General features: G+C 44.4%; 2 protein-coding genes across 6 annotated transcripts in view; both read left to right on the forward strand.

Annotated features, from left to right (window-relative positions):
* Positions 1-2,069: 2,069 nt before the first annotated feature.
* MTMR8 (myotubularin related protein 8) lies at positions 2,070-54,968 on the forward strand. 4 transcript variants are annotated; one of them, XM_081963862.1, is made up of 14 exons: positions 2,070-2,308; positions 9,642-9,764; positions 22,931-23,093; positions 28,690-28,847; positions 29,292-29,420; positions 35,298-35,432; positions 36,127-36,259; positions 37,019-37,128; positions 38,609-38,734; positions 41,346-41,395; positions 46,512-46,712; positions 48,509-48,637; positions 50,321-50,447; positions 51,348-54,968. In XM_081963862.1, exons 1-14 carry the CDS (start codon positions 2,258-2,260, stop codon positions 51,645-51,647), a joined length of 1,935 nt encoding a protein of 644 aa, XP_081819988.1. In that variant the 5' UTR covers positions 2,070-2,257; the 3' UTR covers positions 51,648-54,968. The 4 variants fall into 4 exon arrangements, with proteins under 4 accessions (XP_081819988.1, XP_081819987.1, XP_081819989.1 ...); XM_081963861.1 differs by lacking the exon at positions 2,070-2,308 and adding an exon at positions 3,261-3,412; XM_081963864.1 differs by lacking the exon at positions 2,070-2,308 and adding an exon at positions 7,328-7,454.
* Positions 54,969-66,991: 12,023 nt separating this feature from the next.
* Positions 66,992-71,691, forward strand: part of ASB12 (ankyrin repeat and SOCS box containing 12) — an 11,585-nt gene continuing 6,885 nt past the window's right edge. The window contains exons 1-2 of one of the 2 annotated variants that reach the window (XM_081964399.1): positions 66,992-67,183; positions 68,651-68,707. The gene's annotated coding sequence lies outside the window, so the exon portion shown is untranslated. The remainder of the gene's footprint in view (positions 67,184-68,650; positions 68,708-71,691) is intronic. The other variant, XM_081964398.1, reaches the window with a different exon arrangement.

The raw sequence follows: 71,691 nt of genomic DNA on the forward strand, positions 1-71,691 counted from the left end.
CCGTCGCATAGAGATGGTGATAGAGAAGGGCATATCCTGCTGGTCTCAGGGACATCACAAAGTCCTTGATTGATCGAGGAGAAGCTCTTTTTTCTGGCCACAGAGAAGCAGCCATTGAAGCTGCTGAAGTTGGGACAGCTCCAGAACGGAAGGAAAGTGGGAGATAAAGTGTGTCGAATTGGTGAGATAAATTTTATTATCAGAGAAGAGAACACCCCAAAAGATTAAAAGTAAAAGTAAAATTGAGGACAGAAGAGAGTAAATGGTGAGATTAAGCCTGAATCAAACTTAATGTGTTATCTTTCTTTAATTTTTTTTAGCGATGGAATTTTTACAAATGCCTCTTACTTTTTAAATTGGAGTGTTTTTTTTCTTTCTTCTTCTATTTTTCCTTTTTTTCATACTTATGGATTAAAAATATCTTTCTTTTCTTTTTTCTATGCTCGAATGGATTGTTTCTTTTTAATAACTTTTTTTAAAAGTTTGGAATATAAAGAGGAGTAAAAGCAGAGGAAAAAGAAGTAACACTGCCACTTAGAGGCTGGAGGCTTGGAAACATTGTTTTTCCTATTTTCTCTTTGAACATTTGAGTTATATCTCAAGGCTTCTGAGTTTGTCTATTGAAAGTGATAGTGAGAAGAATACAGAGTGTTTATACAGGTGCTCTTCTGGAGTACTATCAGTAGCAGGACCAGAGTGAAGAGAAAGCCTTGATTTGAAAAATTATAGTGAACTTGTTTGAAATTTAACAAAAAAGCCTTGGATGTTATAGTGGCAGTGTTTACAATTTGGAAAAATGGTGCATCATGAAAAAGAAAAGGAACTGACATTGCAAATGATAATGTTAGAAATTCAGAGCATTGAAAAGAAAATGGAGAATATAGAACAAAGAGCAGAAAAAATAGAGGGAAGAATTGAGAATACCTACCAAACAATGATGAAATTTGAAAAAGAAAATTGTTGATATTGATAGTAAACTGAGCGTGGTTGGAAATGACAGGAGTGGAATATGGAAAGAGGAGATTGATGGACTGGAACTCTATCTCAGACCTCAAAACATAGAAGAAAAGGGAGAAAATCTGGCAAAAGTAATGATACAATTTTTGGCAGAAGCATTGGTGATAACCAAAGGCAAGCTGATGGAAGGAACAGATGGAGGGTTTCGAGTCTTTACAAGATATGCTATCAACAACAAGTTGCCAAGAGAAGTCCATATAAGATTTACTAAGAAAGCAATTAAAACACAAATACTACAAATGGCAAGAGATAGGAGATTGAACAATTACTGGAAGGATACAGGTTGATGTAATGAAATGTCACAATAAAAATTAAGTTAAATTTAGTTAAATTTAGAGTATTATGTATAAAATAAAGTAATAATAGTTATAGTCAAATAAATGATTAACAATGATAATAATGCATATATAAACACTAGATTGATAATATGAAATTTTATACTAATTGTGAGGACTATGGAGAGGATGCTTAAAAGCTTTGGTATTAAAGATAAACAATTTTATATAGAATATAATATAAAGTTGTAATATTATTGGATGATTTCAGGATGATGTAATGAAATGCCCTAATATAAATTTATTTTAAATTTAGAATATTTTACATAAAAAAGATGTAGTAATAGTTATAGTCAAATGAATGTTTAATAATCATAATAATTGTATACATATATATTAGATTGATGATATGAGATTTTACGTAAATTGTAAGTGAAGACTTATGAAGAAGCACAAAGCTTTGTAACCAATTGACATACTGTGGGTAACTGGAGGATGGTTGTTATGCTTTGTGTGTGTTTATGTTTGTTTTATGTTTGTTTAAAAATAAAAACTTTAAATTGGTAGGACAAGCTACTGTGTATAATGAGGGAGCAAACCCCACTTCCTTTAGCACTGATGATGTTACTTAGTTGGATAATGGAACGTCTGCAAGCAGCAAGCAACGTCAGAGAGCACCAAGAACCCCATCGTTCAACCTTGAGCTACATATGTTTTCTTGTTTTGAGAATAAATGACCAATTATCAAACACCCATTCAACTCTAATAGCCAGCAAATCCAACAAAGTTGTTTGCCCAGAATTCACAGGTTGCATCCCTCATCTTTACTGGAAGCAAACTGAATACTGGAGGATTTCTGGAACTTTTATTCCTAGTTTCTGTGGAAAATATCAACTTTCAAAAAGAAATGACATTTGTTCGAGTGTTTAGTCCTTAGTTGCTTCAGCTTTCAGGCTGAGCAAGCCATGCTTTCGTTAGACGAGAAAACCCAAGATGCCTGCAGTTCAAGTAGCAAAGTAAGAAGCGAAACGTATCCCCCCAATATTCTACTTTTTATTTTTAGTTTGCCTCCATTTGCAAAACATTGAGTCAAAACGTGGATTGCTTGCTTGCCGATGGCTCAGTTTTATTCAACATGTCATGGTTAAAAGAATAATAACATTGCAGTGGAACCTAACCGTTTTTGGTTTTGTGCCTCTAAATCATGGATCATTTTGTTGCACATTTCAGATCTGGGTGGTCCTTTGCACAAAGGAGGCAAGGATTGGGAAGGATCTTAGACCAGTGTTTCTCAACCTTAGTCACTTTAAGCTGGGTGTTTGAATTACAATATATTTTTTGAATTGTAATCTGTCCAGTCATTGACTGAGATTGAATAAATAAACTAATAAACACAGCATGGATGAGTTGTTATAGTTTTTGATAATGGTTTGAATCTGGAGAAAGCCCTATATTTGCCTACTAAATGAAAAATAAAGGAATTAAGTGTCTCACAACTGACTGACCTGCCCTCTGAAATTCCATGCATTCAGCAGGTCTGTTTAAAGACCCGTTTCCCACACACTGCTAGCTATGGTTGGTTAGCAATTTATATTAGTTAAATAAGCCATGTTTTACATGGTTTATTTAAACCATCCTTGGCTGGCTAATGCAACCTGAAGTTCATGGTTTGTGTAATGGCTTGCAATGAATTGTGGCTTAGCCTGTACTAAGGCTAGTGGTTGTGCTTGGAAAGGAGTTGGACTGGGACCAGCAAGATCCAAACGCAGGCCTACTTCGCAGGGATGTTCCTGTTAGGGGAGAAACAGCCAGGAGACAGCAGGGCTCTGTATCTCCTGCAGTAAAAGCAGGATGAGTCTCAGCCTAGAAGTGTCCCCTCCCGCCCAGCCCAATGCATTTCCACAGCGGATTATGGAAGGGGTGCAGTTCTGGGGTCCCTCCGATAGGAGGCGGTCAAGAACTCCCAAGTGCCGGCCGGTGCCAGCGCTCCGCCAGGGAAGCTGCCCTCACGCAAGATGGCGGACCAAGCGCCTCCTCCGCGACATCTCGCGAGCCTTCGCGGGATCTGGACGTGGAAGAGGCCGGCGGCTTCGGCGATGGAGTATATCACGACGCCCAAGGTGAGGTGGGAGGGGGAGGGGGACATTTCCCCCCCGCGCTCCCCCGACCTGTGGAGGGGTCTCTAGGCATGTGCAGAGCGCCTGCCCGCTCTCCCGAGCCCTCCACGGGGTTCGGCGTCCCCGTGGGCTGCGTTCCCACGTGCCCCGCGGGGCTGGGTTAGTCCGAGGGAGAGACGGGAAACGAGCCCGACCGGCTGGGCGAGGGGTCAGCCCCCTGGGGAGCCTGAGGGGGTTTCCCACGTGGGGCTGGCAGACGATAGCTGATTTCCTGATACTCTGAGCTCGTGTAACGCGCCAAGGAAGGAGCGCCCAGGGTTGTGGGAATGCAACGGCGGGAGCTGTTGCCGACTGGCTCACTTATTAGATCAGTTTATAGAGCTGCCCCTTTTTGCAGTGCTGAATGAAATATGTTTATATTTATACAGTTATACATTTATAAAACATTTCAATGTGTATGAGATATAGGTAAAGGTTCCCCTTGCACGTATGTGCTAGTCGTTCCCGACTCTAGGGGGCGGTGCTCATCTCCGTTTCAAAGCCCAAGAGCCAGCGCTGTCCGAAGACGTCTCCGGGACCACGTGGCCGGAATGGCTAAAAGTCCAAGCTGTTCCCTTCCCACCAAAGGTGGTCCCTGTTTTTCTACTTGCATTTTTACGTGCTTTCGAACTGCTAGGTTGGCAGAAGCCGGGACAAGTCACGGGAGCTCACTCCGTTACACGGCGCTAGGGATTCAAACTGCCGACCGTTCTGATCGATAAGCTCAGCGTCTTAGCCCCTCTATTTCACTAAATGAAATATAATGCTGTATATATTAATAGAAAAGGATAAAAAATAGAATAACAATTATAATAAGGTGTTTTGTAATTTTATTTTTATTCAAGCCAACCAAAGTAAAAACAATGGCCGTCTTGTAAGAGTGGACTGGCATATGAGCCCCCATCCCCGGACACCGAGTTGGAGAAGGGCTCCGTTAATGTCGCTGTTTTCAGGGCTGGTTGCTTCCAAGCTGGTGGGGAAAGGAAGTGGGTCCCTTCCCTTTGAGGACCGGCCAGTCTGCCCTGGCCCTGATTTTTAGCCTTTGTTCTCACAACCCCCTGAAACACACACTCCTCTCAATGGGTTTGTAGACCTGGGCGCTCTGGTTTAATAGAAGAAATTGGTTCTTCTAATTGGCAGTGAGTGTGTGGTGTTAAAAGAACCATCCAAAGTAGACAGGGACCTGGATGTTGGACACTGGGAAAAAGGGAACATTTCACATTGCAGGATCAAGGGCCCTCGGAACATGTGTAGAGTACATTTTATTTGGCTATATCTGGCTTTACTGCTGAAAAGAGGTGCCAAGGCAAACACCAGCATGGCTTCTCCCCAATTCTGATTCCATTCCTTTTCTTCCAAAGTTTCAATTTGTCTCCCGTTTGCACTTAGAAATACTTAATTTCTTAGTTGTAGCTTTGGCTTTATCTCCCGGTAACATTTTTGCATCTACCATTCTTCTTATTACTTTAATTTACAATCTTTCTGTTTTACCTTTACTCTATTTTATGCTGAATTATATGTTCTGATCTGCAGTTAAACAGTCATCTTATAGGTGGTCCTTGACTTACAGCCATTCGTTTAGCAATTGTTCAAAGTTACAATGGCACTGAAAAAATTAATTTACAACCAGTCCTTACACTTACAATGGTCACAGCATCTTCATGGTCATGGGATTAAAATTCGGGTACTAGGCAACCGGCATGTATTTATGGTGGTTGCAGTACCCCAGGATCAATAGAAGAAGCTTAATTTGCTTAACAATTTGATTCACAGTTGTTTTGTTTAACAACTGCAGTGATTTGGTTAACAACTGTACTGCTGAAACTACAACTACTGAAATACTATAGAGCAGTGATGGCGAACCTTTTTTGGCTCACGTGCCATAAGAGGGGGGAGCGCAGGGGGTTATGCATGGGTGTGCCGCATCCTTAATGCAATGTGCGACACACCCACCGCGCATGTGGGCATGACAGGAGGGCCTCCCTGTTTTTTGCATGCTTTTTTTGCCCTCCCCAAGCTCCAGAGGCTTTATAGGAACCTGAGCGGGGCAAAAGCAGCCTCCCCCCACCCCCGAGGCTTCAGGAGCTTCCCTAAAGCCTACGGAGCACAAAAAAACGGCCCTATGGGCAAACCGGAAGTTCAGAAACAGACTCCCGGTTTACTCATATGCCCCCTTTTAGTCCTCCAGAGCCTTCAGGGACGCTCAGGAGGCTTCCCTCAAGACTCCAGAGGACTAAAAACAGCCCTACGAGCAAACTGGGAGTGACTTCCGGTTTGTCTGTTGGGTCATTTTTCGTCCTCTGGAGCCTTCAGGGAAGCCTCCGGAAGGCCCCTGAAGGCTCCCAAGGGCTTAATCCAGCCCTACAAGCAAACCGGAAGTCCGTTCCCAAAGTTTTGGTTTGCCCATAGTGCCTTTTTTTTGTGCTCCGGAGGCTTCAGGGAAGCTCCTGAAGCCTCCGGAGGGCCTTCAGTGGTGGTGGGGGAGTCTGTTTTCGCCCTCCAAGGCTCCTATAAAGCCTCTGGAGCCTGGGGAGGGTGCAAAATGGCTTTTAAAAAGGCTGAATATTAGAGTATAGAGGTATAGAGTCTCCTGCTTGAGCAGGGGGTTGGATTAGAAGACCAAACAAGTCCCTTCCAACTCTGTTACTATAATTTACTTAATAACTTCAATAATTCTTTTAACAACTGTGGGGGGAAAAGGTTGTAAAATTGGGCATGATTTGATTGACAACTGTCTTGCTGATCAGTGGAAATTCTGATTGTAAGTTGAGTCCATTTACTACAGTTCATTGAGTGACTGTTCAAAGTTACAACAGCACTGAAAAGTGACTTATGACCATTTTTCACACTTATGACTATTATAGCATTCCCAAAGTCATGTGATTTACATTTGAATTCTTGGCAGCTGACTCACATTTCTCCTGGGGTCATGTGATCCTCTTTTGTGACCTTCTGATAATCAAAGTCAATGGGGAAACCAGATTCATTTAACAACCACGTTACCAATATAAGAACTGCAGTGATTCACTTAACAAATGTGGTGAGAAAGGTTGCAAAACTCACTTGACAGATTTCTCATTTAACATAAATTTGGGTCTCAAATGTGGTCGTAAGGTGAGGACTACCTGTACTTGTTCCCATTTCCACCAGCCTTTTGCTCTGTTCTAGCAAGGTGGAGCCTTTGTATCTACAGGGTAGGATTTTCAATTCAAAGAGCGGGCAAATGAATGTGCAGGATCCTTAGAGGGCTTTAGCAGCACATGTAGAGGACATCATTTTGTGCCTAATTATAACCAAGGTATTAAAATTCCTTTGCAAACCTCTCTGCTGGCCTGCTCTATTTGTCTCTCTGTTTTATTCTCTGAAAAGAAGATTATTTTTACCCATCCAGATTATTGCCTTGAGCAGCTGGCCAAATCAGTTGCCCAGAGAGTGTTTCTAGCAATAGAATTTTTCCCATTAAATGTGCTGCTGGGAAGCTGGATAACTCCTAGAAAAGTCTCTGATGAAGTTTCTAAAGTGCCTGGAAGGCTAGCAAAGATCATTGGTTTATTTTATGAGGCTGTAACCTTGTTTTCAGAGGTGTTTGGAAGCAGCAGGCCCTCCAGAGCATGTACATTTGCACTTCCTACCTATTTTAGATGCAGCTCATAATGAGAGGATTGCTTTCAAAATAGGTCCAGTGGCACTTCTCAGCTTGGGTGACTTAGATTCTTCAGGTGCGCTGGAAGTTTATGGTTCAAGAAAACCATAAAATATAGAAATACAAAGAAAAATGAAAACGAGGAAGGAAAAGCAAAAGGAGAGAACTAATTAAGGTGAGAAGCAACCTACAATTAAGAAGAAGTTTCCTAACAGTCAGAACAATTAACCAGTGGAACATCTTGCCTCCAGAAGCTGTGGGTGCTCCATCACTGGAGGTTGAAGAAGAGATTAGACAACCATTTGTCCTGAAGGGTAGAGGGTTTCCTGCTGGAGCAGGGGGCTGGACTAGAAAACCTCCAAGGTCCTTTTCAACTCTGTCATTCTGCATAGGGGAAAGGGAAAAAGCAGTGACTTTAATTTCTTTTGGCTCAGTAGAATAAGGTAATAACATACAACCTCAACGTTTTATTTTTACATGATAATATTTTTACATGAAAATACTTTTTATTTTCACATAAAAATATATATTTTATAACAACAAACCTATCTAATCAGCAAAACCCAGAATCAAAGAATCATTTTTTCCACCTCAAGTGCAAAATCCTAAATCAATTTCCAAATAGAAACAAAATTAATTGTATTCTTTTCTTTAACCAAAGCAGTCAATTTAGCCATCTCTGTTAATGCCATATTTTTGGAGCCATTTGTCCATTGTGGGAATCAAAGTAATCCTTCCTGCATTGAAAGCTTACCCACCCCGGATCCATTTCCTTCCGTTATTGCTCCCTCCCATTACCCTAGATTGAGAAAATGGAAAGAACCCAGTACTTCTAAACCTATCCGATCTTTTTCCTTTTGGTGAAAATGAACTTCCAGGGAAGTGAGTAATTTATTTCCCTTTTAGTAAGAACAGTGTCTGGAAATGTAGAGTCTGCCTTCGTGGTGCCTCTTGTTATTCAGAGATAAATCTTGTGACACTCCTGAAAAATGCCAGATGGGGGAAATAGGGCAGGATGGGAAGATGGCTTAATAGTGAGCTGGAATGCAGACACGTGCATATTTCAAAAATAGAGCCAAAATATCTGTGTTAGGAGTTTGGTTGAACAGCTGCCCTCTGTCTCTTGGCTAGTGCCTAGGTCTTTTTTCCCTTGCACCAAGAAAAGCTACAGGACAGTTCTTGCAAGCAAGATCCTGACACAGCTTGAGGGTTAGTTTTTAGCAATCCTGGCTAGTGGGAGATGCAAAGATTGCAGAAAGGGCTCCTGGTCTCCAATCCGTAGGAGCTGCTGTGATGTTGCATTGTAGTCAGACTGGGTTCATTATTCATTACTCTACATAAGAGCAAAAGGTTTTGGATTGGTGGGGGTTAAAAATGTGAGTGGCGGTTTAAATGCCATTTTCTTAGGAGAGCTGGCTCTGATGAAGGGGAACAGCCCAGTGCTGTAGTTTGGCCAGATTACTTCTTAAAAGAGGCAAAAAAGTTGAAAGTTTTTGCACTTATGCTGAAGCTTTAATAGTATTTGGTGACACTGGGAGTAATTGGAAGAAGGATCTTGCCTAAAATAAAATGAAATGTCAGAACAGGAATGATTGACTGGATTATGATTGTCTGGATTAGACTCCAAAGCTAATCAAGTCCACAATTTATACCCATATTTGAGCCAGGAATTACGGTAGTATCATTGCGGTTGATGATGAGACCCAACTTTACAATACTTTTTGTGGTGGTCATTAAAGGAACACTGTAGTTATTAAGTGAATTCATTATAACCATTATAACCAACTACAACTCCCAAACCCTCTTGTCCTGGGTGGCTAAGAGTTTTGTTTTATTACGCTCTGGAGAACTTCAGTTTCCTCATAACTAATTTGCTGGTTTCTCAAGCACCATCGGCAAAAGTCAGGTACTCCAAAGTGGATTATGAAGATGAGCACTGTGAATGAAGGAGACAGGATACCTTTGATTGTGTGCTTAGGTGCATACTGTTGCCTCATAAGTACTCGTTCTGGATTTTATTCCTCCAGCTTTTCTGATTGAATTTAGTTTAATTGAGGCAAAATGAGGAGCCTTATAACTATTTTTCCCTTGACGGAAAGTCATTATTCTTGCAAACCCCACGGTCTTTTTGACCCCTGATTTTCATCCATACAAGCAGAACTCCTTGTTCTCAAGTTGAATAGCTGAACCTTATGCCAGAAAGTTGTAATGGGGTACATGATGTCTAATTCATGATCATAAAAGGTTCCTTTCTTATTCACCTAGAAGTGATTTTTCTTTCTAATGGACAACCCAATGTGCAAAGATTACAATTTTGACATAATTGGCTTCCTATTGCATCACGATGAGGCTCTGGGCTAATTAGAAGGATACCTTTTCTCACCTGTTCAGTAATTACTCACTTCCTTGCTGGTATAAAGGTGGAGAGCTTTGAGTGGTGCAAATGCTTTCCTTGCACAGTGACTGATCTGGTGCACTCTGCCTCTTTTAGACATGTTCTAATTAGTTTCTTCCTTTCTGGTTTCTTTTTTTTTCCTCTCTGCCCTACAGGTAGAAAATGTCAAGCTGCTAGATCGTTATACCAACAAGAAAGCAGCAAATGGGACACTGTATTTGACAGCTACTCATCTGATCTATGTAGACACCTCAACTGACATCCGAAAAGAGACATGGGTAAGGTTGGAATAGGGCCATTTTCCAGATCCCTCAGAACCAAAAGTTCTTGTCTCCTGAATGCTAAGCTTGTTTCCACTTTTCTAGTACAGGTAGTCCTCGACTTATAGCTGGCCCCTTAGCAACATTTAAGTTGCTAAGTTACAAGAGGCCCTCCCGAAAAGGAGGAGTACAGGTAGTCCTCTACTTACAACAGTTCATTTAGTGGCTGTTCAAAGCTACAACGGCACTGAAAAAGTGACTTATGACCGTTTTTAATACTTACGACCCAGTGGTGGGTTTCTGCCGGTTTGCACCAGATCGGGCGAACCAGATGGTCAACGGACCCGGAAGTAAGTTCCTGCCCCGCCCCTGTCGCTCGCTCGCTTGCCCCCGCCTGTCCAGAAGCCGCTCCATTGCTCTCTCCCCTGGCCCGTCTGCACTATCCTAGCCCCGCCCACCGCTCACTGCTTGGCTACCTCACCAATCGCCCCGCCCACCTCTAAGAACCCTATCTAAACCCACTTACCTTTTTTTCCTGTTTGGCGCTCTATTGCTGCCTGCTGACTCCAAGGAGGTAAGTAAGCTGCAACTAAGCAGGGGGCAGGGGGTGGGGCTGCCGTGGCAGTGCACTATAAGTGAGTCTGGTGACCTTTTGCAGACTTGCAAGGATCCCGGGCTCGCTTATAGCGCAGGGGGGGGCGGCGGGAGCTTACGCGTCACGGCCGGCCCAAGTTCGGGGACCTTGCAAGGCCTTGCCGTTTTTTGCATCGGGGCGTGCTGCAAGAGAGAGGGAGTAAAGACCTTTTCCGGATTGTTGGTGCGGACCCGTGCTCACTAAAGCAAGTCCGGGGAAGTCCTTTGCGCCAGCTGGAAAAGGTCTTCACTTCCCCCCTCTTGCAGCATGCCCCGATGTAAAAAATGGCGAGCTCGGCGCACTTGGGGCTGCTGCTGCGATGTCCAGGGAGGCTAAACCAAGCCGCGCGCCTCTCCCAGCCACTTTCGCGGCTTCACGGAGTAAGCTGCATCTAAGCGTGGGGCGGGGGGGGGCTGCTGTGGCCCTGCACTATAAGCGAATCCGGTGACCTTTTGCGGCCTTGCAAGGATCCCGAGCTCGCTTATAGCATAGGGCCACAGGGCTGTCAGAAAGCGCGGGAGTGGGGACGGCGGAGGGAGCTTACGCGGCGCGGCCAGCCCAAGTTCGGAGACCTTGCAAGGCCTTGGTGTTTTTTGCATTGGGACGTGCTGCAAGGGAGAGGGAGTAAAGACCTTTTCCGGATTGTTGATGGTGGAGGTGCGGGCCCGTGCTTACTTAAGCAAGTCCGGGGAAGTCCTTTGCACCAGCTGGAAAAGGTCTTCACTCCCCACCCCCCTTGCAGCATGCCCCGATGCAAAAAATGGCGAGATTGGCGCACTTGGGGCTGCTGCTGCGATGTCCAGGGAGGCTAAACCAAGCCCCGCGCCTCTCCCAGCCAATTCGCGGCTTCCCGGAACGCCAAGAACCTTCGCGCTCTTCTCCGCGCTCTCCTCGGCTCCTCGCGACGGCAATAGACGTCCAGAAGCGGCGGGGACCGGAAACCCTAGCCCCAAAAGCCGATTCTGGACATCTATTGCAGTCGTGAGGAGCCGAGGAGAGCGCGGATAAGAGCGCGAAGGTTAGGGTTACTGGGCAACGTGTGTGTGTGTGAGGCTGGAGTTACGCCCTCCCCCGCACCCTCCCTCCCGGGGGTCGAAATGCCTCAAAGGGACAGGCAGGCTGCCACAGCTCCACTGAGAAGACATTTCTGAGAAGAAAAATTTCTCCGGTCGGGCTGCACCGGAGCTGGTGGAGCGCCGGCAACAGCCTGCCTGTCCCTTTCAGGAACTCTACTGAAAAGACATTTCTGAGAAGAGACACTTCTCCGGTCGGGCTGCGGCCGTGTGATTGGAGCAATCACGTGGTTCACCTCACTGACTGTCTCCCTGGCGATGGGCCAGCGATTGCCGGTGTTCCACCAGGTCGGGCGCGACCAGAGAAGTTTCTCTTCTCAGAAATGTCTTCTCAGTAGAGTTCCTGAAAGGGACAGGCAGGCTGTTGCCGGCGCTCCACCAGCTCCGGTGCAGCCCAACCGGAGAAGTTTTTCTTCTCAGAAATGTCTTCTCAGTGAAGCTGTGGCAGCCTGCTTGTCCCTTTGAGGCGCTTCGACCCGCGGGGGGGGGGTGTAACTCCAGCCTCACACACACACACACACACAAATTGCCCAGTAACCCTAACCTAGGTAACATCATCAGTGCTAGAAGGGGGGTGGGGGGGGAGAGGAGAAAGGACAAAAAGGAGAAAGAGAGGGAAAAAGAGGAGGTGGGGGATAGTGAGATCCTTGCTGCTTTCTGAGCTTGGTGGTTTTCTTACAGACATTTCATTACCAAACTAGGTAACATCAGTGCTAGAAAGAGTGGGATATATCGAGAGGAGGAAGAGCGGGGGGAGGAGGGGGACGACAGCGGGGTCCTTGGTGTTCCCTGAGCTTGGTGGTTTTCTTGCAGACATTTCATGACCCAGCTAAGTATATCACACCAATGACAATAAAACATCTGTAAGCAAGCCATCAAGACCACAGGGCATTTATTTCTTCATTTATTAAATTTATATGCCTCCTGCCTCGTAGTCATCACGATCTCCTCATTAGGACCTTCCACAATGACCTGCCTTAGAATTACATCTCCACAATCTCAAATTTTATTTATTGTGTATAGAATATTTTTAATGGTTCTATTTTAATTTATTATGTATAGAATATTTTTAATGGTTTTATTTTAATTTATTATGTGTAGAATATCTTTTAAAAAAATATTTTAGGGAATTTTTATTTATTTATTGTTTATAGAATGTTTATTACAAGAAATGTTATTCCTTTTTGCAAATGTTTTATTTGTGATGCAATATGTTGCTTTTAAGTGTACAGGTTGGTGTATGGTATGTGTCTCAAAGTGGCTGCTTTTCTATGGGCAGGCCAGGTTGGTGCAAGGCAGCTTTGCCAGATTTTGTGTGTTTCTGTGTGATACCTGGTTGTTTAGGTAATTGTGAGGTGGTTGCTGGTTCTGTGAGCTTCCTGGCACTGTCCTTTATAATTTCCCACAATGCCTTGATGGTTTTTATTCCTGTGGCTTTGTCTTTCCTGTTCTTAGAGTTAGGGAAAAAAACTGGTTTCATCTGCAGTCTTTTGGGGGGAAATTGTTTTTTTTTGTTTTTGGTGTTTTCCTGGCACTGTCATAGTTTGTGTGTGTGGGTATGTAATGTCCCGCAGTTATCTACACATTAATAATGATCAAGTACTAATAATATTTCCTTATACATTTTAGTGACCTTTCCTTTCATAATTGGTGTTTTCTTTCATACTTTTAGATTTCTAATTGCTGTTTCTGTTAGTTAGCAATTGATAAAACAAATCCCACGTGAAAAAATATTCGAAGCCGCCTTGATTTTAATTGTCAATTTATTCATTCCGGCACTTTACTTTATTTAGATTTACTTTATTTAGATTTATAAACCGCTCCCTCTCCCCGAAGGGACTCGGGGCGGTGTACAGTCAGAGTTAAAACACCATATACATACATATACATAGAGGAGGCGATATACAAACTGTACTGTAATGATAAAATTAGAAACAACATTAAAATCTACCCCAAAATCTACCCCAAAATTAAAATAACTGCCAGGAGGATTAAAGAATAGGACTATAAATGGGCCAGGCCAGCTAATTGGAACAGGTGGGTCTTGAGTTTCTTGCGGCATACAATATGTATTGTATTCCCTTTGAAATACAAGTAGTAAGTAGTAGCCACTTATCTTCTGTAAGTAGCTCTTTTATTGTTTTGTGTACTTTATTTTAATCTTATTTAAGTAGTAAGTGCACAAAATAATAAATTTCCTTTTTTATATCTTCTTTTTTATTTATTATTCATGCTTCTAGACCGCCCCCTCTCCCAAAAAGGGACTCGGGGCGGTGTACAGTCCATGCCAAATATATCAAAATACAATAAAATTGAATATGTACAGTTGGAATGGAGGAGGTTAAAAATGGAATTAAAAGAACTGTACAAAGCAATATATATAAATATAGGATTTTGAACCCCTAAAACACACACAATAAGTTAAAAACAATACCCCTAAAATAACCAGTTAATACATTTGCCAGGAGGGACAGTTGTAATTATGCCAGGCCTGCTAATCGGAACAGGTGAGTCTTCAATTTTTGCCGGAAGGAGCGGAGGTCAGTAGTGGTTCTAATGTCGGGGGGGAGGCCATTCCAGAGGGTTGGGCCCATCACAGAGAAGGCCCTACTCCTTGGTGTCGCCCGTTGGCATTGCCTAGTGGACGGCACCAGGAGAAGTCCCTCTCTGTGTGAGCGAATTGGCCGCAGGGATGTATGTGGGAGGATGCGATCCCGCAAGTAACTAGGTCCCGTGCCATGGAGCGCTTTAAAGATGGTAATCAGCACCTTGAAACGCACCCGAAAAACCACAGGCAGCCAGTGCAGCTCGCGCAGGAGAGGTGTTACGTGGGAGTACCTCGTACTCCCCATCACAGCCCGCGCGGCTGCGTTCTGAACTAACTGCAGTCTCCGGGCGCGTCCCAAGGGCAGCCCCATGTAGAGAGCGTTGCAGTAATCCAGGCGGGACGTCACCAACGCATGAGTGACCGTGCGTAGGGCATCCCGGTCCAGTAGGGGGCGCAATTGGCGCACCAGGCAAACCTGGTGGAACGCCCCCCTTGCCACGGCTGCCACATGGTCATCCATTGACAGCCGGGCATCAAGGAGGACGCCCAAATTGCGCGCCCGTTCCACAGGGGGCAATTGTTCGCCCCCTATGGCCAGCGATGGAATCAGCTGGCTGAACCGAGGTGCCGGTAGCCACAGCCACTCAGTCTTGGAGGGGTTGAGTTTAAGTCTGTTGTCCCCCATCCAGACCCCGACGGCTTCCAAACACCGGGACATCACTTCGACAGCCTCGTTGGGGTGGTTTGGGGTTGAAATATACAGCTGGGTATCATCAGCGTAGAAGTGACACTCAACCCCAAAACCACGGATGATCTCACCCAGCGGCTTCACATATGTGTTGAACAGGAGAGGCGAGAGGACCGACCCCTGTGGCACTCCACAAGTGAGTGGCCTCGGGGTCGACCTCTGTCCCCCTGTCAACACACATTGCTTCCGGTCGGAGAGGTAGGAGCCGAACCACCGCAGAACGTGTTTTTTTGTAGATCATCCATTGGGGCAAAGAATTCAGTGACATTGTCTTGGTCACTCCCACCAGTGACATTGTCTTGGTCACTCCCACCCGGTCACATGACCGGAAAGCCATTCCTACCTGGTCACATGGCTGGCAAGCCACTCCCACTCAGTCACATGGCTGGCAAGCCACTCCCACTCGGTCACATGGCTGGCAAGTCACTCCCACCCGGTCACATGGCCGGCAAGCCACTCCCATAAAGCAGGCCACACCCACAGAGTAGGTTCCAAACTTTTTTGAAACCCACCACTGTTACGACCACTGCAGCATCCCCATGGTCACATGATCAAAATTCAGATTCTTGGCAACTGGTTCATATTTATGACGGTTGCAGCGTCCCAGGGTCACGTGATCAGCTTTTGTGACCTTCTGACAAGCAAAATCAATGGGGAAGCCAGATTCCCTTAACAACCATGTTACAAACTTAAAGAAATAGAATGATTCACTTAACAACTGTGGCAAAAAAAGTCATAAAATAGAGCAAACCCATTTAAATGATTCACTTAGCAACATAAATTTTGGGCTTAATTGTGATCGTAACTTTTGTACTTATGTCTCAATTCTAAAATTCTGACAGCTGTCCCCCCACCTGGCCCACATTTATGGTTGGGATCGTGGGATCATGATTTACAATGTTTTTGCTGAAAACTGATGTTTACTTCCGGTTTTTGCAAAAATACCCCATAGCAAACAATATGTTAGGGTTCTAAATACCATGCAGAAATAAATCATTGTCCAAGGCAAAACATCCTTAATGGTGCAATTTATTCCACAGGCATGTTAGTACAGCTATGGAAATTTCAACTCTGGAAGTACATTCTCTAAGTTCAACCAGTTGAAAGTTCATGATCTCTCCCCACACCCACAAATCCATCACATGTTCCAATCATCATCTTCCACGCTGGCATGTACACCCATCTTCTTCCGGCCAGGTGTCGATGTGCGGAGACAAAAGATGACCTTGGCTTCTACAAAAGAATGTCAACAATCCATTCTACAATCCTACTCCTTTCTATTCCCCCCTCCCAACTACTACACTAATGAAACAGCATAGAAAATTATAAGAAAGTGTGGCAGGCCAAAGATCCTAAAAAGAATATAATTACAGGCCTGACAGGCGGCCTCTCCTCAAAAGAAAAACGTTTCCTGCAAAGAGAATAACATAAAAGTTAACATAACAAAATTAACCACCTCTTCTCCACCCAGGGGAACCCCTTGACTTCTCAGGAAACTTCCCATTGAATTGCTTTACTAACTTCTCCACTTTCAGGTTCCCACTGTTTACCCAATTAACTTCAGACCAAGGGTAACCCTTCCAATGCACTAAGTACTGTAAGCAACCCCTATTCAGCCTGAAATCTACACTTTTTTCCACCTCAGATTGTGTTTCCCCTTCCATCACTAAAGGAGGAGATTGAGCTTGGGTGGATGCTCTTCTGTTAGACCCAATTACTGGTTTCAACAAACTACAATGAAATTCTGGGTCAATTTCCCCTAGACTTCTGGGTAGACTGAGTTGAACTGTAACTGAGTTAACTATCTTCACTATTGGGAATGGACCTAGAAATTTTGGACCCAATTCCTTGCTAAGCATTTCTAATCTTATGTATTTGGTAGATACAAAAACATTGTCCCCCACACGGTAGGGGTTTATGAGTGAGCGACGTTGATCATCTTGCTTCTGGTAGGCTTCTGCTGCAACTGCTAGAGCCTTCTTTGTATTCTCCCATCCTTTCTTTAGCATGTCCATCCATTCACTCAAAGACATGAAAGAAGGAGGTTCTCTAGGCAACTCAGGCATGGCAACAACTCCCATGCCACTGGTAATCTGGAAACCCGCTAATCCTCTGCTGCTGTGGACCGCATCATTGTACGCCACTTCGGCGAAGGGTAGCAAGTCCGACCAGTTGTCTCGCTGATAGTCCACAAAACACCGGATGTATCGTTCCACCACCGCATTGGCTCCCTCTGCTGTGCCGTTCATGCTGGAATGAACCTCTGAGCTCAGTTCTTGTGTGGACCCAATAGATCTCAGGACCTCTCTCCAGAACTTGGCAGTGAACTGGACTCCGCGGTCTGAAATGATCCTCTTGGGTACTCCATGCAGGCGATAAATGTGTTTCACAAACATTTTCGCTAATTCGTTTGCGGATGGCAATCCTGAGCAAGCAATGAAGTGTGCCTGCTTAGAAAACAAATCAATAACAGTCCAAATTACTTTATGCCCACTGCTGTCTGGGAGTTCCATGATGTAGTCCATTGCGACCTCTTCCCATTGCCGTTTCGGGCTCTCTGCTGCAGGTGCTGTAGGTTCTGGGCTCTTGGATCCATTCAACCACGGCTGGCCTTGTTCCTCCTCCGAGGCCTCCCCCTTGGTAGGACTCTTCGTCACCTGAAGTTGAGGGTCCTCTTCCAGAGGTCGGTTGGCCATTTCCCCCTCCGAGGCCTCCCCCTTAGTTGGACTCTTTGTCACCTTAAGTTGGGGGTTCTCTTCCAGAGGTTGGTTGGGCATTTCCCCCTCCGAGGCCTCCCCCTTAGTTGGACTCTTTGTCACCTTCAGTTGGGGATCCTCCTCCGGAGATTGTTTGCCCTTTTCCTCTTCCAAGGCCTCCCTCTTGGTAGGACACTTCGTCACTTTAAGTTGGGGATCCTCTTCCAGAGGTTGTTGGCCCAGATGACTTTTCTGTGCAGGCATCTGGGGCCCTCTCTTAACCACCGTGGCAATTGGTACACACGTTTGTTCTTCGGCAATTCCCTCCTCCGAGGCCTCCCCCTTGGTAGGACTCTTCGCCACCTGAAGTTGGGGATCCTCTTCCAGAGGTCGTTTAGGCTTTTCCCCCTCCGAGGCCTCCCCCTTAGTTGGACTCTTTGTCACCTTAAGTTGGGGATCCTCCTCCGGAGATTGTCTGCCCTTTTCCTCTTCCGAGGCCTCCCCCTTGGTAGGACACTTCCTCACCTTAAGTTGGGGATCCTCTTCCAGAGGTTGTTGGCCCAGATGACTCTTCTGTGGTGGCATCTGGGACCCTCTCTTTACCGCCGTGGTGGTTGGTGCGCACGTTTGTGGCATTGGGGCTGGAGCCAAACACTCTGACGCTCTGTGGCCAAGTTGACAACAATGGTGGCATTTAATTGGCCCCCACGAGGAATGGAACCTAGTTACATCTCTAAACTTAGGAACCGTTTCATCACACTGCCTTGCTCTCCAACTTGCAGCTGCCCCCTTGGTAAACCCTTCTTCCATGGTGGAGATTGCTTCTCTGTAGGAAGGTGGAGTAAGAACCTTTTGGGGCATTGCAGATGCACCTTGTCCCGCTTCCCATCTTGCAGGCCTGGCTTTGGTAATCCCTTCTTCCATGTTGGTGATTGCTACTCTGTAGGAAGGTGGGGTAAGAACCACTTGGGGCCTTACAGGCGCACAATTTCCCGCCATCCATCCCGCAGGCCTCCCTTTGATAATACCTTCTTCCATGGAGATTTCTTCTCTGTAGGAAGGTCTGGTAAGAACCTTTTGGGGCCTTGCAGGGGAGACTGGAACCGGTGGGGAGGTCAATCCCTCGGTTGGCCACTGCCCAGCTTTCTGCCATGGTGCCATCTGCTGTGGGAGGGCAGGTGCCCACTGGCATCCCTCCCATCCATGACCTGGGGTTAAGACCCATCCCGGGGTTGCCTGCTTCACAGGTTGCAGCTCAACCAATGATGGCTGGCTAGGGGGTTTTACGTGCCAAGGACCCTCCTGCTGGCTTGGAGGAGTTATGGGCCAAGTAGGTGCCCTTTGCTGGCTTGGATGAGTTATGGGCCAAGTAGGTGCCCTCTGCTGGCTTGGAGCATTTCCCCATGCTGATGGCAAAGGAGTTTGTAAGTAGCATCTTTTCCATCCAAGTCCTGGGAGGAAAGCCCAATTTACTGCCCAATTTGCTTCATTTACTGGTTGCAGCCCCATTTGTGGTGGCTTGCAAGTGACAGATGCTGGAAAAATTCCTTCTTCCTGCCTCCTTTGAAATTCCCATTTTGAAAGGGAATCTCTCTCCCATCTAGTTGCAGGGTGATATGCCATTTCATTTATTGCCGTCTGGAAGGAGCCCAAACCTCCGTTCTAAGGGTGTTTTTTTTTTTCCAATCTTGCTTCTAAGCTGGGGGGGAAGGAGGGGGAGCATGCACTCACAATTTTGCTGAAGAAGTCCGTCTGAGATTTCCTTCGTCTTGTCGCGTCTCCTCCTGCATTCCTCCAGATGCAATTAAACTGGAAACAGCATTCCATTGCCTTTGAAGTTCCGTACTCCTCTTCTTATCACCAAAAGCTTCTCATTAATTCTTCGCTGATATTTACGCTGTCCCGGTCAGCATTGGGGATGCCGAGACCCCATCACCAGATCTTCCATCACCAGCCCTTCCCCCTTGATAGGGGGAGGGAGCTAGTGAAATATTTTTAAAGTAGAGAGTTGAAATAATGTTAGGGTTCTAAATACCATGCAGAAATAAATCATTGTCCAAGGCAAAACATCCTTAATGGTGCAATTTATTCCACAGGCATGTTAGTACAGCTATGGAAATTTCAACTCTGGAAGTACATTCTCTAAGTTCAACCAGTTGAAAGTTCATGATCTCTCCCCACACCCACAAATCCATCACATGTTCCAATCATCATCTTCCACGCTGGCATGTACACCCATCTTCTTCCGGCCAGGTGTCGATGTGCGGAGACAAAAGATGACCTTGGCTTCTACAAAAGAATGTCAACAATCCATTCTACAATCCTACTCCTTTCTATTCCCCCCTCCCAACTACTACACTAATGAAACAGCATAGAAAATTATAAGAAAGTGTGGCAGGCCAAAGATCCTAAAAAGAATATAATTACAGGCCTGACACAATGGGTTCCCTTTGCAATCATGGTGTTTGCTATACAGCTGTGATACTCGCTTAGTAACCACTGCCAAAAAGGTTGTAAAATCAGGTCTGGTTATGTGATGACCAGCTTTATGATTGCCACAACATACGGCCATAATTGGGCACATTTTGTTACATTCGTAGGTCAAGAACTATGAGTAATGGGCTTAATCTAAGCAAACTGGTTATCTCTAACTGGCTGTTTTGTATATGCTGAAGATTGCAAATCCCAGCATTAACCAGGTTAAAGGTTTGGCCTGTGGCTCTTAAGCAACATTTGAACATGGGATCCTTGATGGATCAGACTAACCAAGTTAGTCAACAGACCATTAGCACCCGAAATCTATACCGTGTTTCCCCGAAAATAAGACAGGGAGTTATTTTCTTTTGACCCCCAAAATAAGCGCTTGGCCTTATTTTCGGGGAGGTCTTATTATTTTTGAGGTGCGGGAGGCGGTGAGCGTGGTCACCTCATGGCTGCTGCTGTGTTGCAATATTTTCAGGGGCGGGCTTATTTTCAGGGAAACAGGGTAGCTTACTTTTCAGCACATTGGGAATATATATTAAATATATAAAATATTTCTTTTTATCTAATGGTTGTCTTAGTGGCAGCTCTTCGTCCTGCTCCTGGAGGTCAGTCCTACAGCTTTATACTGTTGGTTTGAGCTCTGAGCTGGACTATTTGGTTGCAAACATTTCATCCCCATTTGAGGAGACATCTTCAGTGTGCTTTGGATTGTGCTTGTCTGGGGGAGCATTGGCCTTTAAATACCTTCTCTGCAGACAAAGGTCTCCCAGGGATGAGGGGCGTTGAGTGTTGGGTGGCTGAAGTTAGTTGAAATGTCTTTGAATATTAATAGATCGGCTTGGTAGTTATGTTGTTGGCTGGATCTCTAGAATGTGTTAAATTTTTCAGCTTTCAATTTCCAAACATTACGGGTGCTCAAAAGTTGTAACATGCCTTAGGGATTGTAAATATATTTTGGTTACTTTAATATAATTTAGATGTGCTTGGTAAGTAACAACATAAATATCACAACTTTTTAACATTTTGTTTGCTTCATACTTAGCCACAAGCAGACCAATTCCAACCACCCTTGAATTCTGTTGCCCCGGAACTAATTCCAAGCAGGTGCTGATCATTCCTTGAGAGTATTGCTGTACAGAGGCATGAGTAGCAATAAATCAGTTTAATTGGACCTTCACAGGTGGACCTGACCTTCCTCCCCTGATCACGAGAGGGCAAAGAGAGCCCTGGCTCTCTTTTGTGTGTAGTGCACATGGGGAAAAAAAACACAGCCAGATGGAGCTTTGATTGTCACCCTGAGAGTCACCATCTTGCCTTTTGTGATCATAGTTTGCAAGCTCTCCTGTTCCTATCAGTTAACTGAGATCAGAGCCTAAAGGTTGATTAATGAATTTAATGCACTGCCAAAGTAGCCTTGACAAGCTGGCCTAAAGTTGGATAATAATAATAAATATTTATTTCTTAGCCCTCTCCCGAAGGACTCGGGGCGGCGTACAATAAAACATAGGAAATAAATATATAAACAAACATACATATAACAAAAACGTATACCAAGACATATACATATACAAGGAGGAGGTGAGCTGATGAATAAAAAACAATTAAAAACACAATGTTTAAAAACCCCTAAATAATTTAATACAATTAAAATCCCCAAATAAAAAAAAACCCGTCAGGAGCGATATAGTTGGATCAAAGTTGAGCCAGGCCAGCTACTTGAAATAGGTGGGTCTTTAGCTTTACACGAAAGGAGCGGAGGTCAGAGGTATTCCTAATATCCGGGGGGAGGTCATTCCACAGGGCTGGGCCCACCACAGAGAAGGCTCTACTCCTAGGCGCCGCCCCCCGGCACTGCCTGGTGGACGGCACCTGGAGGAGACCCTCTCTGTGCGAGCGGATTGGTCGCAGGGATGTATGGGGCAGAATACGATCCCGCAAGTAACTAGGTCCTGAGCCATGGAGCGCTTTGAAGATCGTTATCAAAACCTTGAAACGCACCCGATAGACCACAGGAAGCCAGTGCAGCTCGCGCAGCTCACGCAGGAACGGTGTCACATAGGCACTGAGATCATTGTTCAGTCTTCATTTCCATCCCTGCATGAACCCTGCTGTGCTGAGGTCATTTAATGAAAAGGAAAATATAAAAGCAGCCAAAACAAGGTCTCCTCCACATCACCTGAACAGTATCTGAACCTTTCTCTTAACTCGGCTGGCCGCAGGTTTCTCCGTTCTTAGCCTCTTACCTCCCAGAAAATCATCTTCTCTAAAATGCCCACAAGGGTAAAGCATGCATGAGCCTCATTCAGCACATTGATTGCGTCCCTCTTTTAAAAACGGAGCCATTTTAACATACAGTGCAGAGTCTGTGGGAAACGGCAACTTTGGCAGGGAGAAGTCACCTAGGAGAAGTCCAATTGGCAGCTACTTTCACGCCCACTTGCCATTCTCCATCAGATTCATCGTTTCAGAGTCTCAAAATACAAGCTAGTGCTGCCTCTTCAATGTTCAGTCCCTGCAAGCCATTTTTTTCACAGATGGATATGGGTACAGGTACTCCTCAACTCACAACCATTCTTTTAGTGACTATTCAAAGTTACGATGGCACTGAAAGAAAAGACTTATGAACGTTTTCCCACAGTTATGACCGTTGCAGCATCCCCATGGACACGTGATCAAAATTCAGATACTTGGCTCATATTTTTGATGGTTGGAGTGTTCCGTTTTGCAGCCTGAGAAGCAAAGGCGATGGGGGAGACAGATTCATTGAACAAACCTGTTATTATCCTAACAACTGCAGTGGTTGCCACTTAACTGTGGTAAACAAGGTTGTAAAAGGGGACAAAATTCACAGAATGCCCGCCTTGCATAGCAACAGAAATTTTGGGCTCAATTGTGATCATAAGTTGAGGACCACCTGTATTGATTTTTGATATTTTAGCGACAGGAAGGTTCGTAGTTGACCCACACACAGGTATTACCATTGTTCACTTTTCTTCCTCAGGTCCTCCACCACCACATCGCTACCGTGGAGAAGCTACCACTGAATGCGTCTGGCTGCCAGCTGCAAATTCGTTGCAAGAATTTCCGCGTAGCTTGCTTTCTGATGGTGCAAGAACGAGATTGCCACGAAGTCTATACCTCTTTGCTGAAGCTCTCACAACCAGGTGCGTGTAGTACAACACTGTTTGCTTCCCGTCCCAGGGCTGCTGGGGATAGCAGCCTGTTCTCCCTGACTTTTAAGTGCCTCTTTCCCTGGGAAGGAGAGCTTTTTCCAGGCCCTGCTGAAAGAGGAGTAGCTCAGTTGCTTTGGGGTTTTGTCCCAAAGATGTTAGCAGGATTCAAGCATTCTTTGTGTCGGATGCTGGAACACTGAAGCGCTAGGGACTAGGCACATAATAATAATAATAATAATAAATTTGAATTTATTAGCCGCTCCCTTTCCAGGCAGGACTCGGGGCGGCGTACACTAGGACATATAAAACATAACACGTGTGTACAAACACATAAACATACATATATACAAAGACATACATGCACGGAGGAGGTAATAGATTACAACATTTAGACAATTAAAACCATTAACATACCCCAATAATAAAAAACCCAATATACAATAAAAATTTAAAATTTAAAAAAGACAGTCAGGAGGAATATGAAAAATTACGGTTGAGCCAGGCCAGATAATTGGAAGAGGTGGGTCTTCAACTGTACACGGAAGGAGCGGAGATCGGAAATAATCCTGATGTCACGGGGGAGGTCATTCCACAGGGCTGGGCCCATCACAGAGAAGGCTCTGCTCCTGGGTGTCGCCCCCCGACACTGTTTGGCGGACGGCACCCGGAGAAGTCCCTCTCTGTGTGAGCGAATTGGTCGTAGGGATGTGTGGGGCAGGATGCGATCCTGCATGTAACTAGGTCCTGTGCCATGAAGCGCTTTAAAGATCATAATCAAAACCTTGAAACGCACTCGGTAGACCACAGGAAGCCAGTGCAGCTCGCGCAGGAGAGGTGTTACAGGGGAGTATCTAGTCCTCCCCATAATCACCCGCGCGGCCGCGTTCTGGACCAACTGTAGTCTCCGAGTGCATCTCAAGGGAAGCCCCATGTAGAGAGCATTGCAGTAGTCCAGGCGAGACGTCACTAGCGCATGGGTGACTGTGCGTAGGGCATCCCGGTCCAATAAGGGGCGCAATTGGCGCATCAGGCGGACCTGATGGAACGCCCCCCTTGCCACGGCTGTTACATGGTCATCCATGGACAGCCGGGCATCTAGGAGGACGCCCAAATTGCGCACCTGTTCCATGGGGGCTAGTTGCACGCCCCCAATGGCCAGAGATGGAAGCACCTGGTTGAACCGGGGGGCCGGAAGCCACAGCCACTCCGTCTTGGAAGGGTTGAGTTTTAGTCGGTTGCCATCCATCCAGACCCGTACGGCCTCCAAACACCGGGACATCATTTCGACGGCCTCATTGGGGTGGTTCGGGGTGGAAATGTATAGCTGAGTATCATCAGCATACAGATGATATCCCACCCCAAAACCACGGATGATCTCGCCCAGCGGTTTCATGTATGTGTTGAACAGGAGAGGCGAGAGCACCGATCCCTGTGGCACTCCACATGTGAGTGACCTCCGGGTCGAACTCTGCTCCCCTGCCAACACACGTTGCGTCTGGTCAGAGAGGTAGGAGCCAAACCACCGTAAGACGGTGCCCCTGACTCCCAGCCCCTCTAGCCGGTGCAACAAGATACCATGGTCGATGGTATCGAACGCCGCCGAGAGATCTAATAGGACCAGGATAGAGGAACAACCCCTATCTCTGGCCCTCCAGAGATCATCAACCAATGCGACCAAGGCCGTCTCCGTGCTGTGCCCGGGTTGGAAGCCGGACTGGCGCGGGTCTAGATAATCATTTTCCTCCAGGTGACGTGGGAACTGCTGTACCACCACACTCTCTACAACCTTCGCTAAAAAAGGAAGGTTGGAGACAGGACGATAATTGACTAGGTCCGTTGGGTCCAGGGAAGGCTTCTTGAGCAGGGGCCTCACCACCGCCTCTTTCAAGGCGGCCGGTAGAGACCCCTCACCCAACGAGGCGTTCACTAGGCCCAGGAGCCAGTCGCGCGTAACCTCCCAGGATGCCAGTACAAGCCAGGAGGGACACGGGTCCAATAAACATGTGGTGGGTCGCAGACGTCCACGCAACCTGTCCAAATCCTCGATGGCAACCGAGTCAAACTCCTCCCAAAGCGGTCCCTCAAGACTCGCCACGGGCGTCTCTACTGGACCACTGAAAGGGGCCCATCCCATCCGGATTTGAGCGACTTTGTCCTGTAGATATTTCCCAAACTCCTCTGCTCTGCCCTGTAAAGGGGCTTCCCGCGGTCTCTCAAACAAGAGGGAGCGAGTCACCCGAAACAGGGCGGCAGGGCGGTTATCTGCGGACGCAATAAGAGCGGCACAATGTTGACGTTTGGCCGCTCTTAATGCCACAAGGTACGTCCTCAAATAGGCTCGTGCCTGTGCTCGGTCAAATTCGGAACGGGAGGATCTCCAACGACTCTCTAGGCGTCTCTTGTGGCGTTTCATCACCCTTAGCTCCTCAGTAAACCAAGGGGCCAGGGTGGTTCGTCGCCGCAGGAGAGGCCGCAAAGGCGCCACCCGGTCTAGGGCCCCGGTAGTCGCACTATTCCATGCGTCAACCAGGTCCTCTACTCGGGGGCGGGTCAGATCCACAGGAGGTGGCCCAAGCTCCGTCTGGAACCTATCTGGTTCCATCAGGCGCTTGGGGCGGAACCATCTAATGCCTTCCGGTTCCGCCTCCTCGCGGTGGGGGGTAGCACCAGGGAAGTCAAGCCGGAGAAGTGAGTGATCCGACCATGACAGGGGAATAATGGCTAGATCCCCTATTCCCAGATCACTCGTCCACTGGCCAGAGACAAAGACAAGGTCCAGCGTGTGGCCTCCCTCGTGAGTAGGGCCCTGAATTAACTGGGTCAGGTCCATGGCTGTCATGGAAGCCATGAACTCCCGAACCCCCTCAGACGCTTCTCCCATCGACGGCAGATTAAAATCCCCCATCACTAACAGTTTGGGGGTCTCAACCGCCACCGATGAGATCAGCTCGAGGAGTTCAGGCAGGGCCGCTGACGTATAGCGAGGAGCCAGGTATACTATCAGCAGGCCCAACTGCCTCCCTGGGCCCCATCTCACGACAAGGGACTCACACCCGGATGTCTGTGGCACAGTGAACTCTCTCGGCTCTAAGTCTTCCCGGATAATCACTGCTACCCCACCGCCCCTTCCCTGGGCCCGAGGCTGGTGAAATGCTCGATAACCTGGCGGGCACATTTCCACGAGGGGTAAACCACCCTCGTGGCCCAACCAGGTCTCGGTTATTCCTGCGAGGTCCGGCTCCCCCTCCAAAATTAGATCGTGGATGAGGGGGGCCTTATTGAGTACGTGGAAGAGAAAAAGGCCTCTTCTATTAATATTTTATTTTATTATTAAATGTTATGGTTAAGGTGCTGACCTAGAAACCAGGAGACTATGAGTTCTAGTCCCACCTTAGGCATGAAACCTGGCTGGGTGATTTGGGCCAATCACCAAGAGATTGTGAGTTCTAGTCCCCTCTTAGGCACGAAAGCGGGTTTGGTGATTTTTGGACCAATCACCAGGACGAGTTCGAGTCCCGCCATAGATAGGAAAGCCAGCTGGGTGACCTTGGACCAGTCACTCTGTCTCTCAGCCCCACCCATCTCATAGGGTGGTTGTTGTGGGGAAAACAAGCGGAGGAAAGACTATTAGATGTGTTTGCTGCCGTGAATTAATTATAAAGTAATAAAGATGAGATAAAAATATAATAAATAAATATCACGATGTGAAGCTGTGCAGGAAGTCTTCAATAAGATGCTACTTCTCTGTGCCAGGGATAAAAGATTGGCATTGGGCATCGGTAGAGAGTTTATACTCTGCAAAGTGAGCCAAGTTATTTCACCTTCAATGGCTGTTCCATGGGTTGGATTTTAATGCTGTCATAATCTTTTCCATGAATAACAGTCCAGTCACTGTTGGGTTTAAGCTGCCCATTAGGTTTTAAATCAAGTCTTAGAGTTGCTCAGAGTTGCTCTTCCTTCTATGCCCTGAGAACCATCTCTGCCCATCCTTGGAGGTTCCCCTATAGCAGAGGTGTCAAACTCATGTCGACATGGTGTATGTAACGGGACTTTTTTCCCCTTCACTAAACCAGACGTGGGTGTGGCCAGTGCGTAATGCATCCGGCCCCGTGGACCAGGAGTTTGACAGCTCTGCTATATTGTATTTTAAATCCTTGAAAACTGCATTTCCAAAACTCTTTACGCTGCTCAATAAGAGAAAAAGGAAGCCTCTTGATTCAAAAAAGAAAACCAATAAATCATGCTCTTGATAATGCTCTTCATTTTGTGTCACTGTCCCCTGTGATTAAAAATGTTTCCTGTGGTCCTGAGCTACCAAAAGCTGCCCCTCTATACCTCATGCATGCTATTTGGGGAGAAGAAATTACAAACTTCTTGCCTGTTTCAGCAAAGTATAATCTTTTCTTTTGTCTAGCTTGCCTTCCCTCGGTGCTCTTCTGATTCAGCTTCTCCAAAAAAAAACTCCACTGTATATTTCGTCAGCCAAACACCTAATCCCACATTATTTGCTAGCACTTGATTGACAGTTGAGGATTACCTGCTGGGTACATGGTCTCCTTCATCCACTTCTTTCTCCCTTAAGAACTTGCTGCTGGGAGAATTGGCAAGGATGAATGATTGATTACAGTTTTCAGAAGGGACCAAAGAACTCACCCATCAGAATCCCAAACCCATCATAATGTTTTGTTGCAATCCCAGAAGCTATAAAGCCTTGTGTGCTTCCCATGTCTTGTTCAGTTTTCCAGTCTATCAACCCCAAAAGTTCTTTTTTTAAGTATCTGTTCAGAAAGGATTGAAGGAGTGTCTCAAAGTCCAATCTAATTGCAATGTAGGTTGTATTAACAGAGGGAGAGAATGAAGATCTGCATCCAGTCTTGGTCACCACGTTATAGAAAAAATCTAGAGACTCTGGAAAGAGTGCAGAAAAGAGCAACAAAGATGATTAGGGGCTGGAGGTTAAATCTAATGAAAAACAGTTGCAGGAATTGGATGTGTTTAGTCTAGTGAAATGAAGGACTGATGTGACAGGATTGCAGTTGAAGAGCTGCCATAAAGAAAAGGGGGTCAACCAATTTTCCAAAGCACCAGGAGGCAAGATAAGAAACTAATCAACGAGAGAAGCAACCTAGAAGTAAGGAGAAATTAGAACGGCTTGCCTTCAGAAGTTCTGGGTGCTCCACCATTGGAAGATTTTAAGAAGAGACTGGACAACCACTTGTCTGGAATGGGCAGGGGTTGGACTAGAAGACCTTCAAGGTCCCTTCCATCTCTGTTATTCTGTTAGTGGTAAGCAGCACTATCTTCAAATAACTAAGCATACTGGTAGATATTTTTATTGGAAAAAAACTAAGAACAAAATGGCTGTTCATAGTCATATTTGCATTAGCTGAAAGGATTCTAGGGGCTTAGTAACTTCTAGGTTTATTTTTAAATCTGCAGGAAATGTAAAATGCAAATCCAATGAAGTGGAATAGAAATTAAAATAACTTATTTGTAATATCATTGTATGCAGGGGCAATTGTTAAGATTTGGTCTCAAGTGCCCAAATGGTTGATTTTTGCCTTTGAAAATTGCTTTTGCACTTTAGTGAAACCTGAAGAACTTTATGCCTTCTCTTACAACCCCAAAACGCCCGAAGGCAACCGAGAAACAGGCTGGAAGTTAATAGACGTTAAAGCAGATTACCTGCGGATGGGCATTGACAACAGCTCTTGGGAAATTAGCAATGTCAACAAGGATTACGAGGTGAGCTTGCATCTGCTTTGGGTTTGCTATCTAGGCCAGGAGATTCTACAGGTAGTCCTTGACTTAAGGACCACAGTTGAGAACTTCTGTTGCTAAGAGATGCGGTCATTAAGTGAACCACACCCAAGTTTTCAATTTTTTAAAAGTGAATTGTGCCATCATTAAATGTCCATCTGCCTTTCCCCCTTGACTTTTTTTGTCAGAAGCCCACTGGGATGCTTCAACCGTTCCAGTTGCCAAGCACACAAATTGCCATCACAGGACTGTGGGGTCCCCACGATGGCTGTAAGTGCAATGGTATTGAGACACTTTTTCAACACCTTTGTAACTCTGAATGCTTGCCAAACAAATGGTCATAAGTCAAGGACTACCTATAATGCACCTCTGCTAAAACTGTGAATCTGTAAGACCATCAGTAAATAACCACCTGTTTCTTCATCCTAGGTTTGCAGCACCTATTCTTGGGAACTAGTCCTGCCTAAAGTGGCTACTAAAACAATGATCTTGGGAAGTGCGAAGTTTCGAAGCCGAGGCCGGATACCTGTGCTTTCCTACTTCTACAGAGAGAATAACGTTAGTCGTGCTGTGTTTTGTTTTCTGTGGGTTTGCTCATTTCCCCCCAGCTTACAACCAGTGAAAGTCACATTGTTTAACAGGACAGGACAAGATAATTTTTATTGTCACTTTTGCTGTGAACACACCGGCACACATTAAAAATGAAATTTTGAGGCCTGCTCTCAAAAGTATACATACACACACACACACACACACACACACACATTACACCCATACAGATACAGTACATTGCACATACATATACAAATGCTGTATACACACACACACACACACACACACACATATACATATTAATCACAGACCATTTAGAATACACAGCAGAAAAAAAAGGCTTGGGAGTTAACAAGGTTGATACTGTATGGTATTAATGTATTGCAGAATCTAGTTGTTCTGCTTCCAATTCCAGGTCCTGGATAGAAGGAAGTCAACTTCCAATGATCTTTTCTGCTGTCCTCACCACTCTGCACAGCCTTCCTGTCCCAAACAGTAATATCTCCAAACCACACAGCAACACAATACCAGAGCATGCTTTCAATTGTCCCTCTATAGAAAGTGGTACCTTTCGAAAACGGTACTAAAAGTTCATCTTTCCCCCCTCACCTTTATAGTCTTAGAAACTAGGAAGGGTCCCTTCTGAATCATTTATCATGCCCACAATCCTTCTGCGAGCCAAGCTGCCATTTATGTGACTGTTGCCTAGTCTGCAGCTCTTCTTCCTGTCTCACAGGACCGTTCTGACAGGACATTAAGGGGTAGAGAGAATCATGGCTTTGAACAGTCTCCTAGACAGAAATGATCTGGGTTGGTGGTGAGTTGGAGCTTATATCAGACGGACCGCTTTTACACAGTTCTTGCTACCTGGAATGTCTTCTCTTTGTAGGGGAAGGGTTGTATTTTTATAATATAATTTAAATATATAACTTTAAATGATAACATTTTGCAATATTTGAGGGATTTTTCCCCAGACATGACTATACTGAAGTTTTGTGGGTGGTTGTTGTACCTAATGGTTGCATACTACCCATTTTTGCAATTTTGTGGAGACTGAAAATAAAACTTTAAAAAAGTCTTAAAGAGGAAACTGATATTAAAATTAGGAAGGAAGGTTGGAAATGAAATAAACGGAAGTGGTACAATAGCTGTTATGCAATGATAACAGATGAATCGAATTGAAATGAAAATCACAGGAAAGTGACTGCAAAATTATTACTTGTCGTATCTAATAGGACTCTGCCCTGCATTGCTATGGCTTTGAGTTAGAAGAGATGCTTGAAATGTCCAGGAGTTTAAATGCAGCGTCTATGACTCAAATCCAGTTTCTTGTAGTGGTAAAAGCATTGGGCTAGAAACGGGAGGCCGTGACTTTTAGTCCTGCCTTAGGCACAAAGCCATTTTCTGTGGCCACGTTAGCTTTTTGTCAGCTCGCAATGGCTGTCTTCCCTGCTGTTTAGTCTGGAGACCACTGTTGTTGTTTTAGGGGATTTGCGGCTTCCCTTTCCACGTCCGCTTGCGCCTTCTCTCTTTGTCGGTTATGGTCCTCAGGACCCCCCACCCACCCCCAAGGATTTCTTCGGACATCCAGAGAACACATTGTGCCGCTGGCCACACCACCTTCTGTAGACTGCAGGGGACTATTTCGTGCAATTGCAGGAGTCAGAAACTGATTCAAACACACACACCACACACAGGGCGGGGTGGGTGGGGGTTTCATTGAAGCTGCTGTATCACTTTCTCCATTATAAAAGCAGTTGCACAAGGTAAAACAGACATGTTCCAAAGTGTCAGCTTCTATCTCGCATGCTTGCTATCAGCTGCCATAGTAACGGGGAGGGTGGGGGCTCATGGTATTTGGGAGAGGAAACGTGCTGGTAGTGATATCTCGAAGTAGGGAGTTTTGTTCTCACCATCTTCTGCGCATGCCGATGTCTCGCCTTTGGGTTTGGTCAAGGCTAACTGTCTCTGCATACCAACTGAATGAGGCCATCTGAAGATGCGGCCCACATGACACCCTTGGGGGTTGGAAATTGGACATTGGGTCGGGGTAACTAGGGGGAGGGATTTGTGTAAAGGTTTGATACGTACAAGTTCGCGCTTTTTTCCTTCAGATCTTGCTTCACTTTCACTTTTCCGTGTCCATAAAACTACCCATTTTCTAATTAAATGGAGTTGGGGGTTTTCTTTCTTGGATACTGAATGAGGCAAGCCTGACACTAATTGCCTTTTCTGAATAAAACGTGAACCATTGCAGATCTTGGATTCAAGGCACCTGCTTGTTTTAAAAACACCATCAGCACTTGGAAAATACCATGTTAGGCTGGGTATCTTTTAATGTACGCAAGTGTTTGGAATCCAGCTAAGTTCAATGTTCTTTTTCTTGGGGGGGGGGGAGGAATCCCAATAGCTTTATTGAAACAAAGTGCAGTGAAGTTTACTTCAACGGTTGTAAGCAAGCAGAAAGTTTAAAAACCACCCCTGAGACGCAGGACCAGGTCTCCTGGACTCCTGGATGTTGTAGTTGGAGAGAGTGCAGCCACCTTCCAGCTGTTTGCCAGCAAAGATCAGCCTTTGCTGGTCGGGAGGAATGCCTTCCTTGTTCAATGTTCTTTATGGCCACTGGATTTTGGAGAGGCCAGTTGATTGCTAAAATTTCTGCTGACTGCAGCAACTCCCTTCATTGGATCTTAGGGGAATATATGCCATCAAGTTTAATTTTGTGAAGTTCTAGATGGCAACTTTCCATTTAGAACAGGCTAAAAGGCGTCTTGTGCTTTTTCAATCCTCAAAATGAGTTACGCAGGGCAGCCTTCAACTAATTACATCTCATCTCTGCTAATCTGTTTTTTGAACCAGAGGGAAATAGCTTGGAGCAGATAATTTCTTTTATTACTTGGCTGACTGAGGGACTGATTCTTAGTGTGGAATGAACTGCTGAGTTGCCAGCTTCATTGTTCCTATAGTGCTCTCACCTCAAGGCTGGGAAAAATTACTTTGCAATGGATTGAAATTTCCCTTTAGTATTGTTTGATTCACTTGCATTCCTTTCTCAGCACTTTCCCCATATCGATGGCAAATAAATAGAAGGTGATGAAGGAGCAAAAGAAAGAGAACACAAAATGATCACGTCTTCTTGGAAAAGACTTATGATCACAGTTGGGACAAGAATTTCCATTACTAAGCAAGGCTGTTCTTTACCCAATTTTACAATTTTTTTTGCCATGGTTAAGAGAATCACACCATCCTGGAGGAGGAGCCAACGTCACGACGATACGGATGTGCGGTCTCGATGCTCTGAGACTGCAGCTGATACTTTTGCCGCTGGGTGGTCCAATCGGACCTAAACCATCCCGCAGAGATGGTGAACAGGAAGAATATATCTTGCTGATCTCAGGGACATCGAAAAGTCCCTGATCGATGCAAGAGAGGTTCTTCAAGCCGGCGACAAAAAATCCAGCCAAGGCAGATGAAGTCGGGGTGGCTCCAAAACGGAAGGATATGGAAAGAGAAAGTGTTTCAAGCGGGTGAGGAATTTTTACCGTTTTAAAAGAGACTGCCTATAAAAAACCTAAAAGTAATTTAAATTGGAGAACAGAAGAAATAAGCGGCGGAATTAAGTTTGGAATGGTTTTGGACAGTGGGTTGTCTTACTTTTTAAATGCTATGTTCATGGATGGAATTTATGCAAGCCTTTTAAAACGAATGGATTGTTTTCTTCTTCTATTTCTTTTTTTTTATTATTCTTTGTAACTAAGGACTACGATTTTCCTCTTTCATTACTGTGACTGTTTTTCTAACTCATTCAAGAATCAGACCTTTTTTTTAACTTGAAATACAAAAAAGATACAAAAAGAAACAAAGACAATTGTAACAATAACACTGCTACTTAGACGCTGGAGGTTTGTGTATTGGAAACAAAACACTTTTACTTTTCTTACTAATTATCCTGGCTTGGCACTCCAAGGTCTTACTGCTTGTTTATAGAGAGTGATAAGAAGAAAAGCATACAGATATCCCTTTGAAGTATATCTTCAACCAGAGAAAAGTGAAAGTAAAACTTTATTGTGAATCTATGCTTAATCTTGTAAAAACCTTTCAAGCTAGAGCAGCAGTGTTTGTTAGCTGGAGATAATGGCACAATTTCAACAGCAGAAAGAAACTTTAAGTCTGCAAAAGATATTCTTAGAAATTCAGAAATTATCAAACACATTTGAGAGGACAGAGAAGAAGTTGGAAGACTTAGAGCATCTAACAGTAAAATATGATGAAGAAGTTGGAGATGTTTATCAAGTGGAAAAAGTGGAGGTTGCAATCCTAAAAACCAAAGAGGAAAATGACCATAAAGAAATTAAATTTGCTGATATTTATGGTGATTGGTTTGTTTCTGGAAATGGAAAGAGTGGAATACTGAAAGAGGAATTATATGGAGGGGAACTCTACCCAGATGGCAAGACACAGAAGAAGAAAAAACAAAAGAATTTATGGATTTAAAGAGAGAAATTTTATTAGCGACATCATTGATAACTACTGACTACTGACAATCAAAGATAAGCTGATTAAGGAAGCAGAAGAAGGGCATCGAAATTACATGAGAGATTTTATAAGCAAGGAGTTGCTAAGAGGAGTCCATACAAATTTGATTAAGGAGATGATTAGAGGACTGACACCACAAATGGCAGAAGACATGAGACTGTTTTGCTACTGGAAAGATACAGGTTGATAGATGGAAGTGTATAATTTAAAACTAGTTAAACTTAGTGAAATTCAGTGACAATAGATATAGTTAAATAAATAATTGATAATGATAATAATGTATACAATGTGTAGTGTTATGATAAGTAATAATTGGACATGAATATTGAATGATACCCATGAAAGGAAGATTAGAAATCCTTTTTGATTATATATAAAGGTTAATTAAAAAGAATTAAGTTAGATTCAGTTAAGTCTTGATTATTAGGGGGGGAAATTTTATGATGCAGGGTATAGTTAAATAAAGGAGGGATAATGATAACATATGTATGTATGTATGTATGTATGTATGTATGTATGTGTACAACATAAGGATACTGGATGTAAATTGTAAACAGTGATTCGGAAAGGAGGATTAGAAAATTTTGTTACTAAATATTATGGATGTTTAGCTAGAATAGGACATAAAGATTGAGTGTTATTGGAGGATTTTAGAAATCCTAATTGAAATGCTAGTATGTGGTTATGTATTAAATCTTGGTATATTTTATGATGAAGGACGTTTAAACAATTATAGTCAAATGAAAATGGAGGTATGATGATGGTAATATGTATAAATATATCTGAGTTAAAATACTTGAGTTAATATGAATTATGCTTGATGACTGGAAGAGATGCACGAAAGCCTCTTGTAACCAACGGATACACTTTCTACAGTATGCGAAGAAGGAAGATTTTATGTGTTGTGTTTGTTTTGAAAAAATAAAATAAAATAAATTATTTTAAAAAAGAATCACACTATCCTTAAGCAAATCTGGTGATCATGTGACCCTGGGATGCTGCAATCATCATAAATATACATTGGTTGCCAAGCAGCCAAGTTTTGGTCACACGACCATGGGGATGCCACAATAGTCATAGTGTGAAAAATGGCTGTGACACTTTTTCACTGCTGTTGTAACTTCGAGCGGTCGCTAAATAAATGGTTGTAAGTCAAGGACTGCCTTTAATTCAATCCAAGGAGTATTCAAACTATATAGCCTCTCTTTCCAAATTGTACTACTTTATCCCAAACATATTTCTGATATTCATGCATGCCCATGTCAACACCTCTCAGAAGAGTAGGTACATCAGTGCTCAGTTCTGCATGTCTCACCTGTTATACTCTACACGTCCTTTGTATTTCAGGCCGCCATCTGCAGATGCAGCCAACCTTTGTCTGGATTTAGCACTCGCTGCCTGGAAGATGAACAGCTGCTGCAGGCGATTAGGGAAGCCAAAGCAGGGAGCCGGTTCATGTACGTGGTAGACACAAGGCCAAAGGTATTTCTTCCATGGAACCCTGGAGGTTGGCTTAATTTACATCAGGAGTGTCCATCCTTGACAACTTTGAGACCTGTGGACTTCAACTCCTAGAATGTCTCAAATGTTAGGGGGCTGGAGGCTAAAGCATATGATGAATCCTTGTGGGAACTAGGTATGTCTAATGGCAAGAAATAATGGGTGGAAGATCATTAAAGAGAAAAGCAATCTAGGATTAAGGAGAAATTTCCTGACAGTCAGAACAATTAATCAGCGGAACTGCTTGCCTCCAGAAGTTCTGGGTGCTTCACCACTGGAGGTTTCCAAGAAGAGACTGGATAGCTATTTGTCCGGAATGGTATAGGGTCTTCTGTTCAAGTAGGAGGTTGGACTAGATGATCTCAAAAGTGATTCCTTCCCTCTTATTTATAGCAGGCTCCCCTCCAGAGATCCCTACACTTCCAACTTTCCTGGATTTTAGAAGTGATTTAAGCTTGTTCCTTGAACAGGTCCTGGGGACAGATATGCAATGAAGTTTTCTCTCTTGGAGTATGGTGCTCTGTTTGAATTTAGTTTGATTACTATCTGTAGCATAGAATGGTAAATTTTGCTTCATTTCTATGCATTCTTTATCCTTAGTTGACAGAATAAATTAGGGAAGCCAGCCCAATTGGTATAATTGGAGCAGCAGATAAATGATGTTGAATTTTTCTAGTTGAACGCCATGGCCAACCGAGCTGCTGGAAAGGGCTATGAGAATGTGGATAATTACGAATGCGTCCGTTTTAAATTCATTGGTATTGAAAACATCCACGTGATGAGGAGCAGCCTGCAGAAACTCCTGGAAGGTAGGATGTGCTTTGCAGTTATCTGCTTACACAGACCCAGAGGGAACTTCTGAATGGAAGACATTAGCAGACTCTGACTGTCTCCTCGGCTTGTTCGATTGTCCAGGCATTGTGCTTTGCAGTAATGAACTATCCAGGAGGGAATGTAAATGCAGGATGGTGTAGATTGATTGAATCACTTCGGTGTAACAGTGGTGCAGAATGCATTATAAATAAATCCAGGTTTGTTACTTAAGTCGTAATACACATAGTGTTCAACTTACAACCAAGGTTGAGGCCCAGATTTCTGTTGCTAAGTGCAACAGTTAAGTGAGTTTTGCCTCGTTTCCAATCTGTTTTGCCAGCTAAGTGAATCACTGCTGTTGTTAAGTGAGTCATGTTATTAAGCAAATCTGGCTTTCCCCAGTGACTTTGGAAGTTGGCTGGGAAGCTTACAAATGGCAGTCATATCACCTCAGGACCCTGCAGCTGTCGTATAGATGTGCCAGTGGTCAAGTTTTGATCACGTGACCATATGGATGCTGCAACAGTCATAAGTGCAAAAACCGTCTTAAGTCACTTTTTTCAGTGCCGTTATAACTTTGAATGCTCGCTAAATGAATGGTTGTAAGTTAAAGACTGCCTGTACTGCTGGTGAGAGATTACCCGGGGGAAACGTGGTGTGGATGCAGATGTTATAACTTATCAGCCTCTGGAAATCCCTTCGTTGTTACCTTGGCTGTCTCTTTACTGAAACTCTGGTTCCTCTTTCTTTTTTAGCATGTGAAGCAAAGTCTCCTTCGATGAGCGACTTCCTTACAGGACTCGAAAACTCAGGCTGGTTGCGACACATTAAAGCTGTGATGGATGCTGGAGTCTTCCTGGCCAAGGTAAAACAACTCTGAATTAGCATCATTTTGCAAATTCCTGGAAAAGTTGCATGTTCTCCAGTGTGCAGTCTTTCTTGTTTGTGGGGAGTTAAAGCTAGACATTTGAAGAAAACCTGGAAAAATGAGTGGTCAGCAGTTTCAAATGTCTTCAGGTTAGCCTCCGGACTAAGTGTAAAGTCTTTAGGAACCCAAAGTGGCCTGCTGGTTTGGGGTCGTGGCTCCTCTGGAGAATTAGGGTGCGTAGGGATTCGTCCCCTTCCATGCGAGGTCATCTCTTTTTGTCAAGATGTGTTGGTGTTTCGGAACAGGGGTCGCCTAGCAGTTTGGTTTTGAGTCTTGTGGTTAGGTCGCTTGCTGGCTGGTCTTGCCCGTCACAGCGTCGTTGTCTAGTAGTCACTTGGGCAGCTATTTGAGTAGAGCGTCCACCACCTGCTTCATTTTGCATTTCTACTGGGGCATGTGGGAGAAGGTGTCAGCTAGAAAGTTCCTCCCCTCTGGAAGGGGCTTTAGTACGAAGTCGAAATGGTTGAAGTATTGAGCCCATCGGACATGTTTGGGCGATAGTAGCCACGGGGTCCTGAGAGCCTCCAGGCAAAGTTCGAAAGAAATCCAGTCATTTATTAGGAGCAACCTTTTGGCGAGACCTGCCGTGGAGTCAGATCTGATTTTCATTTGATGGTGGAACCTTGACACAGAGATGGCTTTGGCTGCACACAGGAGGCAAAGCATTCATCCTCGTCATCATCAGGGTCCATTTGAAATACCTTTTGAGTTAGGTGATGTTAGGAGGTCTGCAGCCTCCCTGGAGGCAGGATATGTGAGAAAAAAGAGTCTGGGTTTCTCTGTTTTGGGGATGTTAAGATCTGGGGGCTAAACAGTATGCTGAACAGTTAAAGGGACTAGGTATGTCTAGCAGCCCTAGCCTATGGAAGAGTAGAATCAGAAACGGCATGATAACTGTCTTCCAGTAGTTGAGAAGCTGTTACAAATAAGAGGGGATTGACTTATTCTTCAAAGTACACGAGGGAAGGAAGGAATGGGTGGAAGTTAAAAAGAGATCCAACCTTGAAGTGAGGAGCAATTTCCTGAGAGAACAATTATTCAGTGGAACAGCTTGCTTCCCGAGTTGTGGGTGCTTCTTCACTAGAGGTTTTCAAGAAAAGATTAGACATTCATTTGTCCAGGATGGTATAGGGACTCTTGCTTGAGCACTAGAAAAGGACTAGAAGACCTCCAAGGTCCCTTCCAGCTCTACAATTCTATAATTCTGACCTTGTCTTATGCACTCTTCGCAACGAAGAGAGGACTGGAGATATTAAAGGAGGTTTTTTTGCTTCCATGCCTCCATCAGTACTAACGTTTTGCCTTCATTCATTTTTATTCTGCCTGTTGATATCGCAGAGCGCAGCATTTGAGAGCAACTTTGCATCGTTTCTTTTTTAAAAAAAAATCTTAAGTGCTTGTAACCCTGTCGTTCCAGGCAGTCAGAAATGAGGGAGCCAGTGTGGTGGTGCATTGCTCAGATGGCTGGGATCGCACAGCCCAAGTCTGCTCTCTAGCTTGTCTCCTTCTGGATCCTTTTTATCGGACATTAAAAGGATTCATGGTAAGCAGAAAATCTTCCCGTTGGGTCCGCTTTTTAAGTGCTTCACGCTGTCAGAGCTGCCCCAGTCTGGTCACTTAGGAAAGAAAGACCTTCAGCTCCCCTATGATTGAAGCAAAGGATTCTTTTACTAAAAGGATGTTGGCTGCAGGACAGTCAGGCTAGCTCTGGTTTCCCACTCATAAAAAACGCAGAAAGGTTTCCCCTCATCCCAGCCTTCCCACCAAGACCAGCCCATCTTCAGCCAATCAGAACTCTCCGAAGTGTTTTAAGAATACTTTGGGGTAATCCACACTCTTTCTCAGGGTGCCTGGCCTTGGTACAAACTGGTGCCGAGCTTCAGTTACTTGCCCCTCCCTATTTCCCATCACCTACACACACAGCTTTATTGCCCAACTATCCTCCCCCTCCCCAGCCTTGGATGGCAGGATGCCTGTGAGGCACCAAGTGGAGGAGGACCGACCTGACACACACCCTCTACAAACCTGAAACTGTATAGAAGCAGTTTTTATTTAGCAACCGCCCAAAATTATGATGAAAAGGAACTTTGTGTTCAATCTTCGCACGATCTTGCAGGTCTATAATGAAAATGAAAGCTGAAGTCAGATCATAAACAGGGCTGCGGTTTCACTTAGTGGCTGCTTCATTTAATGACCTGATTGCTGGGATGAGTTGTGGTACATGTTACACACGTGTACCTCTCGGGTGGGTTGCTGCCGGTTTTACTACCGGTTCGCAACACGTGTGCACTGTTCAATGTAAATTGTTCTTCATGCATACGCAGAACGATTTATCGTGAACTGTGCACACACAGTCACTAAAAACCATAATATCGGCGGCTCAGCAGCGGCGAGGGAACTGGTTTAGGGGTGTGGCAGGCTTCTGCGACCCAGGCCTGAATTCCACTACCAGTTCGGCCAAACTGGGAGCAACCCACCTCTGGTACCTCTACACATGTACAGTCTTTACATTTACTTATATTAATATTATATTAATACATTAAAGGTACATTAATGTACTTTTAGGAAGTCCACGGGTTCCAAGGTTGGACATCCTTGGTTTAGAGAGAGGTTCTTGGAGAGGCAAAAATCATTTCACCAAGCTTGCTTAAACCCTTCTCTTTCTCCCCAGTCTGTTTCCACCACCAGTCTTTCAACAGAAAGGACACGTGGAATGTCTTAATGACGGTTATCTCTTTAGCACACAAGTTACTGGGGAAGCAGGGTTATCTAGAAATTACTGGATCGGCCCTGGTATGCAAAACATTTCAAGTTCAAAACATCCCTTGCATACTTTTCTTTAAGCTATTCCCATGTTATTTCAACCATTCTGGAAGAATTCCAAACTTTGAGTGGCCCTGTTCTGAAAAGCTCTGAGCGTTTCAAATGTGAAATAGCTTGCATGTCCTTAATAAATCCTTCTAATGAATTAAAAAATCTCAATGAAAGGCATCTCAGGTTGAGGAAAGATATTTTTGAAGATGTTTTATTTTTGAGTGGAAACAGAGCTACCTGACTAAGGGACCAAACTGGGAGGAGGAAAAGCTGGCGGTGCAGCAAATCTTTGGAAGGAGAAATCCCGTATTTATATCCCAAGACTGCTTGCTCCCTTTATCTATGTCGCTGCATCTTCCACATATCGCTGTATCCCCCACAGCATCATCCACGCAGGCCAATGAAATTACTCGGTGTCCTCAGATGTACGGATGTAATTTCAATTTTAAAAATAAATGGTTTTTTTTTTAAAATTGAAATTATATCCGTACATCTGAGGACGCTGAATAATTTCATTGGTCTGCATGGATGATGCTGTGGGTGATACAGCTGGAGAATTTTTCTTCCTTTTATTATGCACTTTGATATGTACTAGGTTGTTTGAATTATTCTTGTTAACCATCTTAAGACTGCGGTCTGTTGGTGGGAAGGCTGCCCTTGGAGCTGCTTGAGTTTGGTTGTTTGCTTGCAGACATTTCATTACCCAACATACGTAGGATAGGCAGACTAACAAAGACTGACAAAGTGCATCCATGAACACAAAAAAGCGGTCAGATCACATGATGGCTACTCAACCATAGTTTCCACAGAAAAACTGTGAGCAGTTAAAGCTAAATCCCAAAAAACCACTAGGGAATTCCTGGACACTTATGTTCAGACCTATCAACTATCAATAGACACCCAGAGATAAACCACATTTACGTATTATTCAAAAGACCAGAAAAAGCTAAGAAAGAAACAAACAAACAAACAAAAACAGACCAGACACATCCTCTGCAGCAATCAACCGCAGATAAGCAGGGATTAACACCAGACTAATAATCAAGCAGAAAACAATACTCTAATCAAGAACCTACAATACCCTACATAATTGAGGAGAAAACCACACTGTCACCACCAGTGGCAGGACAAAGTGCATGCTTATAAGCACTGATTATGTTACCTGGTTAGGTAATGAAATGTCTTCACCATGATCCGAGAGCACCAAGGATCCCACAGTTCAACCCTGAATTACATGTGATCCATTATTTTTGGTTGAAAGTAGGATTCGAATTCTACAAATAAAGCCACATTATAATGCCATATTTCTGTTTTTTCCCCTCTTTCATTTAACATTAAAGGTTCTGATAGAGAAGGAGTGGATTGCGATGGGCCATAAATTCTCACACAGGTTTGTGTGTTAGAATTATAAATGTAGAATAAGAGGTCTTCTTTTCATCCCGCTTGGAACATGATTAACAAAAAGAAACAGCTCCTAAACTGGAGCCTTTTTTAAAAAACAAGGAAGATATGAAAGAGAAAAACTATGGGGCAGGCAAAGGGAAAATAAGAATAAAAAAATAAGGATATTCAAACTTTTCCTCACAACACTGCATAGAATGGACTGTGAAGATAAGGGAATTAGCAGAAATGATAAGATTGACTTGTTTGATCAGAGATAAGATAGTACTTTTATTGAAGTCAGGACCTATTGCTGTGGGGGGGGGGGTTGTTTCTGTTGATTTGCTGAAATTTTGCTGATTTATGGATTTGCTGATTTAAAAACAGTTGGATAGTTGTATAGCCGTGATGGCGAACCACAGGTGGCACAACGGAGCCTTTTGTCAGGGTATGCAAGGCATTGCCCTATCAGCTAGCCTGCGTGCATGCATGCGCTGGTCAGCTGACTTCAGCCTTCTTTTGAGGCCATTTTGCGCCCTCTGGAGGCTTTCTTGAAGCCTCCGGAATGCAAAAAACTCGCCCTACAGGCAAACCGGAAGTTCAGAAACATACAGTACTTCCGGTTTAATCGCCCCTGAAGGCTCCGGAGGGCTAAAACCAGCCCTATGAGCAAACCAGAAGCCCATTCCCGAACTTCCGCTTTGCCCATAGGGTCAGTTTTTCGCGCTCCGGAGGCTTCAGGGAAGCCTCTGGAGGGCCTCCAGGGGGGCGGGGAGCCTGTTTTTTTCCTCCCCAGGCTCCTATAAAGCCTCTGGAGCCTGGGGAGGGTGAAAAAAGCACACCAAAAATGGGCGGAAGTGCTGGTCCTGCACATACAGTGGGGCAAAAAAGTATTTAGTCAGCCACCAATTGTGCAAGTTCTCCCACTTAAAAAGATGAGAGAGGCCTGTAATTGGCATCATAGGTAGACCTCAACTATGAGAGACAAAATGAGAAAACAAATCCAGACAATCACATTGGCTGATTTGGAAAGAATTTATTTGCAAATTATGGTGGAAAATAAGTATTTGGTCAATATCAAAAGTTCATCTCAATACTTTGTTATATATCCTTTGTTGGCAATAACAGAGGTCAGGCGTTTCCTGTAAGTCTTCACAAGGTTGGCACACACTGTTGCTGGTATGTTGGCCCATTCCTCCATGAAGTTCTCCTCTAGAGCAGTGATGTTTGGGGGCCGTTGCTGGGCAACACGGACTTTCAACTCCCTCCAAAGGTTTTCTATGGGGTTGAGATCTGGAGACTGGTTAGGCCACTCCAGGACCTTGAAATGCTTCTTACGAAGCCACTCCTTCATTGCCCGGGTGGTATGTTTGGGATCATTGTCATGTTGAAAGACCCAGCCACGTTTCATCTTCAATGCCCTTGCTGATGGAAGGAGGTTTACACTCAAAATCTCATTATACATGGCCCCATTCATTCTGTCCTGTACACAGATCAGTCGTCCTGGTCCCTTTGCAGAGAAACAGCCCCAAAGCACGATGTTGCCACTCCCATGCTTCACAGTAGGTATGGTGTTCTTTGGATGCAACTCAGCATTCTCTCTCCTCCAAACACGACGAGTTGTGTTTCTACCAAACAGTTCTATTTTGGTTTCATCTGACCATATGACATTCTCCCAATCCTCTTCTGGATCATCCAAATGCTCTCTAGCAAACTTCAGACGGGCCCAGACATGTACTGGCTTAAGCAGGGGGACACGTCTGGCACTGCAGGATCTGAGTCCCTGGCGGCGTAGTGTGTTACTGATGGTAGCCTTTGTTACGTTGGTCCCAGCTCTCTGCAGGTCATTCACTAGGTCCCCCCGTGTGGTCCTGGGATTTTTGCTCACCGTTCTTGTGATCATTTTGACCCCACGGGGTGAGATCTTGCATGGAGCCCCAGATGGAGGGAGATTATCAGTGGTCTTGTATGTCTTCCATTTTCTAATTATTGCTCCCACAGTTGATTTGTTCACACCAAGCTGCTTGCCTATTGCAGATTCAGTCTTCCCAGCCTGGTGCAGGTCTACAATTTTGTTTCTGGTGTCCTTTGACAGCTCTTTGGTCTTCACCATAGTGGAGTTTGGAGTGTGACTGTTTGAGGTTGTGGACAGGTGTCTTTTATACTGATAACAGGTGCCATTGATACAGGTAATGAGTGCAGGACAGAGGAGCCTCTTAAAGAAGAAGGTACAGGTCTGTGAGAGCCAGAAATCTTGCTTGTTTGTAGGTGACCAAATACTTATTTTCCACCATGATTTGCAAATAAATTCTTTCCAAATCAGCCAATGTGATTGTCTGGATTTGTTTTCTCATTTTGTCTCTCATAGTTGAGGTCTACCTATGATGCCAATTACAGGCCTCTCTCATCTTTTTAAGTGGGAGAACTTGCACAATTGGTGGCTGACTAAATACTTTTTTGCCCCACTGTATGCACGCTGGCATCATGCACATTGCATTATGGGAGTGGCATGCCCATACACGAGCCCCCTGCTCTCCCCCCACTTTTGACACGCAAGCCAAAAAAGGTTCATCATCACTGTTGTATAGCCTTTATTGTCCTTGTACATAATAATAATAATAATAAATTTGGATTTATTTGCCGCTCCCTTTCCAAGCAGGACTCGGGGCGGCGTACACTAGAACATATATAAACAAACATATATACAAAGACATACATGCACGGAGGAGGTAATAGATTACAACATTTAGACAATTAAAACCATTAACATACCCCAATAATAAAAACCCAATATACAATAAAAATTTAAAATTTAAAAAAGACAGTCAGGAGGAATATGAAAAATTACGGTTGAGCCAGGCCAGATAACTGAAAGAGGTGGGTCTTCAACTGTACACGGAAGGAGCGGAGATCGGAAATAATCCTGATGTCACGGGGGAGGTCATTCCACAGGGCTGGGCCCATCACAGAGAAGGCTCTGCTCCTGGGTGTCGCCCCCCGACACTGTTTGGCGGACGGCACCCGGAGAAGTCCCTCTCTGTGTGAGCGAATTGGTCGTAGGGATGTGTGGGGCAGGATGCGATCCTGCATGTAACTAGGTCCTGTGCCATGAAGCGCTTTAAAGATCATAATCAAAACCTTGAAACGCACTCGGTAGACCACAGGAAGCCAGTGCAGCTCGCGCAGGAGAGGTGTTACAGGGGAGTATCTAGTCCTCCCCATAATCACCCGCGCGGCCGCGTTCTGGACCAACTGTAGTCTCCGAGTGCATCTCAAGGGAAGCCCCATGTAGAGAGCATTGCAGTAGTCCAGGCGAGACGTCACTAGCGCATGGGTGACTGTGCGTAAGGCATCCCGGTCCAATAAGGGGCGCAATTGGCGCATCAGGCGGACCTGATGGAACGCCCCCCTCGCCACGGCTGTTACATGGTCATCCATGGACAGCCGGGCATCTAGGAGGACGCCCAAATTGCGCACCTGTTCCATGGGGGCTAGTTGCACGCCCCCAATGGCCAGAGATGGAAACACCTGGTTGAACCGGGGGGCCGGAAGCCACAGCCACTCCGTCTTGGAAGGGTTGAGTTTTAGTCGGTTGCCATCCATCCAGACCCGTACGGCCTCCAAACACCGGGACATCATTTCGACGGCCTCATTGGGGTGGTTCGGGGTGGAAATGTACAGCTGAGTATCATCAGCATACAGATGATATCCCACCCCAAAACCACGGATGATCTCGCCCAGCGGTTTCATGTATGTGTTGAACAGGAGAGGCGAGAGCACCGATCCCTGTGGCACTCCACATGTGAGTGACCTCCGGGTCGAACTCTGCTCCCCTGCCAACACACGTTGCGTCCGGTCAGAGAGGTAGGAGCCAAACCACATCATGTATACAATGAAATTGGTTAATGGGAAGAAGGGAAATATGCGATTTGAAGAGGGAAGTGAGAAGATTTGCTTTTACTGCTGTAAAAGAGATTGGGAGTCGTTACATATTCTTCCATTCTTGTTTCTATTTGCCTTTCCTTCCTTATAGTTCTCTCACTTTTTCTTCTTACTTCTTTTTTAATTTCACTTTTTGTTTATCTTTGATATCTGGGAAGACTTTAATTAAAATTATTATTTGGAAAAGAATATTCCAATTCTTCTGCTATTCTAGCGGTTGGAAAATTGCTGGTGGAGAGGGAAACTCAAATTATTTAGGGATAGCTGAAACTAGCGCTAAAAGAGATTAGTTCCCCCTTCCCGCATCTTTTCACCCGTTATCTCTATTCCGGTTTCACGTTGCCTGCTCTTTTTGTACTCGCTTAATCTCATTTCATACCTTTCAGCAAAGTAGGATTGACTTCTGCATTGCAGTTTTTACAGAATCTGTTTAGGACAGAAAAAAAGGGAGGGGATCAGGGAGCCCCTGTGCAGCTGTTGCCATTTTGCAATTCTTGCATGGCATTTTACAAATGCAGGTAGTCCTTGACTTAGGACCATTCCTTTAGCAATAGCTGAAGGTTATGATGGCTTCAGAAAAAGTGACTTACGACCTATGCTTGCAGTTGCAACCATCACATCCTCGCTGCAGTCTCATGGTTGCAACTTGGCATTTAGCAACCAGTTTGCATTTATGACCAGTTGCAGGATCCTGCAATCACGTGGTCATGGTTGGCAACCTTTTTTGCAGATTTCCAACAAATAATGACCATTGGGGAAGCAGGAGTTGCTTAACAGCTGTGCGATTCATTTAACAACTGTGGTGATTCCCTTAATGACTGCCATAAAAGTTGTAAAATTGGCTCCAACTCAACCTACAACCACAGCCACCTGGGGCTGAAAATCCCAGTCCCAATTATGATCATGACGAGGACTATCCATATTTATTTTGTATTTGGTCCTAGAGCGGCCGAGATCAATTTAGCTTCAGTATCTTGCTGAACTACCCAGCAGTGAGGAAACAGGATTGACTGTAATATAAAATAATTTATTTTGGTAATTGCCTTCCCTTAACGGCCGCTAAATGAATGGTTGTAAGCCGAGGACTATCTGCAAGCACTTGCCAAAAGAAAAAAAAAAGAGAGAGAGAAAAGATCAGCAGCACATTCATTGCGTTGCTGCTGCCTGTTTTTTGGTCTCTCCAGGTGTGGCCATCTTGAAGGAGATCCCAAGGAGCTGTCTCCCATCTTCACACAATTCCTTGAATGTACCTGGCAGCTCATGCAACAGTTTCCGTGTGCATTTGAATTCAACGAGCGGCTGCTTCTTGAAATTCATGATCATGTCTATTCCTGCCAGTTTGGCAACTTCCTAGGGACCTGTCAGAAGGATCGAGAAGATCTAAAGTGAGTCCTATAAGCAGAATCTTGAGTTCCCTCTGTTTCATGGAACAGCCGTGGTGGTGCAGTGGGTAGAATGCTAATTCTGCTGATTGTCAGCAGTTTGATTCTCTCCAGCCCGAGGTTGACACATCGTTCCATCCTTCTCAGGTCGGTAAAATGAGGAGCCAGATTGTTAGGAACAATATGCTTGGCAAATGATTCATATTTATGACGGTTGCAGTGTCCTAAGGTCATGCGATCACCTTTTGTGACCTTCTGACAAGCGAAGCCAGTGGATAAGCCAGATTCACTTAACAACCTTCTTACTTACTTAACAACTGCAATGATTCACTTAACTATGGCTAGAAAGTTGTAAAATGGAGCAAAGTTCATTTAACAAATGTCTCACTTAGCAACAGAAAGTTTGGGCTCAATTGTGATCATAAATTGAGGATTACCTGTACTTGAAGGAGAACATTCTCTTCATGCACTGGTGGAGTTTTGTCTTGGCCTCAAAGTTCAAAGCCACAACAGTGCTGACATTGGGAAGATGAAAGGTTACTCGAAGATCTGAGAAGGCCATTAAATGGCTCTTAGCCAAAGTTTCCAGTACCAGGTCAATACGTCCTTTCGATGCCAGTTGCTCAGGGAAGCAGGAAAGTAGCTGAGGACAGGACAAGAAGCAATGGGTGGAAACGTCTATTGTTCTAAGGTTGGTAAAATGAAGACCCAGATTGTTAGGGGCATATGCTGACTTTGTCAATCGCTTAAAGAAGGTTGTAAAACACTGTGAAGCAGTATATAAATCTAAGCGCTATTGCTATTAACATTAAGAGCAAAATTCTCTATCTTTTCGGAGAAGGAGATTTTGATGCACTTGTGTCACACAAGTGAGCTTTGGTGTGGGCTCTGCTAGATATACATGCAGTGTTCCTACCGCATCCACGTATACCATTTTAGAAAGTTTGGATGACAAAGTCATGGAAGAAAAGAGTCTCATGAAATTCCCACAGCTAGGAAATAAGTGGGTCCTTGGATACATCAGGTTGGAAACAGGATGTTAAAGAGATCACATTTGAACCTAGTTTAGCAAGTCTCTTAAACCAGGATTTGGATTTGTCCCAAGGGTGGATCCCAAGAAAATAATTTGGAGCAGATCTTTGCTTGGTGCTGAGTTGTGAATGGTGACTTAGTGACTGTTCAGTTACACTGGAACTTCACCACCACCCAAAAAGGCCTTACAATGCAGTGCTGATGCCTCCCATGGTCATGTGATTGCATTTCAGGTGCTCGACATCTGGCCCTCATTTGTGGCTTTCAGTATCCTGAAGTCACCTGATTACAATTGACAATGTTTTTGTTGTAAACATAGCAAAAATGGGTTTGTTTAATACCATTGCATTCACTTAGTGACCACAGCAAAAATGGTTGTGACCCATTTTACAACCATACTCACGTACAACCATAATGGGCAGGCTCCATTAAGTTCATAAGTCAAGGACTACCTGCTTTTCAGTTGGCTTTCTGGCTGGGGAATTCTGGAGGGGGTTTGTAAGAATGACGGCCCTTTGCTGTGACTCTTGTCTGTCCTGAAACTTCATTGTACGGAATCTCTCTGCAATTCCAATGAGCGGTGAAAAAGGGAGAAGAAATGGCAATTAAAATTAGCATTGATACTTTGCCCTCCTTTTTTTGAATTAACTATTTGATACTGTACAACCTCCAAGGCTGGTTCCCTGTAATCTAAGTGACAGGTTCCCCAATCATTGAGAGATGTTTTGCGGCTGTGTTGATGCTCTTCTTTGCTCTTGTATTTGCAGAATCTTTGAGAAAACCCATTCCCTGTGGCCTTTTCTTCTGCAGAGGAAGCTGGAATTCAGAAATCCAATCTACAAGGGATACACTGCTTACACGTCTCTCCAGCCCAATACGCTGCCGTTCAGTTTCCAGTAAGTTATGACTGGGGAAAGGAGAAGCTTGAATGCGGATAACCCCACTATGCGTGCTGCTCAACAGCAGATCAAAAAAGAGAACTCAGGAAAGAGATTTCATTAGAGAGGAGAAACTCTGTTTTTTATAGTTGAGGAATAAGTTCTGGGCTTGTTTGAGTCTAGTCTCTTTCGAATCACCAATACAGGTAGTCCTTGCCTTATGAACCGAATGGATCCCAAAATTTGTGTTATTGAGTTGGTCCATTTGATGACCTTTCTTGCCACAATTGTTAAGTGAATCGCTGCAGTTGTTAAATTAGTAACATGGTTGACTTTGTCAGAAGGTTACAAAAGGGAATCACAAGACTGCCAATGTTGGAAATATGACCCAGTTGCCAAGCATCCGAATTTTGATCCTATAACTTTGGGAATGCTGCAATGGTCATAAATATAGCGATAGCGATAGCACTTTTACACCACTTCACAGGGATTTTCAGCCCGCTCTAAGCGGTTTACAGAGTCAGCCTCTTGCCCCCAACAACCTGGGTCCTCATTTTACCAACCTCGGAGGGGTGAAAGGCTGAGTCAACCTCAAGGTGGTCAGGATTGAATTGCGGAACTGTTGGCAGCCAGTGATCAGCAGAAGTGGCCTGCAGTAGTGCACTCTAACCACTGCGCCACCACAGTACAGATGAAAATGAAAAATAATCATGAGTCACTTTTTCCGGTGGTGTTGTACCGTCAAATGGCCATTTCGTGAACTGTTGTAAGTCAAATATGCCCTGTAACAATAGCAATAGCACTTAGACTTTACTATTCTTTAGTGCTTTAGAGCCTCCTCTGAGCTCTCTTCTCCCCAACAATCTGGGTCCTCATTTTACCAGCCTCGGAGGGCTGAATCAACCTTGAACCAGACAGGATCAAACTCCTGGCAGTGGGCAGAGCCAGCCTGCAAGGCTGCTTTTCTAAACATTGTGCCATCACAGCTCTCTTCTTTTGAAGTAACCAGCATTAAACTACAAATCATTGCTTGGGTTGTAACCGTGGTTTAAATGTTTTGAAATTATAGCATAGGAAAAGGGAAGCAAGAGGTAGATGCAGTGGTAGAAAATGTTTATTTACCGATTTATCAAGTTTGGTTTATTAAACCAAGGTTTATGCCCAAAACATCCCCAAAGGTTACTCTGTAACATCTGGAGAACTTAATCTCTAGGCAATGAAGCAACTGTATCTTAATTGTACAATCCCAAGGGAGCCTAAATCACATACCAGATCTCCAAATTATGCAGCCGTTTGCTTCATGGACTGTAATGAGGTGTCATTGCCTTTCTTTTCCCTGAAACAAGGTTTTTTATGCCAGCCCATTTTTCCCTTAGCTGGAAATTAGGTGAGCAATGCTGAGCCATCTAAGATTGATGGCCGTCAGACTCTGGATCCATATACAACGCAAGTTGATCCTGGTGATGAATAGCAGAAAGGAAACCAGGCTCCTCCTTCCAAGCTTGCAGCTTGATTACATCAGAGCTATTGGAATGAAGCTGCTGCTTCCTTTAAGGCAGTGATTTCTGATCTTGCAACTTGAAGACTTCAACTCCCAGAGTTCCCCAGCCAGCAAAGACTCTCTCCTGCTCCCTTCTCTTGCAAATTTGAATATTTCAAGGATCTCAACTATTATTTTCTGTTACTTTCTCTCTCTCTCAGGTTCTGGTGCGGTATGTATAACCGTTTTGACAAAGGGATGCACCCCAAAGAATGTATTCTGGATCATCTGCTCAGCTGCACCAGCCAGAATTTGCAGTTGGAAAACAACGCTGCAGAGCTGGAACCCGTGAGTGGAGGGCGACTGACACCGCTTGAACTCCCCAACTCCTTTTTCCAACACCTCTTCGGCTGTTCTGCATCACACGGGGCAAAAGAATCGTATCTAGAAGAAAAATAACAGGGAGACATTAGCATCTCATTCAACCTGTTCTCTGGTTTGCACTATACGAGGCTGGTTCCTTCTTTACTACAAGTTAAGAAGGGGCTGAAAAGCACTGGTTGGCTCGTTTTCTGGTTTTATTTATTTCAGTTTTTTGTCTAGGACCTTTTGGGCTCTTTTGTAGAATTTTGATGGTTTTTATTGTACAATATTAATAGCAATAGGACTTAGCGCTTACATACCGCTTCGCAGTTCTTTACAGCCCTCTCTAAGCGATTTTCAGCGTCAGCACATTGCCCTCAACAATCCGGGTCCTCATTTTACCAACCTTGGAAGGATGGAAGGCTGAGTCAACCTTGAGCCAGTCAGGATTGAACTCCTGGCAGTGGGCAGAGTTAGCCTGCAATACTGCCGCGCCACCATGGTTCATAGTAGTATTTAATATTTTGTATTATTGTAAGCTACGAAAAGCACAAATCTAAGGGATTCCTCAATTAAGCCACCTGAAGCTCTGGGGAAAAAGCCAGGATATAAATCTCAAAGAATAACAGGGCATGAGAAGTGCCCCCTCTCTCTTTGTGTTTGTGTGTATGTGAGAGAAGGACACACACACATTCACACACAGAGTATCGGCTCTCTCTGCCTTGGGAGTGAAAACTGCTCATCCAGTTGCAGATAAACACCAAACAATAACTTTTCCTACGGTGGAGTTGAGTTCCCTGTTTTCTGTTTGTTTTACCAACATTCCCATTTTTTTTAATGCCTATGATTTAGTTCTTTTCTAATTCTTTCTTTCAACCCATGCAGAAATTGCCTCTCTCGGATGGGCTCCTGCCAAGTGAAACCCCTGCCTTCTCCAAAGGGATTGCCTCTTCGCTGGACAGTTCCATCTCCCCTATGGTCAACACCCCCCAGGACTATGATACCCCTGTGCTGCTGACCAACGGCACTATTGGTGGGAGAGAAGGCGACAGGCCAGATGGGCAGGTGATAAGCGAAGTGGGTCTCCCTCCTCCCGACACCCCAAAGGGCAACGGCTGCAGCCCAACCACCATCCACAGCATGCCTCTCTGGGGCAGTGATCAAGCAGATCTCCAGAGGGCCTGAAGCTGCTGGATCTCCACCTCTACTGGAAGAGTCATAGCAAAGGGGCAATAAAGTCTGAGATCTATGACTCTGTGCTGGGAACACCACCTCACTGACATGTGGCTTAGTGTTGTATATTCTGTGTTCTCAAGGTGGACAGGAGGACAGAGCCCAGTGGGGACTTTGGGTCAAACTCCCAGAGGTTGGGGATAAGGCTGAGTTAGGGGCTGCCACAGTTCATTCAAGCCAAAACGATTTCCCAAACATTCATTTGGGGGTTGGGGGGGGGGGACAGAGGTCCACTCAGCCAATTGATGCTGTTGTTGGGGTCCATGGCAGATGATCTCTTAAGGGGGGAGAGTTTAGATAGATAAAGGAGGCCTGCATCAATGCATTTCAAAAGAGTGCTCCCAACTCCTTCAGTTCCACCGGAGGGCAGGGTCACTTCTGGGTAGCCTCCCCACCCCCACCCCCAATCCTTCTGGGAGCCCCTTCCCTTTACAAAGTTAGCATTCCCATTTGGTCCAACTGTTAGCAAGGGAACTTTGATCGTTGTGATGCAGTATTTGGATTGTGTGGGTTTTTGTCTTTGCAGGACTTCCTGCCTCTTGTGTCTTTTGTTTAACTCTCCTGAACAGGCTCTGCCTTCTTACTTGTCGTTCTCTCTCGTCATGGTCCATGGCCTTGAATGTGTTTTTGGCGTGTTAGGAGAAAACTTTCAGGCATCTGCAAATATCATGATGGTTCGTTTATCATCTGATGCCACTTTGGAGAACTTGGCTGTAGGAGAAGGCGTGTCAGAGCCTGGGGGAAGTCCGCTTGTGGCTCCATAGGGATTCTAGGCTGATCCCTCTTTTAAACCCACCCACCCCCCAGGTTCTGCAATGCCTTCTCCTACTTTATGCAAGCTGTCAAGCCCCTTCCTTCTGCTCAAGCACTCAAGAATAGCCTACCTAATTATCAGAACGGACCTGCTCCTCCTCCTCAGCAGCAAAGCCTCCACAAATTGATGGCCTCCAGGCATAATGTGCTTGCCTGAAGCTTCACTAAGAGTCTGACCTGGGCTAGAATGCATGTTTCCCGCATGTTTTGAACCAAAACGAAATGCGCGCTTCCTGTTTTGTTACTTAGGGGAAGGCTTAATGCCAGCAAGGAAAGGCAGAGCAGAGGCAGCGAAAGCCCTCTGGCTCTGAAGTCCACCAACAGAAGCGCATGCAGAATCTATGCTCCTTTCTGCTTAGTGACACAGGTGAAAAAAACTTCTTGGCAGAAAACAAGCCTTCACCCTTAATATTCTCGGAAACAAGAAAATGGCAGAGGGTTTTTTGAAGCTCTGTCTCCCTCGAAAAGAGGAGACAAAAGACACTTGAGAACATCCCTGAACCAAGAATTACAGCTCTGAGTTAGCTTACAGCTTCAAAAATACAATGGTTGAGGAATAACTGTTTTCCCTTGATAAATAATTAGTTCTTCCAACATAATTTTATTGGATCCTGCCCATCTGTACTATATCTTTCATTTTCTGCTCCATCAGTAGAGTAAAAAATCAGATTTTTTAAGTAAAGCAAATGCCATTCCTGAGGAGAAGCATCTCAGCATTCTTGTGCCAAACTATGTGGGTGTTTCTTGCAAAAAGTCAGCCGTTGCTCTTCAGCTGCCTTTGCTGCTCAGTTTCAGGATATCATTTCACACACACAGTCCTTCACGCCTTCATGCAAATATTGCCTTTTTCATGAAAGCAAATGGACTTGAATCCTTGCAGGGCAAAATCCTGGAATCAGGCAGCTTTCAGAAAGTGTAAGTGTGCGTTTCAGAGGACAGTGTTCAGCAACCTTCTTTCAAGGAAGCATGTATGCACCATTGTCTTCATTGCGGCATTTCAAAATTCCCTGGAATCCTATTAACCAGTATGCCTATTGGGGTGGTTTAAATGGCTTGTGAGCAAAATATCTGAAATATTTTTTGCTATAGCATCCCAGTAAACCTAATCATCTGGTGAACTCCCAGTAGTGCAGGAAGAGACTTTTACCAACTGCATGGTTGCCTGTCCATTTTAAAGTATCTGCCTTGTTTATGTGTGTCCGTGTTGTTGAGCAACATTCTTGTTGACGTCTGTGATGTTTTTTGTACTCCTAAAATTTTTTAAAGTGAACATACAAAGATTTCTTTTGAAAAGGTTCACCAGTTTCCTTTTGCAGATAGTTAAAACTGTGTTTGCATATCCAGACTGAAATATTTTTACAGTCCCTATAAAGTTTGACTGGCTGTATTTTCGTCTTGCAAGATTGTCTAAAACTCTGCAATCAGAGACTTTTGATAACTCATCCTGAGTGTGTGTCATGAGTCCACTTGAAACCCTGCTAAAATAAAAGTAAAAATATTAGGAGATTATAGTTGTGTATATAAAGATATATTGCTGCAAGTCTTATAGTAAATTAAATTTGTAAGTATTGGTTTTTTTTTTAATTTCTTATGAAAATAATAAATTCCTCGCATTTCTAAAATGAGTCAGGGATGGTTTCTTGGATCAATCTTGTATTTGAGAGCATTTTAAATAAAATCGGCCGTGAAGACGTTCTGGGCCCAGCACATATTCCAGAAAGGACTTTTTCACAGTTGAGTTTTTCTAGATAAAGGATTTTTTTTGGTCCTCGTCATAGAACATTCTTAACAGCTATGGAAAGAAAGTTGTAAAATGGAGCAAAGTTCATTTAACAAGCATCTCACTTAGCAACAGAAAATTTGGGCTCAATTGTGGTCATAGATTGAAGATTACCTGTACTTGAAGGAGAACATTCTCTTCATGCACTGGTGGAGTTTTGTCTTGGCCTCAAAATTCAAAGCCACAACAGTGCTGAGATTGGGAAGATGAAAGGTTACTCGAAGATCGGAGAAGGCCATTAAATGGCTCTTAGCCATGATGGTCTTGTAAGTTTCCAGTATCAGGTCAATTTGTCCTATCAATCCCAATTGCTCAGGGAAACAGGAAAGTAGCTGAGGGCAGAACAAGAAGTAGCAGATGAAACTCTCCCCAAGGAGAGATCCAACCTAGAACTAAGAATAAATGGTGAGATGGAGTATGAACAATTAATGGAATGCTTGCCTCCAGAAATCGTGGGTGCTCCATTACTGGAGGTTCTGAAGAAGAGATTGGGCAACTATTCACCTGGAATGGTATAGGGCGGCAACGATGGCTAACATTTTTCATCACCATGTGCCAACCTGTGTGCCAGAAATGGCAGGCAACACCATCCCGCCAGGAACATGCAGCCTTGCTGGTCTTTGACGAAACCCAGAAGAGCAGCATTACATCGCGCTTACGTGCGCCAGCACCCAAAATTTCCAGTTGGCCAGCTAGCCATCGCGCATGCACTCAACGGAAACCTAGAAGTTTGGGTGCTGGCACTCACATGCGTGCTGGAATGCTGCTCTTCCGGATTTCAGCACTCCCGCAAGCACGAAAGCCAGCTGGCCAGCATGTGTGTGTGCACAGGAACATGGAAGAGGAACCAGTGAGGCCGTGTGTCGACGGCTCTGCGTGCCAGTTCTGGCACACGTGCCATAGGTTCATCACCACGGGTATAGGGTCTCCTTGAGCAGGTGGCTTGACTATGAGACCTCTAGAGACTCTTCCAACTCTTATTCTATATTTTGTGTGTTGTGCAGGAGGCCCTTTCTGGGGTATCTCACTGGTCATTGTGCTGTATGAGATAAGAGTTCATCTTGTGCCACCACAAAGTTATTATAAGACTGAATGCAAATATGGCTTCAATCTAGAAGAGATTCTTTCCCACAGTCAAAGAGAGGGGGACAATTTTGCAAAACTGCTCAAAATCTGCTCCAGAATTGGAGCAGAAAGAAGAGTAGGGACCTTCTAATGGGATTCACCTTCTACCCATTCCTTTGGCTAAACTGTATTCTTTTTTTAAATATTTTATTTTTATTTTTAAACAAACAGACAAACATAAAGCATAAAACCATCTTCCAGTTACATACTGTCAAGCACACCTCCTCCAGCAACCAAGAAAGAAACCACTTAACTCCATTTTGAAGAATTAAGAGTACTTTTACTGGTTATGAAAAGATAGCAGGGAAGCAAAGCAAGGTCTGAGGCAGAAACGTGCGAAAGCATACATATCAAACATTTGCCCAACCCCCTCCCCCCAACAACCCCCACCCCATTGCCCAATCTGCAAATCCCTTAGGTGTCATGTGGGTGCATCTCCAAGAAGCATCATCAGGTTGGAATGCAGGATCATTGGCTTTGACCAACTCCAAACATCGGCCATCAGCATGCGCAGAAGATGGTGAGAACAAAATTCCCTTTTTAACTAACCTCCTGTACCAATTATTTCCCATCCCAAATGTGCCCCCCCTCCCTGTTTCTATGGCAGCCGAAAGCAAGTAGCGAAGCAGAGGCTGACATCCGGCCCTCCTTCAGAAAGAGATGTCATCCCTGCAAGAAAACAAAACAATACAAAACACAATATAAGTATGCACATGTCAAAATGCATTAAGGCTTATCAGGGTGCTTAGCGTAGAATTTCTGCAAAAGTCTGGGAGCCCTAATATGAGATTTGTCCACCCATTCAGCATGGGAAGGAGGAAAATGTTTCCAGGATACATGATACTGAATGCGGTTTCTATGTTTTCTGGAATCCAAGATATCTTTAATTTCAAAATGTTGCTCTCCTTCAATAAGAAGAGGGGCCAGGGGTGCAATGGACATGGAGAAGAAGTGTGCTCCGGTTTCAATAGGCTCACATGAAACAGGATAAATCCTACCAAGATTCTTAGGCAACTCCAATCTCACGAATACAGGATTTATGATTTTCACAATGGGGAATGGACCTACATGCTTTGGCCCCAACTTCTTCAACCTTTGGGTGGTTTGCAGAAACTTGGTGGACAAAAAAACCTGATCCCCAACTTTGTATTCTTTTGGCTTAGCCCTCTTCTTATCAGCCTGTCTTTTGTGAGCCTGGTGGGCTGACTCCAATGCTTTGCGAATTATGGGACAAAATCTTGGAAGTTGATCACTCGGATAAGGACAAGATTTGCGGTTTATCCTGAGGTAATTCAGGAATCGGTACAAAGTCCTGGCCGAACACAACTTTGAAAGGGGTCATGCCAGTACTGCTGTGCACAGAGTTATTGTACGCCACCTCAGCATGTGGTAACAGTTCAGCCCAATTATCCTGTTGATAATTGATGAAACGCCGGAGGTACTGCTCCAAAACCGAGTCCGTTCGCGAGCCCCTTTAGTCTGAGGATGGTGGGCAGAGCTTAGCCCCACATATACACCGACAGTTCACGAAACTCTTGGATGTATTCACCACTGGATTTTTACCCTGAGTAAGGGTTTTCATCTTTGTTCTGGGCTTTCGCTCGGTGAGTGGGTCATCAAAGCATTTTCTCAGGGTGGCCATAAACCTATTATAGTTCCTCAGCAGGGGGGAGTCATTGTTATGCAAAGCGACCATCCAGGCTGCCGCTTTGTTCTCCAATGCTATGGTAACAACTCTCACCCTGGCTTCCTCAGTGGGGAGATCTTCTCCAAACTGTTGCATGAAATTCTAGACCCTCACCAGGAAAAATCCTAGCTCCTTTGGGTCACCTCCAAATTTCATGCCAAGAGGAGGAACATTTTGCCATCCGGCATCTGTGGGGGACCTTGGAGAGGCTCTTGCGGCTGCTGCTGCTGCTGCTGGGACTCTCCTATCCTGATCAGCTCTGCTGTCTGCCCCCAGCCCCCCCCCCCTGGATGAGACAGGTCCTCTGCAGGTCTCTCTTCTTGATCAGGGAAATCAGCTTCTCTTCCAGACCTGCTCTCACGAAAATGATGTTTCCTCCAAGCCTCCTGGAAGAGTTTCATAGCGTGGGACATCATGAGATCCTCTTCTTCAGCTTCCTGCCAGGCAGCTGCAGGTCGCCGACGTAGGGTTGTTGCTACTCCAGCCAGAATGTCCTCAAAATCATACTTCTGCCCCACTCCCAACGACCACCTGGGATGGATGGATCTTTCCTCCAAATTCAGTTCTGCCATCCGCTCCGTCTCCAGGGGACATGAGGATCCACCAGCTCCCATGTTGTCCTCCTGGTAGCTGCCCGGGTTGGACATTTCTTTTATTACACTCTCCTCGGAAGGTGTTAGCTCCGGGATGAATGCGAGAGTGAGACCTTGCTTAATGTCAAGCACACCTCCTTCAGCAACCAAGAAAGAAACCACTTAACTCCATTTGTTGAATTAAGAGTACTTTTACTGGTTAAGAAAAGATAGCAGGGGAGTAAAGCAAGGTCTGAGGCAGAAACGTGCGAAAACATACATATCAAACATTTGCCCAACCATCCAGTAGTAGTACATCTTTATATTATATGCTGTATAAAATTGTTTATCTTTGGTTACAAAACCTTTGTGCATCCTCTCCATAGTCCTCACTTACAATTTATATAAAATCTCATATTATCAATCTAGTATATATGTATACATTATTATCATTGTCAATCATTTATTTGACTATAACTATTATTACCTCATTTTATGTGTAATATTCTAAATTTAAATAAATTTAAATTAATTTTTATTATAGCATTTCATTACATCATCCTGGATCCATCCAATTGTAGTACAATCTTTTATCTCTTGCCATTTGTAGTATTTGTGTTCTAATTGCTTTCTTAGTAGATCTTATATGGACTTCTCTTGGCAACTTGTTTTTCACTGCATATCTTGTAAAGACTCGAAACCCTTCGTCTGTTCCTTCCATCAACTTCCCTTTGGTTATCACCGATGCTTCTGCCAGAATTTCTATCATTATTTCTGCCAAATTTTCTCCCTTTTCTTCTTCTATATTCTGGAAACTGAGGTAAAATTCTGATCTGTTGATCTCCCATTCCAATATTCCACTCTTGTCTTTTTCAACCACACTCAATCTACTATCAATATCTCCAATTTTCTTATCTCTTTGTTCATCTTTTTCTTCAATTTTTGAAATCTGTCCTCATATTTCATCATCGTTTGGTGGATATTCTCAATTTTTAAATCTGTTTTTCCTGTTCTTTGTTCAATATTCTCTGTTCTCTTTTCAATGTTCTCTGTTCTTACTTGTATTTTTTTGAATTTCTTGCATAATCATCTGCACTGTCACTTCCTTTTCTTTTTAGTACTGCAACATCATCTGTATTGATCTTTTCCTCCAGAGAGTAAACACTGCCACTATATAGAATCCAAGGCTTTTTTATTAAGTTCCAAACAAGTTCATTGCCATCTTCTGTCTTTCAACTCCAAGCTTTCTTTTCACTCCAGTCCAGCTACTGATAGTACCCCAGAGGAGCACCTGTATAAACAATCCGTGCTCATCCCACTATCATTTTCAATAAACAAGATCAGAGTCCTTGAAATATAACACCAGCTCTTACTTTGCACACGATTATCAAATGCTTAAAGAAAGAAAAGAAAAACAATGTTTCCAAGCCTCCAAGCCTCTAAGTGGCAGTGTTACTTCTTTTCCTCTACTTTTACTTCCCTCTTTATATTCCAAACTTAAGGGAAAAAAGATTTTTTTTAAAAAAGAAAATGCAATAGAGCATTGAAAAAAGAAAAAGGCCTGCCACACTTTCTTATAATTTCCTATGTGTTTCATTAGTGTAGTAGGAGGGAGGGGGGAATAGAAAGGAGTAGGATTATGGAATGTATTGTTGTGATTCTTGCTAGAAGCTCAAGGTCATCTTTTGTCTCCGCACCTCGACACCTGACCGGAAGCAGAGGGGTGTAGGTGCCAGTGTGAAAGATGATGATTGGAACATGTGATGAATTATGGGGTGTGGGGATAGATATGAACTTTCAACTGGGTGAACCCACAGGATGTACATTAGAGTTGAAACTAAGATTGACTCAGGCTTAATCTCGCCGCTTGACCTCTTCTGTCTTCAATCTCAACTTTACTTTTGATCTTTTAGGGTGTTCTTTTCTCTAATAATAAAAATTATCTCACCAATTTGACACACTTTCTTTCCAGCTTTCCTTTCATTCTGGAGCTGTCCCAACTTTCAGCAGCTTTAATGGCTGCTTCTCTGTCACTGGAAAAAAGGGCTTCTCCTGGATCTACCAGGGACTTTGCGATGCCCTGGTATCAGCAGGATGTGCCCTTCTCTATCACCGTCTCTACTGGATGGTTTAGGTCCAAAAGGACCGTCCAGTGGCAGAGATATCGACAGCGATTTTGGAGCTTCAAGATCACAACGTCATACCATCATGACGTCAGCCCCGCCTCCTGGCTAAACTGTATTCTGAATTCTTAGCTTTGGACCTCTTGTGGATAGTTGTCCCTAAATCCTTGCAGAGAAAATTTCTATTTATACACCTAATCTCATGGAACCTAGTTTGAAACCCTTACACTAGAGCTGGGCTATCAAACTTGCAACCTGCAGGCCAGATGTGTCACATGTTGGCGACGTCCACTTCCACTTTAGCAAAGGAAAAAACTCCCAATAAGTCATTGACACTGCTGTGACAACCCGAGTTTGACAGCCCTGCACTAGAGATTCTGTGTTCTGACCTAGGCTTCCTGAGAGAGTAAAAATTACATGTTTAGTCTCAAACTCTTTTTTATTTAAACAGCTATGAATTGTGTTCATTTACAGCCCATAATGATTCACAAACAGTTGGTGAAAAGTCCGACTGAAGTTTGCCACAGTCTTTCAGTGTAAGGCTGATAAGCATCCACCTTTATCTCCCTTGAAACCCTGCCAGAAACCTAATTGCCAATTAGTTTTGCAAGGCCAAATGGAGCACAGAGTTAAATGGAGCTTCAGAGTTTGAACTGACCAGAATGAAATAATTGCTTCCTGCAAAGGCTCACGTCCATTTGTTTCTCTTTTATGTCTTATAGGAGAGGCCAATCATCTCCAAGCCTGACTCCTGAGTCGCCCCTTTTGTCTTAACTGTTCTTGCCTTCTGAAAGCTCTGCACATGCATGCACTGGGAACAGACTACCCCTGTTCCTCTGCCTCGCTGTGTCAGACTCTGGAGGCTCCAGAGGCAGCAGGTAACTCCTGGCCCCCTCTCTGCCTCTGACGCAGAGCCTTCATCAGAGCCTTCCCCGGACTCCAGAACTGGCCCATGTTCCTCCCCAACCTCCTCACTGTCCGACTCTGCAGGCCACTGGCGAACAACAACACTCTGTGATAGACTATTGTGCTTAAGACCTCAGGATTTTAACATCATTCCCCCCCCCCCAGGTAAAGGACAGTCTTATTTTATGTGCTTTATTGAACAGAGAACACTAATGCAGAAGACTCTGGGTTCAGTTTAACCTTTTCGTTGCTGGGTTTACTATTCTATTTTGTATTGTGAAACTCAAATGAACATTTATCTATACAGGTGGTCCTCTAATTATACCCACAATTGAGACCAGAATTTCTATTGCTAAGCAAACACTGTTGTTAAGTAAAATACCCGGTTTTCCAATCTTTTTTGCCATGCTTGTTAAGAGAATCAGCTGTTAAGTGAATCATGCAGTTGTTAAATGAACCCAACTTCCCTTTCGCTTGTTGGAAACCAGCTAGGAAGCTTCATATGATTCTATGGGATGTTGCCCTGCATAAATATATGCCGGTTGCCAACCACCCAAATTTTCATCATATGGGGTTGCTACAATGGTTGTAAATGCAAGGACCGGTTATAAGTCACTTTTCTCAGTGTCATTGTAACTTCAAAGGTTTGCTAAATTAATGTTTGTAAGACAAGGACTACCTCTAATTTAGAAAAAGCAGGTCTTCCAGTGTAATGTTTTTAAACTTCAGCAGCTTTAGGATGTATGGACTTCAACTCCCAGAATTCCCCAGCCAGTGCCAATAAATGTTTAATATTGATGTCAATTTTATTGTAGTTCCAAATCTTCAGTAATTTTTTTGAAAATATAAAATGAAGTCTCCTAACCATCATTTATAAAATAAGTCAAACTCAGTGATATAAAATTATACTCTTCTTGGCATCTAATAAATTGCAATACCAAAAATGCTTTGAGTGATCTTTTGAAAGAGATCTAAACTGATATATTCTTGGGGGGGGGGGGGGGGGCAGGGGAGAGAAATTTACAAGAAGCAGAATCAACCTGGAGTAGCTCCTATCCAAACAAGAAGAAAAAGAAAAGAAGAGGGGAGGGGAGGGGAGGAGGAGAATAGAGCTGGGAGGGACCTTGGAGGTCTTCTAGTCCAGCCCCCTGCTCAAGCAGGAGAACCTCTACCATTTCAGACAGATGGCTTTCCAGTCTCTTCTTTAAAACCTCCAGTGACGGAGCACCCACACCTTCTGGAGGGAAGACATTCCACTGGTTGATTGTTCTCTCTGTCAGGAAGTTTCTGCTTAGTTCTAGGTTCCATCCTTGCTTCTTGTCTTGCCTTCAGGGGCTTCGGAAAATAAGTTGATCCTCTTTGTAGCAGCCCTTCACTTTGTGGATCTTTGTGGGAGTGAAGGTCTTGGGTGGGCACACATTTTGAAGGAGAGGTAAAGCAGCTGAGAATTGGTCTAAAACTATTCCTGGCCTTTCTGCACTATAAATATATGTCACTTGGCATTTGCTTTTTTTAAAAAGTGAGTTATATATGTGACATCTCTCACAGAAGTCATTTGCTGAAGCTCTGATCATTAATGGTGTGTACCACCACAGAGAGGGTTTAGGAGATTTTCACTCCAACCCATCAAAACAATGTTTCCCTGCTTGTAATATGTGAGAAAAGGGCTTCCTGAAAAATATATTTGGTTGATCTGTCCATGCATCTGCATTTCTGCTAAAAAGCATTTTTTTTTTAGTTTTTTCAGGAATTGGTCTCTAAATTGACTCTGAAAAAAAGAGTAAAGATATACTCAATTCAGCTGTGACTCCATGGGCACAATCAGTTATCTTAACACTAATATGGACTCAAAGTTTTCTATTTTTTTAATTTTGCATTTATTCTGATTTTGTTTATTCTGATTTTGTTTATTCTGATTTTGTTGCATATTTCCCAGGCTAGTTTCAGTCTTAGCATTTTTTGGTGGACTCTTCTCTAATAAGAACTAACCAAGCCTGATCCTGCTTAATGTTTCAGTATCTAATTATGCATTCAATATTACTCAGCACTTTTCCCTGCTAAGATAAATGTCATCACTAAAATAACAAGATAACAAGATAAAATCACCAAATTGATAGACAAATATTACACCTCAATTGAGACTCTTCCACCATCCCCTCCCAGTGTAGATGGGACTACAACTCCCTTCGCCTCCCTTAGTGAGCCAGTTTGCTTCGTGTTGATAGGAACTATAATCCAAACTTTTGGTATTTGGTTGGTATTAAATTGTGGGTCAGCAACTGGTGACACAAATCATATCAATACTGCTATTTTAAAACCTCAAATTATGTTATCAAGATTAAGCTTTAAGGGGCAAAGTAAGTTTTCTTTACCTAGCTCCAATTTGGTTCCAATCTCACATTGATCTTCAAAAGCTAAGCAGAGTTGGAATTAATGCTTCAACAGGGCACTAGGAGATATTGAAAGCAATAGCAAGCCTCTTTCGTAGTGTGGCCAAAAAAAATTGGTATTGTATCTCTAGAAGCCAAGAAGCTGTGCTTAACATACCTACTTTTATTTAGAATATTTCAGGCATCTGGTGTCATGGACTGTGCTCTCCAAATGCTAAGATAATCATGGAGACACTAGTGATAATGTGCTCGAGACACTTGCTTGTTTTTCTAAATTAGGGATGCAACTTGGCATTGGACTGTGTGATCCAACATGATGGAGATCAACAGAAAAGCTTTTCCTGTATTTGTCCATTTAAATGAGCAAGAGCAAAGAAAGATAATAATGTGGCATATAAATCCGTAACATCAAATGCATTGGATTCTAGAATGTGTTATTCTATCATGCCCCCTATAGGACATGAGCTGCAACTGTAGATATCAACATGGACCAGCTCTTTGGGCAATAACATTTCCCCAACTTCTGGCACTGAAGGCGAAAATTGCACATTAATGGAAGTACTAAAGTTACCCACTCAAATGCTTTTAGATGTGTTGTAGACTTGAGAACAGCCTGACCAACTCATTCTTGGATTGCGATTCAGGGCTTGCTGTGTGGTAGAACTGTTAGTCTTATGAATCCTACCAACAACCAAAAAAGGTTAGCTGGCTTCTAAATCCTCCTTTTGGTTTGCTCTTCCACGCAGTGCAAATGCCTCACTGGGAAGGGTGAGACTGGAGAACGTTGGAGATAAATGAAAACCACAACAGTGTTTTGGAAACCCAGAGAACAAGGATGGAAGAAAGGTCCCTGTGAGGCAGCCCACTTATCAGGTATATAAAGCCCAAGATTGCATGTGGCTTTCTCGTGTCTTTGTGGCCTCCTAGAGCCCTACCAACCCCAAAGTCTGGAAGATTGTGATGGCATTCCATGCTCTTTTGTAGGAGAATCTGTGCAAAAATGATGGTGTAAGCCCTTAAGTGTGCCTTGCTGCTTTCGTTTGGGTAATCAACTTCCCCCATTCACGCAATTGGCATTGCTAGCCACTTCTATTTCTTTCTTTGCCCTATTTCCTCATCACTTCCTCCATCTTTCTTCACTCAGACACAACCTATGAAGAAGGAACAACTTTTGTTATCATATTGATGTTTTCTCATTTTCTTTTTTCATTGTTTATGTTATTGTTTTGTTATTTTACTTATGCTTCGTTTATACGTTTTTCTTCCTTTCTTCCTTTTTATTGCTGTAAGCTGCCTAAAGTAGCTCCACAGTGAGATAGGAGGCAAATAAATTTAATAAATAAATATTTGGAAGGTTTGGACTTTCTGTCTGGGTATCTGTGAAGAAGTTCTGACAATGACAATATGATGTGGAACAGATGTTCTAATTTCTTTCCCATTTTCTAGCTCGAAAATGTTTCTTTTCATATGTGACTAACAAAACAATGTCTTCATGGGTGTCGGAACATGAGATGGAAGAGACTTCAAGAAGCCCAGTCTTCTCCATAGCTCTACTCTGCCTCATGGCAGTATCAACTCTCATCTCCCTGGTTGGCTTGACAAGTCCAGCCTCTGGTCACTTTGGTGACAGTTCACAATACCACAAAGTCTGAAAAAGTCCTCAGTTTGGTTTCCTTAGATATCTCAAGAGCAAAGCACCCCGAGGAGACCCCTCCAAGCTATTTCTGAGAGTAAGGACTCTTCTTATCACCCATGGAAGGAATAAGAGCAGGCACTGGGTCGCTCCTTCTGCTCCCTGGAAGGTTCTGTGGGCAGGAATATCAGAATAAGGACATGAGCAATGACAATAGTTGCAACAACAACAACAACAGTACAGGTACTCCTCACCTTACAACCATCTATTTAATGACTGTTCAAAGTTATAACACCAATGGAAAAATGGTCACATATTCAAAATTCAGATACTTGGTAACTGGCATGTTCGGGTAATCCTCAATTTAGGACCACAATTGAGCCCAAAATTTATGTTGTTAAGTGAGAATTTGTTAAATGAATTCTGCCTCATTTTACAACATTTCTTGCCACAGTTAAGTGAATCACTGCAATTGATAAGTTAGTAACCAGGTTATTAAGCGAATCTGGCTTTCTGATTAACTTTGCTTGTCAGAAGGTCCAAAAACAGATCCCATGAACTTGGGACACGGCAACGGTCATAAGAACCAGTTGCCAAGCATCTGAATTTTGGTCACATGACCATGGGGATGCTGCAAAGGTTGCAATTGTGAAAAATGCTCATAAGTCACTTTTTTCAGTGCTGTTGTAACTTTGAACAGTCACTAAATGAACTGTTTTTAGTTGAGGACTACCTGTATTTAAGACGGTTTAGTGTCCTGGGGTCACGTGATCACCATTTGCAACCTTCTGAGCAAAGCAAAGTCAATGGGGAAGCCAGATTCACTTAACAACCGTGTTACTAAGTTATCAACAGCAGTGATTCTCTTAACAACTGCAAATGGTGCAAAATTCATTTAACAACTGCCTCACTAAGCAACAGATATTGTGCTTGTAGGATTGACTACTTGTATGAGTTGACTGTGCTCCAGTTGTATCACTTCAGACATTTTACACACCCTTTGTAAGAGACCCTCTTAGCTAGAACTTTTACAGTGCTAACAGAGAAGCCATATTCTGGTTTGGACCAATCCAACTGTGGATGCCAGGTCCCATCATCCTTTAGCATGGCAGGACTGTCATCTAGCAGCTCATGTGAAAGATGCCAGATGGAGAAGGCGGTCTTAGCTGTTTCTTCTGTACGGTGCTTTTCCTTTATGTAATGAGTATTCTTATAAACCATGGTTTTCCAAGCCTTATGCTCTTTTTTAAAATCATGCAGTTATTCGTTGTGCCTTTCCCACAAGGGTATTCTATAGCTGCTTTGGAAGCACAGTGGTCAAAAGAGAATCCTTAAAAAGGGTCTAGGTAGACAGAATATAGATTTTATTCATTTTGGTTGATGTAAAAAAAACAGCAGGGAAAAAAGTGAAAGAGAGGGGACAATACCTGTGAGTAAAGCTTCTTGAGTAAAATCGCTATCTAAACCTCAAAGGGGAAGCCCAAATAAACAAGCAGAATCAAAAGCCAACCCTCTGCCTTTTTGTTTTGCCATTCTTGAACATCTTCTTCTGTGCCTAATTTAGTTTGCCCATTATCAGGTGTAAGTACTGATAAAGCCTCTTCTGTTTTTCTGATAAAAACCTGTGGTCAGTTTTAGAACCAGTCTGGCATCATGTGGAGAGGGTCCAAGGATGCCTTTTCTGGGATGGGGGCGGGGCAGGGCAGTTGGTCTTGGGTTACCTACTCATGATGCTTTTACAACTCTTCGGTTTAGCTGCATGTATTGTGTTGTGTTTCATGCTTGGGTGTGCACACTGCATTAAATTGTAACATTGTTTAATAACTTAAAACCAGTTGTTTAACAACCATTCCAAGTTACAACGGTACTGAAAACACGACTTAAATGGACAACCATTTATCTGGAACGGTGTAGGGTCTCCCGCTTGAGCAGGGGGCTGGACTAGAAGACCTCCAAGCTCCCTTCCAGCTCTATATTGATTGATTGAAAATTGGACCTTGCAGTTATAATTGTTGCACCCAAAGTCAGACCATTAGATTTTGAGCCCTTGGCTGCTGGCCTGTATTTAGGATGGTTGCCCTGATGTCCCTGGGTGGCTCGCCTAATGTAAAGGCAGAGAAATAAGCAAGCAGCCATTCCCCAGTTGCAGCGAGGGAAAGGAAGAAGCCCCCAGGCTCCGCGGGGCGGGAGGCTCTCCCAGAATGGAAGCGGCCCAGCCGGCGGGGTTAAAATTAGCGCGGCGCGTCCTCCCGGCGCAGCTGCCCCGGCCCGTCTTGGGTCGCCTGGCGCGGCCCCCTCGACGGCTCTCTGCTCTGGCCGCCCGGAGAGGGAGCGGGGAGAGCCGGTCCCGGCCACCTCACAGAGGCCGGGCAGCGACACAGCCGGGCGGGCCGGGCGGCGGGGGCTCCGGGCGACGCTCCGTCGGGCCACACGGCAACCCCTCCGACGGCCACCAGCTGGTGAGTATCGTCTGCCGCCGGGCGGGCCGGGAGCTCCTCGCCAAGCCCGCTCCCTCCGACCAGCGGGGGGCTCCTGCCGGGCTTGGCGGGCGCGGGACGGGCGCGGGCGGTTCCCAGGCGCGCACCTCCGGCCCGGCGGCTTCCGAGCTGGCTTTGGGCGGAGAGCGGCGGAAGGGAGGGGAGGGGGGGCGCAACTTCCAAGGGAGACGCCGACTGGTCCCTTCAGCCTCTGGAGCTGCCCTTGGAGTCCTCCCATCGCCCCCCCCCCAGTGGGTTGAATCCTCAGCCGGGCCGGAAGAGCCTCTGCCCCACGGTCCCATTCAAGGGAGAAGAAGGCCAAGGGAACCGGTGGGAAGGTGGGAGCCCCTGAAGAGATTGTCTCCCCCTCTTGAGTTTCCACCGGTGCTTCTTCGCCTGCTTGGTTCGTCCGTGGCGGGTCTGGGTTTGTTTCAGCCAGGTGGGGATTCTGGCTCTTGGCTGGGTTGCACCTGTTGGACAGAAGGCTGGATCTCCACAGCAACCGCCCTGACCCTTCGTTGACCCCTTGCCCTTCCTTAGGGCTGAGCAGGGGTGGTTTGCAAGTGAAAGCTTTCAGCACAAAGCACTAGGCAAGCCTAGTTACAGCTGGTCCTCGGCTTACAATCATTCATTCAAAGTTACTACAATGGCACTGAAAAAAAGTGAGTCCAAGCGCTTGCCCCAGGATCCTCTTTTATGACGGTTGCAGCGTTCTGGGGTCATGTGATCCCCTGACAAGCAAAGGCAATGAGGAAGGCAGACTCACTTAACAATCATGTCACTACAAGTAGTCCTTGATTTACGACCACAATTGAGCCCAACATTTCTGTTGCTAAGTGAAACATTTAAGTGAATTTTGCCGCACTTTATGACCTTCCAAGCCACAGTTGTTAAGTGAATCACTGCAGTTGTTAAATTCGTATCCCAGTTGTGAAGTGAATTTGGTTTCCCATTGACTTTGCCTGTAAGAAGGTTGCAAAAGGTGATCACGTGACTCTTGGACACTGTGACCGTCATAATTATGTCAGCTGCCAAACATCTCAATTTTTGTCACATGACCATAGGGATGCTGCAAAGGTTGTAACTATGAAAATTGGTCATAAGTCACCTTTTCCACTGCTGTTGTAACTTTGAACCATCCCTAAATGAACTGTTGTAAGTGGAGGACTACCTGTAATTTAACCACGGAAGTGATTCACTTAACAACTGTGGCAAGTAAAATCGTAATAGGAAGCAAAACTTACTTAACAAATGTCTGACTTAGCAACATAAATTTTGGGCTCAATTGTGGTTGTAAGTCAAGGACTATCTGTATTCAGCAAATCCATGATTAGACAAAGCACCATTATCATAATAAGTGAATCCATCCCATCTATGGAGACTTGATGTGGTCACCATCTCCCTGGCCTGATAGCATCACTCCTTGCCTTCATCTCTCCTTGTTCTTAGCCTTTCCCTGCTCCCGCTGGTGCCCTGTGACCATCATCCCATTAGGCCACAGAAATGGTGAGTTATGCAGCTCCAGTCCACACAGGTGCATGCACTGGGCCCTGACGTAGATATGGAAACATTGCTAAATTTGACAGGAGTAAAACTGATCAGAATCCAGTTCTAAAGTGTTAAACACGTTTTACTTGCAGAATCCTCAGATTAAATGATTGCATTTCAAAAATGCTGACGTTGAAATATGAGCATGAAAAAAATCCTCATTTTTTTCACCTGTATTTTGCTGTTCACCTGTATTTTGCTGTTCAGCTCACCTGTATTTTGCTGTTCAGCTAAGAAACCGCATGCCTGAATTTTCTGCACTGTGCTTCTGAGTTGAAGAACTATCAATTTCCCAAGACCACGAGAGATCTTTGTGCATGATCTTTGTGGACAAACAGGGATTTGTTTGTCCTAGCCAGCATCTTCAGCTTTGGTAACATTGAATAGCTTGTAAAACGTTAGAGGCCAGAATCACTGGAACTACCAAAATGTAATATAGAATAATATAAATAATAGAGTTGGAAGGGACCTTGGGGGGGACCTTCTAGTCCAACCCCTGCTCGAGCAGGAGACACTCTACCATCTCAGACAAGTGGCTGTCCAGTGTCTTCTTAAAAGCCTTCAGTGATGGAGCACCCACAATTTCTGAAGGCAACTTCTGTTCCACTGGTTAAGTGCTCTCACTGTCAGGAAATTTCTCCTTAGTTTTAGGTTGCTTCTCTCCTTGATTAGTTTCCATCCATTGCTTCTTGTCCTGCCTTTTGGTGCTCTGGAAAATAGGTTGACACCCCCCCCCCTCTTCTTTGTGGGAGCCCCTCAAATATTGGAACATTGCTGGCATGTCACCCTTAGTTTTTCTTTTCACTAGACTAGACATACCCAATTCTTGCAACTATTCTTCATGTTTTAGTCTCCAGGCCCTTAGTCAACTTAGTTGCTCTTCTCTGTAACTCTTTTTTTAATAATGGGATGACTAATATTGGATGCAATATTCCAAGCGTGGTCTTAGGAAGTTTTTATAAAGTGGTACTAATGCTTCACGTGATCTTGTTTCTATCCCTCTTATGCAGTCTATGATTGCATTGGCTTTTTTGGCTGCTGCTGCACACTGCTGGCTCATATTTCAATGCAGGGGTGAAATTCAGCAGGTTCTGACAGAACCGGTAGCGGAAATTTTGAGTAGTTCGGAGAACCAGCAAATACCCCCTCTGGCTGGCCCCAGAGTGGGGAGGGAATGGGGATTTTAATTTAATTTAATTTAATTTAATTTATTAGATTTCTAGACCGCCCCCCCTCCCCGAAGGGACTCAGGGCGGTGTACAGGTATAAATTTAAAAACCATACAAACAATAGTATACATAGCTAAAATTAGATTAAATAACCCCTGTACGAATTTATAAACATTAAAAACTTAGACCATAAAACCAATCATAAAAATTTAAAAATAAAACTGAGGTGGGAAAGCTGGGATTAGGCCAGGCAGGCTAGCTGAAACAGGTGGGTTTTGAGTTTCTGACGGAAGGAGCGGAGGTCCGTAGTCATTCTAATGTCAGGGGGAAGGTCATTCCAGAGGGTCGGGCCCATCACAAAGAAGGCCCTTCCCCTAGGCATCGCCCGCTGGCACAGCCTAGTGGACGGCACCCGGAGGAGTCCCTCTCTGTGTGAGCGGATCAGCCAAATTTTGCAGTATCCTTCCCCTGCTACGCCCACCAAGTCACGCCCACAGAACCAGTAGTGAAAAAAGTTGAATTTCATCACTGTTTCAGTGATTGTCCACTAGGACTCCAAGTTCCCTCTCATATGCTGCTTTTGGGTCAGGTTTCATTTAATCTGTACTTGTACATTTGGTTTTTCTTGTCTAAAATTCCTCTGTTGTTTCCAGAGAGATTGAAGCAAGCATATTTTATTGCTACACCAAATTTGACTTCTATTCTGTGGCTCAGAATAGACGTTTTTCCAGGTACAGGTCATCCTTGGCTTACAACCACAACTGGGACCAGAACTTCCATTGCTAAGTTGGTTAAATGAATTACGCATGGTCATTAAGCAAATCACCACAGTCATTAAAGGAAGTGCGCAATTGTTAAATGAATCCATCTCCCCCATTGACTTGCTTTTCCTGTAGCCCTGACCCGCACCTGGATGAAGGACCTAGTGGCTGCATGGAACAGTGCGGCCACCTGGGCCTTGGACCGGGTTGCGCCTTTGCGGCCTCTCTTGCAGCAGCGAACCACCCAGGCCCCTTGGTTCACCGAGGAGCTGAGGGTGATGAAGCGCCACAAGAGACGCCTAGAGAGCAGATGGAGATCGTCACACTCTGAATCTGACCGAACACAGGTGAGAGCCCATTTACGGACTTACCTTGTGGCCTTAAGAGTGGCCAAGCGTCAGTATTGTGCCACTCTCATTGCGTCCGCAGATAACCGCCCTGCCGCCCTGTTTGGGGTAACCCGCTCCCTCCTTCAACAGAGGCCGCGGGAAGCCCCTTTGCAGGGTAGAGCAGAGGAATTTGGGGAGTATCTGCAGGACAGAATCGCTCAGATTCGAAGCGAGTTGGTCCCTACTAGTGGTCTGGAGGGGACGTCGGAGGCGGGTCTTGAGGTTCCATTCTGGGAGGAGTTTGACTCTGTTACTTCCGACGATATGGACAGGTTGCGTAGATGACTGCGAGCCACCACATGTTCACTGGACCCGTGTCCCTCCTGGCTTGTACTGGCATCCTGGGAGGTCACACGAGGCTGGCTCCAGGAGTTAGTCAACGCTTCTTTGAGTGAGGGGTTCTTACCGGCCGTCCTGAAAGAGGCGGTGGTGAGGCCCCTCCTCAAGAAGCCTTCCCTGGACCCAGCTATGTTAGCTAACTATCGTCCTGTCTCCAACCTTTGCTTTCTAGCGAAGGTTGTAGAGAGTGTGGTGGCACAAGAGTTTCCACGCCACTTGGAGGAAACTGATTATCTGGACCCGCGCCGGTCCGGTTTCCGGCCCGGCCACAGCACGGAGACGGC

This window comes from Natrix helvetica (assembly GCF_964273705.1).
Source record: "Natrix helvetica genome assembly, chromosome: 11".
NCBI lineage: Eukaryota > Metazoa > Chordata > Lepidosauria > Squamata > Natricidae > Natrix > Natrix helvetica.

Coding starts and splice junctions, on each gene's coding strand:
- MTMR8 (XM_081963861.1), top strand. CDS start 3,308: ATGGCGGACCAAGCGCCTCCTCCGCGACATCTCGCGAGCCTTCGCGGG. Junction 28,848..29,291: donor ATGTCAACAAGGATTACGAG/GTGAGCTTGCAT, acceptor TCTTCATCCTAG/GTTTGCAGCACCTATTCTTG. Junction 37,129..38,608: donor CTGGAGTCTTCCTGGCCAAG/GTAAAACAACTC, acceptor CTGTCGTTCCAG/GCAGTCAGAAATGAGGGAGC.